The sequence below is a fragment of the Trachinotus anak genome, unplaced genomic scaffold, assembly GCF_046630095.1.
Source record: "Trachinotus anak isolate AG129_WGS33_773 ecotype Australia unplaced genomic scaffold, CSIRO_AGI_Tana_v1 ptg000026l, whole genome shotgun sequence".
In the NCBI taxonomy this organism is placed as follows: domain Eukaryota; kingdom Metazoa; phylum Chordata; class Actinopteri; order Carangiformes; family Carangidae; genus Trachinotus; species Trachinotus anak.
This window is the reverse complement of record NW_027273877.1, coordinates 14811609-14883697: the sequence shown is the minus strand read 5'-3', so window position 1 is coordinate 14883697 and position 72089 is coordinate 14811609. Positions and strand designations below refer to the sequence as shown.

The following is a 72089-nucleotide window of genomic DNA, read 5'->3' as shown; positions in this document are numbered from 1 at the left end:
ATACAGGAGGTGGAAAATGCCAGCTCGGAGTATGATCGCCGTCTCTCGCTCGTTGAGCAGACATGTACGAAACTGCAGTCGGAGAATGAAGCACTTAAGCTGAAATTAACCGATCTGGAGGCTCGCTCCCGGCGGCAGAATATTAAAATCGTTGGCTTGCCTGAGAAAATCGAAAACGGACATCCAACGGAGTTTTTGGCAAAAATCATCCCCGAGCTGCTGGGCGCTGATAACTTTCCCAAACCGCTGGAAGTGGATCGGGCTCATCGGCTGGGAAGACGGCACTCTGAGGACGACGCGCGCCCGCGCGTAATGATAGCACGGATTCATCATTTCCAACTGAAGGAGAAGATACTACAACTGGCCCGCCAGCAGTTTCCTCTGCGCTACAATGGTCAAGCGGTTCACTTCTTTCTTGATTACCCAGCGGAGGTGATGAAGCAACGGCAGGCATTCGGTCCCGTCCGTAAGCGTCTCCGAGATGCAGGTGTGAGGAGCAGTTTCATCTACCCGGCACGGCTGCAGGTCTCCAGTGGCACTATGGACAGAGTTTTTTCGTCCCCGCAAGATGCTGAGGCTTTTGCAGAGACTCTGTCTTGAATACCATCTGCCGACATGGCGCACTTCGGTATGTGACTTTTATATTGTTTGTACATCAACCGGGACATTTATATGACTGCTTGTAAGGTATGTGCATATGTATCTTGACATATGTATTTATCGCTGTTAATTTTCACAAGCACATGTTCTCATTAGTGGGGAGGGCGCAGGGTCCCTGTGTTAACTTAGTGGCCCGTTAGTTGTTCCTGTATGGCCCGGGAGCCCCGAACAGAGTATGTAGGGTTCACAATCTCACTTTGTTTGGGAAAGTGGGAGGGGGGGAGGAGGGTGATGTTCTTGTTCGATTTCATGTGTTCTTCCTGTCTTTGTTATTATTCAACCAGGGCATTATGTTTGTACACTGCTACAATGCAAAATCCTTTTGTATCCTAGTATACCTACTCTCCAGGTGGTGGCATCACCTTTACTAGTTGGAATGTGCGTGGGCTGGGTCATGTGCTCAAGCGAGCTAAGGTGTTTTCTCACTTAAAATCTCTCTCTGCTGATATAGTGTATTTGCAAGAAATGCATATTAGACCCACAAAGGAAAAGTTACTTAGATGTAGCTGGGCCAATCAGATTTTTCAGTCCACGTTTTCCAGTAAAGCCCGGGGAGTGGCAATTTTGATCCGTAAGACTGTTCCTTTCAGGCATGTTTCTACTGTGAGGGATCCAAATGGCCGGTTTATTTTGGTAACTGGCTACATTTACTCATTTCATGTCACGCTCCTTAATGTATATGGTCCAAACTTTGATGATCCGGCTTTTTTCCATAAGATATTTGGCTCGCTGCCTGACCTCTCAGATACACATTTAATTATAGGTGGTGACTTTAACTGTGTGCTTGATAGTCGTTTGGATAGGTCGGCCCAGTCAAAACATTCGTCTACCTCCTCCTTGGTTTTGAATGACTTAATGTTTTCTATGAATCTAGTTGATATCTGGAGGCTTGGGCATCCTACAGATAGAGATTATTCTTTTTTCTCACAAATGCACAAGTCCTTTTCAAGAATAGATTATTTTTTAATTGACTCCAAATTGATGTCAAATGTGACTGCTTCAAGATATCATAATATTTTAATTTCTGACCACTCCCCAACCTCATTGGTCCTTGATCTTAATCATAAAAAACAGCAGTTTACCTGGTGTCTCCACCCATCATTGTTTTCCGATGTAAAATTCTGTCAATATATTTCTGCTAAGATCTCAGATTTTCTGGAGAGTAATGACAATTCGGAAGTCACAGACTCCACTCTATGGGAAACTTTTAAAGCTGTCATTCGGGGTCACATAATCTCTTTTGAATCTTCTCTGAAAAAGGAAAGGCGGAAGCGACTGTCAGAAATTGAAATTGAATTATCGCAGTTGGAACTTGCCTATAGGACTTCTTCCAGCCCTTCGACCTTACAAAATATTCTTAAACTTAAATATGAATATAAAACTATCCTATCTAGTCAGGTATGCGATCAATTGTTTAAGATCAGGCAGAAACACTTTGAGTTGGGGGATAAGCCCCATAAATTACTGGCCCAACAGTTAAGAGGTTTGCGAGCCAGTAGAGCTATCCACAAGATTAAATCAAAGACTGGAGAACTAGTTATTGATCCTAAATGTATAAACGATCATTTTAGGGAATTTTATGCTGAGTTGTACATGTCAAAAGCGAAAGGGAATGTTTCTGATTGGCTGGGGCGTCTAAGACTCCCTAAATTAAGTGAAGCTGCTTGTGATGCTTTGAATTCTGACATTACCACTCAAGAGGTTCTGGATGCGATAAAATAATTTCCCAATGGCAAGGCCGTGGGCCCAGATGGTTTCGGGATTGAACTGTATAAAAAATATTCTCTGAAGATTGCTCCCCTTCTTTTGAGGATGTTCAATCATTCATTTGAAACTCAGAAGTTTCCGCCCACATTATACAAAGCCAATATCTCATTATTATTAAAAGAAGGTAGGGATGAAACTGAGCCTTCGTCTTTTCGTCCTATCGCACTACTGAACTCAGACATGAAAATTTTTACCAAATTATTAGCAAATAGGTTAAACAAACACATATCATCCATCATTCACACTGATCAAACTGGCTTTGTCCCTAATAGATTTTCCTTTTTTAATGTCAGAAGATTGATGAATATTATGTATCATAAGTATAGTAAGGGCTCGAGGGTGGCTGCCCTCTGCCTAGATGCGGAAAAGGCAAGGTCAAGTGGAATGGGCATATATGATAAAGGCTTTGGAGAAGTTTGGATTTGGCAGTCAAATTTGTATCATGGATCACAATGTTATATGCTCATCCATCTTCCTCCATTCTCACAAACCAAGAAAGATCAGTGCCATTCCAATTACACCACGGGACACGCCAGGGCTGCCCCCTCAGCCCACTGCTTTTTGCCATTGCTATTGAGCCTCTTGCCTTCAGTATCAGGAATCACCCTTCTATTGAACCCGTCCGGTTGTGTATTGTGGACCACCATATTTCCCTATATGCGGACGATGTTGTTCTTTTCATATCACAACCAGAGAAATCAGTTCCCGTTTTGCTGGATCTTATTAGAACATTTGGAGACGTTTCGGGATACTCAATTAACTGGCAGAAGAGTGAATTCATGTCATTGGGCGCGGATCTTAACATTGACTTTTTGCATAATCTCCTGTTTAAAATTACAGACAGGCTGAAGTATCTTGGGGTAGTTTTGCCAAAAGACCCTAAACTAATTTTTAAGCTGAACTTTCTTGAGAAAGTGGAGAAACTGAAGAGGGACATTGAAAAATGGAGGACTCTTCCTCTTTCTATGGTGGGTCGAATAAATGCCATCCAGATGGTTTCCCTGCCGAGGTTCTTGGATCTTTTTCAAAATTTACCTATTTTCTTGGCACGATCTTTTTTCAAATCTTTGGATTCAATAGTTCTCCCTTTTATCTGGGGCTTTAAAGCTCACAGAATTTCAAAAACTCACTTACATAAACCGGGGGACATGGGTGGGCTAGGACTGCCGTATTTTCTGCATTACTATTGGGCAGCGAATGCTAGAGCCCTTGTCTATTGGCAGGAAGGCTATAATATGGAGGTATCTGCTGAGACTCCCCCCTGGGTTGCCATTGAAATGAGTGATATCAAAAACAGTTCTCTTCCAGCACTTCTATTCTCAACACCCAGACCTCCTGCAACTGGTAAGATAGATAATATGATCATTTCCAATTGCTTAAAAATATGGCAGCAAATTAGGAAGGGCTGCAGACTACCGGACACTTCTATCCATGCCCCAGTATATCGCAACCATGCATTCTCTCCATCCCTCTCGGACGGGTCTTTTAACAGTTGGAGGATAAAGGGTTTGGTTACTCTGAAAGATCTGTATATTAATAAACATTTTGCCACATTTGCTCAGCTACAAAACAAGTTTTCTCTTCCCACAACACATTTTTTCCGATATTTGCAGATTAGGAATTATGTCCGTCAATGTGTGCCTAACTTCGAGTCTCTTCCAGAAGATAAAATTATTTATAAGCTTCTATTGGGCCCACCTGAATCTAGAAAATTGGTCTCTGCCTTTGTAAATATATTCTTTGAACAAATGGTTTGTGCCTCATACTCTTTGAAGAACTCCTGGGAGGAGGAGCTGGGAATGCAGATAGGAGATGATGTTTGGAAGGAGGGTCTTGGTAGGACCCGATCTTGCTCTATTAACACCAGGCACCAGTTAATCCAATTTAAGGTGATGCACAGGCTTCATTACTCAAAAACTAAACTGCACAGAATCTTTCCCACCATTTCTCCACTATGTGACCGATGTAAATCTGCAGAGGGCTCTCTGACTCACCTCGTTTGGTCATGTCCGAAACTGTATAATTTTTGGCGTAACATATTTAAGTGGTTTTCTGACATGTACAGCTGTGTGTTCGAACCTGACCCAATGATTGCATTGTTTGGGGTTTCTCCTTCTCTACTTAAACATAGAGTTTCAGTGCAAAGCACAATTATGTATGGAATGGTGATTGCAAAGAAAATGATTTTAAAACTCTGGAAGTCAGATACTGTGCCTCAGTTTAAGCTCTGGTTAGGTGAGCTCACTGGTATATTGCATATGGAGAAGGTTCGATATACTATGATGGACAGTCTTCATAAATTTTCAGAAATGTGGCAGCCATTTTTGACTCACCTTGATAAATATAACACTGATCTTGACCAGCAAGGGAGTTCATAGGGTGCCATCCACCTTTACCATCTTTGTTTTGTATTTTTGTTACGATTCTAATGTCAGTGATGCAGCAGTGTACTTAATTATTGTTTTTAAATATGCCCTGTGTTTTGTTTTTGTTTGCTTTTTGTTGTTGTTGTTTGTTTGTTTGTTTTGTTTTGTTTTTTTTGGTGTTCTGTTTTGCTTGCTGTCTTTTTTCTCTAACTTATACAAAATTCTAATAAAAATATATTTAAAAAAAGAAAGGAAGAGAGAGGAGAAGGAGAAAAAGAAGGAGGAGAGAGGATGAAGAGAGGATGATGAGAGAGGATTATGTGAGCATGAAGAGAGAGGATGATGAGAGGATGATTAGAGAATGACAACAGAGGATGATGAGAGAATGAAGACAAGATGATGAGAGGATGAAGACAGGATGAAAGGATGATGAGAAGAGACGATGAGAGGATGAAGTGAGAGGATAAAGAGGATGACAAGAAATGATGAGAGCATGAAGAGAGAGGATGAAGAGAGTATGATGAGAGGATGAAGACAAATGAGAGGATGAAGAGAAAGGATGAGAGGACGAAGAAGTAGGATGAAGTGAAAGGATGATGAGAGGATGAAGACAGGATGATGAGAGGACAAAGAGAGAGGATAATGAGAGAGGATGAAGTGAGAGAATGAAGAGAGCATGAAGAGAGGATGATGAGAGAATGAAGAGAGGATGATGAGAGGATGAGAGAGGATAATGAGAGGAGGAAGAGAGTGGATGATGAGAGGATGATGAGAGGATGATGAGAATGGATGATGAGAGAATGATGAGAGGATGAAGAGAGGATGATAAGAGAATGAAGAGGATGATGAGAGGATGAAGAGAGAGGATGATGAGAGGATGAAGAGAGTGGATGATGTTTGATGATCTGAAACATGTAAGTGTGACAAAAAAGCAAAAACAGTTTTTCACAGCACTGTACAATAAACTCATGATACGTAGGGTGGAAAAAAAAAAAAAGGTAGAGTTCCTCTTTAAAACTGCAATGTGGAGCTTTTGTGATGATGATGATGATGATGATGATGATGATGATGATGATGAGAGGATGATAATGCTGACCCTGTTCAAACTGCTGTGACAGAACACGACTTAAGTAAAAAGAATAAAATTTCAAAGACTCTCTGCTGCCCTGAGGATAATATGCAGAGACTCTTGCATTACATTTGTTACAGATATTTTCTAATTAAATCAATTTTAGTGTCATATTTAAATTTCAAATTCATTCAGATGGAGTCACTTTGATTCAAACGAGTGTTTTTCTGTGTTAAGAAAGGCGGTTGTGTAAAAACAGGAATAATTGTTTTAAATTGCTCATACATGCCAGGGTGAATCTGTTAGTGTGACTGGTTCTTGGACGAGTCCATTGTGCATCGACTGATTTTATTTTATCCATTTAACATTAAAGCTACAGCACAATAAATTGTGTATCAAGTGAAGGCGTTTTGAATAGGTCTGAGGCCACTGTATGAAACTGAATTTGCATTAATCTGAATACGTCTGCATTTGGTAATGCATACATGCATAAAAAAAATACAGACTGAGGAAGATAAATCCTCATATTGCCATGTAAACTTCACATTCCTTATCTGAAATGAGAAGCCAAATATCTGGCTGCATGAGGACATGTTGGTGTTTGTTATGTAAAAACATGCAGCTCTTCAATGTGTTCTACCTTTCTGCAGCATCTGGCTCTTATTAACCCTACCTGGATTCAATGCTGGTTTGGATTAACAGCACCTGTTTATACCACAGGTTAGGTGTAGTATAGCTGGGAAGTGTCATTCAAAGAGGGTGTGTCTCCAGTGGGCGGGATTTACTTCAGGTAGGTCATGTGATTTTAATCTGAAAAACTTTGCTCTGCCCTCATCAGAAAATACCACCAATGGTCATTTATTCAAACACTTTTAACAAACCATGAGACAAAGTAAAGGAAGTGATGTGATGTTATAAACATTATAAACCAGGTAGGGAGGAGCCTGACAGCTCATACTGCTGTTCACATCCTTTCTCCTTCTAACAGTCAATGTTGGTTTCTTTCAACCTTGATCTAGTGGTTGTCTAATTTTACCCAAAAGCCACCTTCATGATTAAAGTGGCGGCAGCTCAAACAACACTTGTTTTGGAAGGCGGTGACCTGTGACCTGATTTTTAACTTTGTTTAGAGTGAATGTGTTTGACTTTTCTCCCTCTTCCCAAGTCACAGTTACATTTGTAAAAATATATGCAATAGCACAAAGCACAGTTTGTGGTGTTGGGAAGGTTTCGGTTGAATCTACCATAGTTTGTGTGCTTGGACCCCAGAGGACCCTTTAGTTAATAGAAAAGAGAGAGAACAGAGGTGAGAACCTGCTGGAGTCCACATGAATAGAATTGATCAGTGAATCAGATGGTACTTTCAAGGTTTGGATTGAACACAATATGCCAAACATTTGTTACTTCAGCTGGTTGACTTACTTATTTTGCAAGAAAACAAGGAATATTTCTGAAATATGGTAAAGGTCTAAAGTACAGGACTGGTGAGATGGATTAATTTGATGTAGATATGAACTGCTAAATGACTGCTAAATGACTAAAATGTAAACTCTGACAACAATGTGAGACAAGAATATTACGGCACACAGTTGCTTAGGCCTAATTTAAGAATATGATGATAGCCGTTGATCAGCGATCTGAAACGAATGTGGCACCAGGTCAGACCTTTGCCGCCTTTTCTCCTCCTTTTCAAGGCAATCTGGAGGCTGACCAACACCTGTTTAGAGATTTTGATGCAAACTCATAGTTTAGGTGGACAGGAACAGGGTTGATGGCTCTGTCGAATGTAGCTGAGCTCTTACCTGCATTGTGTCTTTCAAACTTACCTGAATTTTACAAGGAAATAATTCTCCTTTATGAGTGGCCACTTTCACTGAGTGTGTCTCCTAAGAACAGAGGTCGATTTGGTCTTGATTGTGGAGATTGAGGAGGATTGGTTTCATGTGGATATTCTAGAGTCAGGCTGAAGAGATCTGGTCTGGTAGCAGATCAACAGGCAGACAATCCTGTCTAACCCTAACCCTGCTAAAGAAGTTGAGTTAAAGACATGTCAGTATTAATCACAGATACTATCTTAGTTTGTTGCAGAAATGATGCTGAGAGCGCTGAGAATCGAACATTCTGAGGTTGTGTGCATGGAAATGAGAGCAAAGGACAGGAAAACATTTATAGTATAAAGAGAAAGAAATGAAATGATCTAAAATGATCTCCAGTATGTGGAACAGTTGTGTTGTGGTTATCACTGTCGTCTGAAAGGAAGACAGTCCTGGGTTTGAATACAGAACCAGTTGACTGGGTTCACTCTGTCTAGAGTTTTCATGATACATATCTGTGTGGGTATCCTCTGACAGTGTGATACACTGGTGTGAGGAGCCCTCCTGTGACCCTGGAATCGTGGATCTAGATACTGACTGCATTAATGGAAGATTTAAATCTCCTGCAGGACCATCATAAACCTAAGACTGGGTATGGCTGAGGTGAGGATCCTGCTGCTTGCCCCACTGTAGGTATTTGTAAAGTGAGCTGCAAACTCAGTGTAGTGAATCCAGCAAGCTACTGGGAGCAAACTTCAAAGAGGTGAACTGGACCATTATTGGTTTATTGTTTTGTGCACAGCTGGAGACACAGCACTGTGATTTCATAAGCTACACTTCATCCAATTTTCAGACCTCCAGTACTGAGACAGTTGTCCCTAAGTCTGGCCTTTGTAGTCAGTCTGCTCCTTTTTAGTCTCTGTTTCCCTTTTTTTATTTCATTCTTTCCTGCCTAATTACAAGATCCTTTTGAGCAGTTTTTGTATTCAGCCTCTATCTCCACTCAGAGCAGCAGCATTTGAACATTTAATGGCAGTTCTAAACCCTTGCCAACCAATATTACGCGTTTGACTTAAAAAGCAAAGTCTCAACAACAGAAATAGTTTCTTAATAGACGGTCCTCTCTAAAAAACAGAGCCCATTCAAAACAATGTCCTAATAGCTATATGTAAAGTGACTGTTCTATAACATCTAGTGCAGCCAGAGGCCAAATGTCTGGACTATAGGAGGGTGGACCACCCTAACCCTGCCAACTCATCAAGCTCACAGTAGCTGTAGTTTGCAATTCATCCTTCACAAACACTGGTCATGCTTCCTTTATCCTGGGATGAGAAATATTTGTTGCATCCACCAGCCCCATAACAAGATCAAATTTTGATTCAAGGTCGGGGCTAGACACATGGATTTAATGTCATTATCCAGAAACCACACAAAGCCTTTACCATCTGTACCATCCTGAGCAGGGTCAGAGTTCATCAGTATAGCTGGCCTATGGGACTCTAAAATACAAATGAACATCTGTTCTGTTCAAGCATTTGTAAAAACGAGTTCACACAACAAGCTGAGGAAGATGTTCTGTCTATATATAAACACATCTGGAGGCTCAGTTAAGTATACACAGCTGCATTGTTTCTCTATCATGTGTCCACCCTGCAACACAGTACAATGTGCTGAAGGTTCCTAGATGGCATACGTGAGTAGGACCCTTCACGTGTTGTACTGTGTTGTGAGGGGGACACGTTACATGTCAGACACAAGCTGCAGCTGACTGTTCAGGTGCTAGTGTTGAGCCTCCAGATGTGTTTACAATGTACATGTAGACAACAGAACATGGTATCAGAAGGAGTAACCATAGCAACAGAGACGAAGCAGCTACAGCAGCAGGAGTATGGAGGAGCCTGTGGCAGGAAAACATAGGAAGAGTCCAAGAAAAGTTTGTGATGCTCCAGATAAAGAAACTGATCAGAGGAAGGATTAGAGTCTGAAGAAGAAGACGAGTGATGGCAAGGACAAACATGGATTGACATTAGTGTGGTTTTTCTTCATGAGACTTTTCTTCATGTTGGCATCTACAAAATATTTGGAGTAAGCTCTGTAGCTGTTAGATTCACTCTATGATGAATACTGTGGAAATTTCTCTGTACTCAACAGTGTTTGGGTTGTTACTCTTACTGCCAGAGGGTGGAGACAAAAGTTCCACTCTGCAGTTTTAAAGAGGAACTCTACCTTTTCTTTTTTTCACCCAACATATCGAGAGTTTATTGTATATCATCAGTATATTTTATATTATATTTTATATCATCAATTTATTGTATGTCATATTTTATATAATCAGTATATTGTATGTCATATTTTATATCATCATTATATTGTATGTCATATTTTATATCATCATTATATTGTCTATCATCATTATATTTTATATCATAAGTGTATTGTTTGTCATCAGTTTATTGTATATCATCAGTATATTTTATATCGTTATATTGTCTATCATTGGTATATTTTATATCATTATAATTTCTATCATCATCATATTTTATATCATCAGTATATTTCATATCATCAGTTTATTGTCTGTTATCATTATATTTTATATCAAAATTATATTGTGTCATTATATTGTATATCATCAGTTTATTTTATATCATCAGTATATTGTATATCAGTACATTTTATATCAAAATTATATTGTGTGTCATCATTATATTGCATATCATCAGTTTATTGTATATCGTCAGTATATTTTATATCATTATATTGTATGTCATCAGTATGTTTTATATCAACATTATATTGTATATCATCAGTACATTTATATAATCAATTTGTTGCATATGATCAGTTTATTTTATATCATCATTATATTGTAGATCATCATTATATTTTATATCATCGGATGTAAGGTTTAATAAATTTAGCTTTCCTCTCTCCTCTACATCACTTAATTTCTTGTTTCCTCCTTCACTAAATACATCTGTTGACTGACCAAATGTTATCAGAGCCAGCCAGTCTCTGTTAAATGAATTAGAATTTCAACATGATGGTGTTGACTTAGCACCTTGTTAAAAGAACAATTTACTGTATATTTATACCATGGCCTAAATTGAATTCACAGCACGGAAGTGGTTGGAAGGTATACATTAATGTCCAATCTGCACAGTGCTTTGAGGCAGAGCCAGCAATAAACTCATGAATATATTTGATTACCACTGTGTAATGATGTATTAGAAAGATCTGAGCATTGAATTTCAGTCATTGACTGTTTATAATATTCTACCATGAATCATTCTTGAAGTAATTATCTTCAACCTAGTTTAGGTGTAAACAAGTTCCCTCAACTCAGGTGATCACTGGGCATCATCCAGTACCAAATGATACCAGGTCCAGAAACACATCGATACGATATCAACACTTTCTACTGTTGTAGCTCTATGGAAGCCATGACTGAAGAGGAGTATCATTAGACCAATATGACTTATGATTAATAGATAACATCCGAATGCATCTTCATGACCACAGAGTGATTTTCCCAACATTAGGCTTTTCTTAAGGTACCGTCGCCCCCCCCCCCCCCCCCCCCCCTCCCTCCCCCCCCCCTCCCTTTCTCTTATAAGTTTAACAAGTTTCATTTATAGGATACACTGGTTGGGGCAATTCATAAAACCCTAAATGATGAGGCCATGTGAGATCTGCAGCACCTCACCTGGGAGAGGCAAACTGGGGCTCCCTCCTGGAGCCAGACCTGCGAGGGGAGCTCGCTGGGGAGCATCTGGTGGCCGGCCCTTGACCCATAGGGCCCAGTCAGGCTCAGCTCAAACAAGTAACTCAAACTGCTCCCAGCATCATAGACTGGTCCTAGGGACATGGAATGTCACCTCTCTGGCATGGAAGGAACCTGAACTGGATATAGCTGGGTTCAACTCTATGCAGAACAGGAGCTCCTGGAGAGGGGCTGGACTCTCCTTTTCCGGAGTTTCCCAGGGTGACAGATACTGGGCGGGTGTTTTTTTCCCCAGCAAACAAGAGAGTCACTTCTTTGCAACTGAGGGTTGCTGAGGACAAGATTCTGACTGTTGTGTGTGCCTATGCACCAAGCAGCAGCTCAGAGTATCAGGCCTTCTTGGAGAGTGAGGGTGGTGTCCTGGAAAGGGTTCCCCCTGGGGACTCTATAGTTCTGCTGGGGGACTTAAACGCCCATGTGGGCAACGATGGAGAAACCTGGAGGGGCATGATTGGGAGGAATGGGCTCCCGGATCTGAACCAGAGTGGTGTTTTGCTATTTGACTTCTGTGCTAGTTATAGTCTGGCCATAACAAACATAAGGTAGCTCATAAACGTGCTTTGGTCCAGAGCACCTCAGGCCAAAGATCAATGATCAACTTTGTGGTCGTATCATCAGATCTGTGGCCATATGGCCACCCGGATACTCGGGTGCTTGCACCTCCGGAAGAATTTCTCATGCATCCTGGGGGAGGCTGGGGACACGGAGTCCCAGTGGGCCATGTTCAAAGCCTCCATTGCAGAAGTGGGGGTTGGGAGCCGTGGCCTCAAGGTTGTCTGTGCCTGTAAAGGTAGCAATGTAAGAACCCACTGGTGGACACCAAGTTCCAAGAAAGTTGTTGCACCTACAAAACAAAAACTAACTCTGACTCTAACTCCACCTGACTGGAAATCCTGTTTTATTATCAGGCAAACAGCAGGACTGTGAATAAACAAGCAACAAAACTAAAATCGACAGCAACACAGAGTCAAGCGCAAAAGACACAAAGTTCGACAAATGACAGAAAAAGCTCTAGAAAACTTGTGTAGTTAGATAAAAGTCATAATGACATCATGATAATAATATTAACTCATTGTGTCCAATCAATAATCCATATTGTCCACCGGGATATTGAGCTCAGTCCTTCCAGATAATCAGCCCAACCAGATATAGTCTTCAAACACAGGTGGTGAACATTTCGATCAGATAAGCGGATAAATAATTTTGTTATGACATATAAGGATTACACAACTTTTAAAGCACAAAAGTCCTTATGTGTGTTCACTAAAGTACTCTATTAATTATCTGTAACACTTAATCATAATGAATTTTTGTACTGGTTATCAGTGTATCATACTGAATGATTAAACCCCAGATGACAGCAGAGGAATCAGGAGACATAGAGGAGCACAGGTGTTAGCATGGGGCATTTGAAATGTCATATGAAGAGCAGGAGCAGAGCAGAATACTGACCGTCTAAACGTGAGCTGGATATACACCAGTGATGCAGATCATCAGGACCACTGAAGCTCATCTTTGATCATCTTATATCAACAGAGCAGGTCAGGAGCTGAGATAACTCAAAATATAATGTAATATAATCAACCTATTAGTCTGAGATGTGCAGGTGTAAAGACCTCAACCACTTTGACAGGATCTGATTATTATGGGCAGAAGACTGGGTCAGATCATCTCTGAAACAGCAAGACTGGTAGGGTCTGAACAGGGAAAGAGGTCTGAAGAGGGACAGTAGGTCTGAGGAGGGACAGAGGTATGAAGAGGGATAAATCATAAAATCAGTGTATCATTAATGTGTGAGGTCACTGAAGACTACCTGGTCTTGGGTCTGAACCAGGAGGATTACTGTGGATGATGATGATAATGACAATAATAATAATAATAATAACAATAATAATGATGGTTATGGGTATGATGCATACGATGGGTATGATGGGTATGATGCACACAGTGGGTATGAGGCTGCGTAGCCACAATGGATACGTTTCTACACTGTTGCTTATTTTCAAACCTTTGTTAACAGGTTTTAACCTTTAACATCCGGAAAGGTTAAAGTTCATACTTGTTCACATTATCACTGGTGTAGGTTTCCACAAGAATGAAGCCTTAGCTTGTCACCAATCAGTCTTCGTGTCTTAATCCACTTCATAAAAATAGAAATCCACGTAAAAAAATCCACAGGACCACTCAGTAAATTTGAGCTGTTTGCTTCAACATACTCACAAAATGAAAATACAAAATTTGTCCATTTCCAAGGTGACTAAACTCATTTACAGTGAAAGACTGCGAGAGAAAGACAGAGAGAGATCAAAAAACTGTGTGGCTCCAGTCTCCATATAACTAACTAATTCAAAATCACTCCGCACCCCTACCCTTGAGGTAACATCAAAAGCAATCCAGGTGCACAGCACTGAAAGGCAATGACTGTAGTCCCCTATTTCCAATTTTTCACCAATGTCACTGATGAAACTGTATATGTTACATTATTTACACCCCATTTTAGTGACAGAATAACAACTAACCTCTGACACATCATGCTACATCACTGTAAATATGAAGTGTAAACAACCTGCAAATACTGTAAACGACGCCTTGATTTCCTTCAACAACCACTGTATATTAGTTATCTTACATATAAACTTAAAGTAATAAGTCCAACATCAGTACATTGCATTTAGGCTCCTACAACTGGTTTATTGGTCATTTAACACACAGATCTTCTCCCACAGTCAATCAACATTTCTCCAGGTTTCCCAGTAAAGCTTAAGGTTATTATCACCGCATCGACTCACAGGATTAGACACGTTCCTCATGTTGTCACTAACCCAGCCAGTGTAATGGGCCAATGTAACTTGGCTCCGATCCTTCAAGGAGTCAAGAAACATTTTTAAAGTAAATTTTCTGTTTCGGTTTGACTGTAATGACAGGACAATTTGACAATAATGATAATGTCATTGTTTTCCACTTATCTTCTCATCTCTTTCTTCTTCCAGGCTCATCAGTCAACCAATCAGTTGACCTCTTCTCCAACACCACATGCAACATGTCCACCAATGACTCAACATCCTGTTCACCTGTGGACGATAGCATAGAGACAGGAAGTCCATATAAGGCTTTGGAGATGTTTTTTATCGCCTTGGTTACAGGATCTCTGAGTTTTGTGACTGTCACAGGAAATATTTTAGTCATGCTCTCCATCAAAGTTAACCGCCACCTACAAACTGTCAACAACTACTTCTTATTTTCATTAGCATGTGCTGACTTGATCATTGGTGTTTTCAGCATGAACTTATACACAGTCTACATCATTGTTGGCTACTGGCCACTGGGGCCCGTGGTCTGTGACTTGTGGCTAGCTTTAGATTATGTTGTCTCAAACGCCTCGGTGATGAACTTATTGATCATCAGCTTTGATCGCTATTTCTGTGTGACCAAACCCCTGACATATCCGACGAGAAGGACAACCAAGATGGCGGGGTTAATGATCGCAGCAGCGTGGATCCTGTCCTTCATTCTGTGGGCTCCTGCCATCTTGTTCTGGCAGTTTATTGTTGGACAGCGAACAGTGCCACCCGGAGAGTGTTATATTCAGGTACAGCCCATAGACCTTTTTTCTATACTGTTACTAACACCTTTAATGACAGTGTGCCCAGCCAAATGTTGTTAGCAAGTAGTAAAAATGCTAGCTGATTAGCTTACTAGCAGCCATGCAGCCAGACAAGTTCTAGTAGACTATGAAGACTCTTCTGGATGCTGTGAGCAGTTTTGGTCTGATGCTGATTTTCATTCAGTCTCTTTTCCAGTGTCCTCACTGTTGCCCACATCTCACATGTGATGTCACAACAGACACCACTTTTGTTTTCTCACACACACTGATCCTGATTCCAATTCCATTCCAATTAATTAACCCCCATTGAGGCCGAGACGAATGACCTCCTGTGTTATTGTGATGTTTAAATTTAGCCTCTAGTGTTGGTCTTTGCATGTAATTTTAATACTTTGTCCCCTGAATGTATTTGATGGAGAAATGTCAAATATGAGACATTTAATAACATGGCCACTAACAAACCAACAAAAAGATGATCAGACATAACAAAAAATAAACTGCAGAATTTATCTTAGGTAAATCTGTACAAGTGTTGTGGGCCTCATTTCTTCATGGCCAAGCATCAACCTCCAGGTCATCAACAGTGAAGAGCTAAAAGCTGCAGTTCCTCTAATGACCACTAGAGTCTGGCACCAACAGTGAGTCAGTTCCCTTAGACTCTCATGTTAAAATGTCCTGCTTTACAGCTGAAATAAACATGTTTACAGCCTGGTCCGAAAACAGTTTTGGTCTCTAGAGCTAATTTCCTCCTTCATGACAACTGTATGGGGTGAATTTTATATAACTCGCCTGTTTACATTTTATTATAAGGACTGGAAGTTATGGAGAATTAAGGGTGTGGCCTCTTTGAGTGACAGGTGGGTGAGCGTATGCTTGCCCAAAACTGTCTTGCTCAAAAGTCTTGGTTCCACCCATGCCCCACCTCTTTTACCATTTTTGAATCAGGCAAGTTAGGGGCAGAGTCAGGCACTGCCAAGATGGCGACAGTGGAGCAGCTCACTCTGAACTTCAGAAACCTGTGGTGACGTCACAGAGGCTATGTCCATCTTTATTTTATTAATGTCTTTATTTATAGTCTGTTGTCCTGGATCCAGATGTTAAGCTTTCCTCTGAGACTCTGGATCCAGATGTTGAAACATTCCTTTGAGACTCTGGATTCAAATGTTGAAACTTTCCTCTTGGACTCTGGATCCAGATAGATAGATAGATAGATAGATAGATAGATAGATGACTTTATTCATCCCCGAAGGGAAATTAGTTTGTTACAGCTGTCCGGTGTATTATAATACAAAATATACAATAGAATAAAATACAGAGGTAGATGTTAAACTTTCCTCTGAGACTCTGCTCCATGTTGACGTCACTGCATCACGTCATGCTGCAGGTCTCCTGTTCTACCACCAAAAGGGGGGTCTACTGGATCCAGGTCTGAGACTGAACTGGACTCATTGTCATGTTGGTGAAACCAGTTTGTGACATGGAGCATTAACCTGCAGGAAGTAGAGGATTACGAGGGACAGGGATCAAGATGGTGGTGTAGCCTGAAAGCTCCACACAGCCGAACACAAACTTTAGAAAAACCCCACAAACGCACTGACAATTTCGAGCAAACAGTGCAGCTCTGGATATGTCAGAACCACCCGAATCGAAACCCTATGTCATTTTCACCAGAGCACGCAAGGCAAACATCGCTGAGACAACTTCTCCGGCAACGACGGTGGCTAATGAAGTTAGCAGCATGGCAAATGTAGCTGATGTGCTAGCGGAGTTGAAGTCCCTTCGCTCGGACTTTGGAGCAAAACTGGACAATATTGATAACCGTCTGTTGGATGTGGCAAACTCAATTGTGGTGATTGAAAGCAAACTTTCAAACGTGGAACAAGACGTGGTTGCAAATACAACATGTATTGGAGAGGCAGAAACACGTATAGCAACAACAGAAGACAAGCTGCAGCACACTCAAGGGGCACTAGCCTCAGCCACTAAACGAATTGCCTATCTTGAATCAAAAACAGAAGATCTGGAAAATCGAGGCAGAAGAAAGAACCTGCGGCTTTTTGGTCTACGTGAACAAGCTGAAGGAAGTAAGTCACTCTTCGACTTTGTTAATGACATGCTACCGCGATGGCTCGGCTGTCCTGATAAAACTTTCACTCTGGAGCAAGTTCATCGCACACTGGCACCGGCCAAACCTAACCAGAACCGAGCAGTTCCGCTTTTTGAAGTTTCAGGAGAGGGAATTTGTGTATTGCGAAGCAAGGAAGCGAGAAATCATGCACGGCGACAGCAAGCTGTCTTTCTCTCAGGATCTGTCTGCAGAAACGGTCCGTATTCGGCAAGAATTTGCCCCAGTTGTGAAGCAGTTTGTGAACATGGGAAATTTCCAAGGATTTCAACATAATCCTTGTAAATTGAGAGTGTTTCACAATGGAAGAATTCATCTCTTTTCAACGCCACAAGAAGCCGAGAGGTTCCACCAAGGCATAACACGATCTGTATAAAGACTGTACAGGACATGATACATAGTTCCTGAAGTTACGACGGACATTGAACACACCAAGAAGAATAACAACAGCTGAGTCAGGTATCATAAATGATGTACTGAGACTAATAAACACTGTTTCTTTGTGATAGTGTTGCTAAATGTTATGCTGAAAAGATAAGGAGTGGTTCAAACCTTTAGACGGGATCAGAATTTCATATAAGGGAACATGATAAAAATCAGGGTCATTTTTCTAAATTATTTTATTGTATTATTTTCTGTGGTGCAACATATAAGCCAACGTTATTTCTAATACAGCATTGTTTAATGCAATCTTTTTTTGGCTTTAACTGAGAACAGAGAAAGGGGTTAATGTTAAGAGGAGACATTATGGTTGTTTGGACTTATGGATGTTCTGTCCAGGGTCAAGGGCACGCGGACTAGCTGCTCCTCAGCAATAGTGGATCAGCATCCCCCAGAGTTGGTTTATTAAAGGGGGTGTGGGAGAGCATTTCAGTGGAAATGCCAGAGGGTGGGAGTGGATTTTTTCTCGTTTTGGTTATCATTGTTCTAGTTGTTCTTGTGGTTTTTCTTTTCCCTTCCAGTGTGTGTTATATCTTTGTGTATGGTTTTGGCAGAATCAGCAACTATAACCTTATCAGGATATCAGAAGATACTACCAATGGCAAAAAACTATGTCTGTGAATAATTCCGAAATTAAGATCACCAGTTGGAACATTAGGGGGCTTAGAAAATTGACTAAATTGAAGCAAGTTATAAATAGGTTGAAACATCTCAGGTCTAAAATCGTTTTCTTACAAGAAACCCATTTGATGGCCTCAGACATACCTTGTTTGGAAAAAAGATGGCCAGGCCAAGTGATTTATTCTTCTTGTAATAATTATGCTCGAGGTGTTGCTATCCTTGTACACAAGTCAGTTCCATTCCAAATTACTCAAACTATTCAAGATCCAACGGGTAGATATGTGTTTGCACAAGGAAACATTATGTCATGTAAAGTTAACCTAATGAATATTTATGTCCTAATGAGGACATGCCTTCTTTTTTTGAAAAATTACTGTTGACTGTGTCCACCTTAGAAGGTCTCTATATTTTTGGGGGTGACTTTAATTGCACATTAGACCCAGTAGTGGATCGACTTACGGGAACTGATACCTCGCACGTACAGACAAGGAGAAAGCTGAATGAATTCATAAAAGATCTAAGACTAGTCGATGTATGGAGGGAAAAAAATCCAAACAAAAAATAATTTTCCTGTCACTCTTCTACTCATAAAATGTATTCACGTATTGATTATTTCCTAATATCTGTTGAACTGCTTACTAATGTCACAAACTGCCGGTATGACAGCATAGTGATTAGTGATCATGCAGCTGCCTCAATGGAAATATGCTTAGGCATATTTGCTCAACATCAGAGATGGAGGTTCCAGGTATATTAGTTACAAGAGCCATCCTTTCTTAAATTCATAGGAACCTGCATAGATAACTATTTCCTACTAAACACGGATGAAACAACCGCCAGTATAAGATGGGAAGCATTCAAAGCATATATAAGGGGAGAAATTATTAAATATACAAGCTCAAAGACTAAACAGCACAAAAAGGAAATACAAACATTGGAAAGACAGATTAAAACACTAGAATTAGATCTTTATGAGAATAATGATGAGGACAAACAGCAACAATTAACAGTTATGAGAGCTCAGTACAATAAACTGACAACTGATAAAGTTGCTAAAAACCTCTTATGGACCAAGCAAGCATACTATGATCAGGGTGAAAAGCCAAGCAAATTACTGGCTTGGCGGATTAAGAAAATGCAAGCCGAAAGAACAATTAACAGTATAAAGACAATGTCAGGTGATTTAACAACAGACCCAGCTGAAATTAATGCTACCTTCAGAAACTTCTATGAACTATTATCCAAATCAGAATATGCAGGAGCTACACAACAACAAGCATTTCTCGATCAGCTACAGTTCCAGAGCTTATCTGAAGATGAAAAGGAAGCACTGGATGGGGCATTGGCAGTTGAGGATCTTTATGATGCCATGAGCAGTATGAACAGCGGGAAAGCACCTGGACAGGATACCTATAGAATTTTATAAGAAGTTTAAACAGAAACTTGCGCAACCTTTATTGGATATGTTTAACGATATAAAATAAAACAGGAACTCTTCCACCATCGTTAAGATTAGCTATTATAACTGTGATATTAAAACCCGACAAATCACCAACCAGTTGTTCATCTTTCAGGCCCATTAGTTTAATGGGATGTGATACAAAAATATTATGCAAAGCTCTCTCTAAAGGGTTAGAACAATATCTTCCTCAATTGGTCAGTAATGATCAGAATGGTTTTGTATTACAACGACAAGGCTTCCATAACATCAGGAGAGTTTTGAATGTACTGTTTGAGAAAAATAATGCCAAAGACACTGCAATGTTATCAGTCGATGCTAGTCAAGCATTCGATAGAATAGAATAGAAATACCTTTTTGATCTGCTGCCTAGATATGGTTTAGGAGAAACATTTCTCAAATGGATTCAATTACTGTACACAAACCCAACAGCAGAAATATTGACTAATAATACAATTTCTAAACCTTTCAGTTTACAATGCTCAACCAGGCAAGGCTGCCCTCTGTCCCCTCTGCTTTTCACTTTAGCAATAGAACCTCTTGCGATCACAGTAAGGACACATAGGAATATAGCTGGCATCAGGATTTGGGACATAGAGCATCATATAGCATTATATGCTGGTGATATAATTTCTTTCTTAACGAACCTGAGGAGCAGTATTCCAAATTTGATTGCTTTACTTGAAAACTTTGGCGAGTTTTCTGGATACAGAATAAACAAATCTAAATTGGTACTGTTATTTCTAAATGAGGAAGAAAGACGCAATCCCAAAATAAATACACCATTTACGGCCACACAAGATGGATTTAAATATCTGGGTATTAAGATTGCCCCGAAACTTGGCGACATTGTCCCTATAAACTATAACCCTCTGGTAGACGAAGTGACAGAAAAGTTGGACCGGTGGTCTAAATTGCCGATATCAATGATTGGTCTTATAAACCTTATTAAAATGTCTATTATACCCAAATTTATATATCTTTTCCAAACACTCCCACTCCCATTACCAAGTAACTTCCATAAAAAAAATGATAATATATTTAGCCAGTTCATTTGGAACAATAGAAAGGGTGGACTCCGACTCAAGTTATTATTTTTACCCTATGAAAGGGGAGGACTTCGGGTCCCAAACCTGAAATGGTACTATTGGGTTACCCAATTAAGTTCTGCAATGTACTATTTTTCTTCATCCACACCACCCACTTGGGTAAATAGTGAACAAAAATCAGTGTCAGATCTACCCATAAAGCAGTATTTATATTCCTCAGATATCAAGACACTGAAAAAACAGACAAGAAACCCTTTTGTTAAATATACAATATCAGTATGGTATGCAGCACATAACTTTGTTGATGAAACAATAACTTTGTCACAATTTACTCCTATCTGGGGCAACAGACTACTCAAACCTGGTAGATTGGATGGGGGATTCAAATTATGGTCAGAGAAAGGAATTGGGACGGTTTCTGACCTTTATTTTGAAGGTACCCTTCTCAGATTTGATTAACTTTGTCATAAGTATGGAGTTCCTCAAAAACATTTTTTCAAATATTTGCAATTAAGAGGTTTTATAGCATCAAAACATAAGACATTCATGGCCACACCCCCGCTATCGATTATTGAGGAAACAGTGATTAATAATTTGAATGGTAAAAAACATATGTCTAGATTCTATAACTTTTTAGGGGAGTACTCAACAGAATCAGCATCAGATAAATTAAATGCTTGGAGAGCAGACACACAAGAAGATATTAGTGAAGAAGATTGGAGAAAAGCATGTTTAAAAACACAAAAGAATTCAATTAACACAAGCTTAAAATTGATTCAGTATAAGTGGTTAATGAGAGTTTATATAACCTCTGCAAAACTTCACCATATCTCCCCAAACATCCCTGATGTTTGCGTTAAATGTCTGACTGAAAAGGGAACTCTGATACACTGCCTATGGGAATGCTCTAAGATTTTGGTATTTTGGGAAAATGTAGTTAAATGTTTATCACGGATGGTTAAGTGTAACATTCCTTTGACGTCAACAGTTTGTATACTTGGAATATACCCCAAGAATTCCATCAGAACAAAGAAGCAATCAAAAATGATTGAGTTTGGACTTCTCCATGCAAGGAGAGTGATTGCACTATATTGGAAAAATGTAGAACCACCATCAATGGCAATATGGAAGAAGGAGACATACATTGTTAAAGGTAAACAGGAGGAGTTTGCTTGGATTTGGGAATCATTTATGTCATTCTTGACCAATGAAATGGATAACACTGACTGAACAACAGGTTATGAAATGATCCTGCCTTTTATTATATTTTTAATTTTACTTATTTTATTTTATTTATTTATTCATTTATTTTTTTGCTCCATCTTAGTATTATTTATTCTAGTATTTATTTTCCATTTGTTTGATGTCTGTTATCATTGTCCATTTTATTCATTTCCTTTCATTGTCTGTGTGAATGAGCGACTGGTCGAGGGGATATAAATGAAAATGTTTGTACATTTGACATAATGTTTGATATGCACTTGAAATTTCAATAAAAATATTGTTTAAAAATATTGTTTAAAAAAAAAAACCTGCAGGAAGTAGCCATTAGAAGATAGTGAACTGTGGCCATGAAGGATGAACATGTAGCAACCATGCACTGTGCCCAAGCCAAATTTCCCCATGGGGACAATAAAGTTAAGTTTAACTTAACCCAACTCAGATCGGTCAGCAACAATGCTCAGACACACTGAGAAATTCAGACCAGCACTGATTGTTAAGGTTACAAGTGAGACCAGAAAACATCCCCACACCATCACACCACCACCACCACCACCACCACCACCTGGACAGGTTGGATCCATGGACCCAGACTCAGACCCAGACCATCTGCTGTCTCAGCAGAAATCCAGATCCATCAAACCAGGTCTTCACCTGTCCAGTGTTGGTGAGCTTTTGTCCACTGCAGCCTCAGGTTTCTGGTCTTGGTCTTTTCTGCTCAGCTCAGTTGTACAGAGTGGTTATCTGAGTGGCCATAGCAGTTTTACTTATAAAGTGCTCAGTGGGTGAATGTGTAAACATTCTCTGTAAATAATGAAAGGGTTTCTGTGTGTCTGTCTTCCCACAGTTCTTGTCTAACCCTGCGGTGACCTTTGGAACAGCTATAGCAGCTTTCTATCTGCCCGTCATTATCATGACTGTCCTGTACATCCACATCTCCTTGGCCTCCAGGAGCAGAGTCTCCAAACACAAACCCGAGAAGAAAGAGAAGAAGGGAATAAAGTAAGAGCAAACATATACTTGTTACAAAAACCTAATGGGACATTTGAGACACAAGAATGTTTTTGTAGCCACATAAATTATAGTTTGTAGAGAAAATATTTTCATGTTATGACGAATATTCACTCTGATGTGTTTTCCAGAACTCCCAGCTTGTTGAAGAGTCATCTGTTAAAGCAGAACAATAACAATGAGACCAGTCCTCAGGCAAGTCCCCGCTCCACTCCCAAACTTAGTCTGGACTCAACCACCACTGCACTGGAGGCCATGAAGAACGGCAAAGTGGAGGAACCAAAACCTGGTCAGCCTCAGGCCCTGACACAGCCCAGTCCAGGACTCACACAGGTACTGAACCACCTTGTAAAGCATCACACCAGCAGACATCACTCATCCACCATCATCTATCTATCTGCCTGTCTATCTGTCTAGGAGGAGAAGGAGAGCTCCAACGATTCGTCCACAGCCTTTATTCCCCCGATAGAACCAAAGGACAACAGCAGCAACAAAGGGACATCTGAGGTTGGTCTTCACAGCTTCTGTTTTGTCTTTAGATCCAAGTCAGTCTTAGAAGGTTTGAAATAATTCACAGTGATATAAATACTACACAGATACACACTGGACCACTTGGACCACAAAGTTGAAAACCTTTCGACTTATTTGTGATAAGAAGTCGAGAGCTGCTGATATTCTTCAAAGATTATCAGTCATTGATTTTGTTTTTTGGGATAACCAATCATTTTCTTCTGAAACATGTAAATCTCTGTACAAAGTTGATTTATTGTCGTAACATTTGAAACATCATGTGACTCAAATTATGAAAAATGTGACTCATGTTTGAAACATGACGTTTGAAAAATCACAACTCAAAACTTATAACTCATAACATACAATTGATAATCCAGTAAAACTTTAATAACATGTTTCAACAGAACAGGGCAAACTCTGAATGGTGCTTTACCTCCACCTGTGCACACACCTGAGGTTATGAAGATACATCAACATCATCCTCATCTGGAAGAACATAGAGTTCCTAATGTTAATGGTCAACCTGCTGTACCTACCAACAAACAAACAAACCAATCAACCAATCAGCACAGAGTACAGTTACCTTCATTATAAACCCTGACCCCTCCCAGAAAAGTTGTGTTCAGTTTTATCACACCTTTATTTACCTGGAACAACAAGAAGGTGCAGGGAAAGAAACACCTGCTGGGAGGTACTGGAAACCAGTCTGTGACTAGGAGAGGATAGGGTAACACCACATCAGCCTCACCTGTCCCCCTCCCTTCACCTGTCCCACTCTCTTCACCTGTCCCCCTCTGCTCACCTTTCCCCCCTCTCCTCACCTGTCCCCGCTCTCCTCACCTGTCCTCCCTCTCCTCAGCTGTCTGCTCCCCCTCTCTCATCCATCCTCTCCTCACCTGTCCACCCTCAACAGGTCTCACCGGCTCTAACAAAACATTCTTGGTTTTCTTACAGGCTGCAGCAAATCCCAGCCCAGTTGCCACGACAACAGACAATCCTGCCATGCCAAAGATCAACCCGTCTTCGAGGTGGTCCAAGATAAAGATTGTAACAAAGCAGACCGGGGACGAATGCATCACAGCCATAGAGATTGTCCCGCCTGTGGAGGGTGCAGAGAGGCATTCAATCCCGATCAGCCGCCCAAGGACCGTGGCGAGAAAATTTGCAAGCATTGCTCGAAGCCAGGTGAAGAGAAAACGACAGATGGCTGCCAGAGAGAAGAAGGTGTGTGAACGAACGATAGACGGACTGTAAAGTAGACACCACAAATGAAGAGCAGAGGCAGATCTGAGAACTGTTCATCACCACTACTGTCACAATTGCCCCCTCACCTGTCCCCTCCCCTCACCCTTCCCCTCTCCTCATCTGTCCCCTCATCCTCTTCTGGCTGTTTGTTTCTGCTGTTCTGATGGATGAACTCACTTTGATTCTGAGTTCTTCATCATCAGAGAACACAGTGATAAGTGAAGAGGATCATCATCATCATCATTGTCCTCTGATGACCTGGAACAGTTACACTGTTTGTCATAGTTCAAATCTATTACCATGATTCTGTGGTAATAGACCTCTTCCTCAGTTCACTGTTCCTCTCTTCTCTACAGGTGACCAAGACCATCTTTGCCATCCTGCTGGCCTTCATCATCACATGGACACCGTACAACGTCATGGTGTTGATCTCAACCTTCTGCCAGTCCTGTGTTCCCGACACTGTGTGGGCCATTGGCTACTGGCTGTGTTACGTCAACTCTACCATCAACCCAGCCTGTTACGCTCTGTGCAACGCCACGTTCAAGAAGACGTTCAAGAACCTGCTGCTGTGCCAGTACAAAAACATCGGCACTAGATGAGGTGGAGGGATGTGGGGGTGGGTGGGTTGGGGGACCATGGCAAGAACGGGTGCAGAGGAAAGGAGAGGAAATATTGTTAAAGTTGAGTGAAAGAGAGCTGAGAGGAGAAGATGCAGAAAGAAGAGAGACATGAGTAACCACTGTTTATCCAGAGAGACACCTTTGAACCAGGGAACCACTCACCTGCACAGGTGAGACACAACTAATCACACTAGTTGGAAACACAGAGGATAACTGCAGTGGAGGAGCTTATTCTGAGCAGAGGGAGGGAAAACAGGTGGATGGATGATAGGTGGATGGATGATGGGCAGATGGATGAATCTATGGATGGTGTATGGATGAATGGAGTGTAAAGGGTCCATACATTAACTGGTGAAGTTTCCACGTGGGATCCTCAGATGAAAAGAGGGCCAGAGGAGAACTATATGAGTTTAGTAGAAGTGTGCAGAGGATGAGCAGCGGTGTTTGTGTTGTTGTCCCTGTTGGTACAGAGACCTTCACCAAGATATAACCCGTGACCTGGCTCCCACAGCTGTTTCCAACACAGCATCAATTACAATGTGGCTCTACACCGGTCATCATAGCAACCATTTTACAGTCACAATCACAACTACAGTCACAGCTAAAGTCACAATCACAGCTACAGTCACAATCATACCTCCAGTCACAGTCACAGCTACAACCACCGTCACACCTCCAGTCACAATCACAGTTACAGTCACAATCACACCTCCAGTCACAGTCACAGCTACAGTCACAGTCACAATCACAATCACAGCTACAGTCACAGTCAAAGCTGCAGTCATAATAACAGCTACAGCCACACCTACAGTCACAGTCACAGCTACAGTCACAGTCACAGCTGCAGTCATAATCACAGCTACAGCCACACTTACAGTCACAGTCACAGTTAAAGTCACACCTACAGACACAGTCACAGCTAAAGTCACAGCTACAGTCACAGCAGCAGGTCAGAAGGCAGTTCCACCAGTTATCTTTAGCTGCAGTGGTACAAACTGGACCACAAGGTGTACACACTGTAAACACGATACACTGTAAACACACTGTAAACACTACATACTGTAAACACAATGTAAACACACTAAACACTATACACAATAAACGACACACTGTAAACACACACTGTGACATCATAACGTAGCTGTAGGCTGCAGTGGCAGCTTGGCCTCCCTCTGATCACACTAAAGACTCATTGGACAAAAGTAGTTCAGAGAAATATTCATGTAAAAATCATCAGCTTGGTCATTTTCATTTGAGTTTTTTTTTTTTTTTTTTTTTTTTGAGACTCAGATACTCATCAGTACTGATAAATACACCATCTATGGGTATGTATTAACTGGAGAAGCATCACTGCTGATGGTCTCGCTCTGCTCGGGTCTGCTCAGGTATTCTATTATGTGGACTTGGTCTGGTCCAATTTGGTCTTTGTTTTCTCTCAGTTAATTTTCTGACCTGCTCTACAACTTTACAGAGTCACAGTGACAGAATCTGTTCCTTTCTTTTATTGTGAAAACCACATTAGTATTTGGATCATTTAAAACCAGCTGATCCATCTCAACAGAACTAAGACCTGGTTAAAGGGCTGAGAATGAACAGCAGGTTCAGACAGTGTGAGGATGGAGTGTTAGATGAAGTTGAAGGATGGTGAAGAAGAGACAGCTCATCACGAGATTGTGTCAGCTCTGTACAAGTATCAGGTTTTTAAGGACACACATTATTCATCCTCAACATGAATTTGTCCCAGACTTATTTCATCCTGTTTGAGAAATGAAAACTTCATCAGCCAGAGCGAACAAATCTTCTCTGACTCAGCAGGAATTTCTGCTTATAATGAGACTGTGTCAGCTTAGTGTGGATCAGGAGCTCTGTTCATCCACAGAGACTAAAACATGGGGCAAACACTCACTGACCACTTTATTAGGAACACCTGTACACCTGCTTATTCATGCAGTCATCCAATCAGCCAATCATGTGGCAGTAGATCCAGGTGAGGTGCTTCAGGTAAAGTTCAAACATCAGAATCTCAGAAACTCTGACTTTGACGTGACTGTTGGTCTGAATGAGCAGCAGCTCTGCGTGGATGAGAGAGGTCAGAGGAGAATGGACAGACTGGTTGGAGCTGACAGAAAGGCTCTGGTCACTCAGATAACCTCTTTTTACAACACGTCAACCTGGAGGTAGATGGACTACAACAGCGGAGACCACGCAGATGGTAGGGTCAGAGTCATGGACCCAACCTTTCCAGGTGGTGGTGGTGGTGGTGTGATGGTGTGGGGGTGTTTTCTGGACTCACTTTGGGCCTTAATACCAGTCAGTCCTGGTCTGAGGGTCTCAGTCTGTCTGAGTATTGTTACTGACTATGTTCATCCTTCATGACCACAGTTCACCATCTTCTAATGGTTACTTCTTTATGACACAAACTGGTTTCATCAACATGGCAGTGAGTCCAGTTCAGTTTCAGACCTGGATCCAGTAGACCCCCTTTGGGTTGTGGTAGAACAAGAGACCTGCAGCATGAATGTGATGCAGTCATGTCAACATGGAACAGAGTTCAACATCTGGATCCAGTCTCAGAGGAAAGTTTAACATCTGGATCCAGGACCTGAAGAACCAAGTAGTTACCAGTGTTAGAGCAGTGTTCCTAATAAAGTGATCACTGAGTGTAGTTCACTCACAATTCCAACCTGTTTGTGTGAGAAACCAATGATGCACCAGATTGTTGACTGATCAGAGATCAGACTGTTCAGTGCTACAGATAAATGTATGGAAATGATAAATGTTTTGTTTATGTTGTTGTAGTGCCCAGGTTCTCTAAGTGAAGGTCTGTTTGTAGCTGACTCACAGGTGACCAGCTGTTGACCTGGTTGAACCAGTGGACAACAAAAGATTTTCAAGTTACAAACTGTTAAAGGTACAAACCATTAAAACTACAACTCCCTTACACTTCAGGTAGAAACACCTAATCACAGCTTAAAGTTCAGTGACACATAGAAGCTGAAGACTATCTGAGATGAGTTTTACTTCGGAGTCTGTTCAGATTGTACAGGAAGCAGTGTGGATGTTCCCGCTCTGAAAGACAAAGAAAATGATTCTGAAGAATGAATTACTCTGACTTTAAACACACCACCACCCAGCTGTTTCAACTGTTCGGAGGGTTGACTGAATGTTTGCCTCATTTATTGTTAACTCAGTTTCACACTAAACTGATGAAAGAGATCAAAGATTCATGTTAGAATTTGTAGAAATTCGTTGATGTCCAGTTCAGTACTGAGTCAAACAGAACCTGGATCCTGGTTTAAACCAAATCCTTAAAATTCAGTTGGGTTCTCATGATTCTCATGGTTCATTTGGGTTCTCATGGTTCTCATGGTTCAGTTGGGTTATGGTTCTCGTGGTTTTGTAGAGTGAAGGCAGCATTTGGTTGGATGAGTTTATGTGTAGTAACATTTTTAAGTTGAAGGTTTGCCTGGTGGCCACGTCCCACACTGATTACATAATCTCTGGTTTGAACTGAGGTTGCGATCTTTGCTGCATACCATTACTGTCTCATCTCACTTCCTGTCACCTGTCTGTTAGGCCGAGAAACACCCAGAATGTAGTATGGTTTGATGTTGAGTCAGAGCATTTGGGTCATTTCAAGCTAGTTTCCCTCATTGTGACTAAAATCTCAAGTTTAGCACCAACACTCCTCCATCAGCAGTTTTTACAGACACTGATCCTTCAGAGGATGACTGTGACCTCTAACATAGTCACAACACTCAGAAACAGCAGCAGACAAGCATCACAGAGTGAAAATGTTTCCCTCCACTGGAGACTCACTCTGTTTTCTCCCTACAGTATCTCTTCATTTAGTCTTTATTCTTCCTGCTCTCTCCCACCTCCTTCATTTTCAGTTTCACTCTGTCTTTGCTTTGTAGATTATGGAAACTTATTAAACAATATTTTAGAGCAGAGTACAACCAGTAATTTTGCTGAAATGTGTATCATATAAAGAGGATGGCAGAGTAAAGTCAGGACATTTGCAGATCATAAAAATCCTCAGAGGAGGTAGCTCCAAAATCAAAGACTCTGCTGTCTCTGTCTTATTGTCAGGCCCTGACCTCTGAACTGTTGGAGATTACTTTAAAGAGTCAGATATCATCTAATGTCCTTATTACAATAACTTCAGGGTCATAATGATGCTGAGCAGATCTACTTATTGGCCACTAACTCACTGAGGCATCATTTTCAGTTCAGGCTGGTGGTGGTGGTGTAATGGTGTGGGGGATATTTTCTTGGCACACTTTGGGCCAACTGCGCATCATTTAAACGCCATAACCCACCTGAGTATTGTTGCTGACCATGTCCATCCCTATATGACCACAGTGTACCCATCTTCTGATGGCTGCTTCCACCAGGATAACGTTCCATGTCAAAGCTTAAATCATCTCAAACTGGCTTCTTTCAACATGAAGGAACAGCAGCTCTACTCCAAGCTGCCTCCAGATGTCTGAGCACCTCACACTGTGTCTACGACCAAGCCCCACCCTCCTGTGGCAGAAACTTGTTTTTGTTGCTTGTGTCTGCAATCTCAGGCTTTCAGTCAGGTGAGGGTCAGAATGTAGATCCACTGATAAATCGAAAGCTTTCCCTACCAGTTCACCTCCCTCGTCATCACTGTTATCCAGTACAACACGGCTTTACTCCTGTCACTGCACCAATCCACCTGTCAATCTCACGCTCCATTCCACTCATGAACAAGACTCCAAGACACTCAAACTTCTTCACTTGGGGCAGCAGCTCATCCCCAACCCGAAGGGAGTAATCCACTGTTTTTTGGCACAGACTTAAAAGTGCTGAGTCTCACCCTGCAGCACGCCCTCAAGATCCCTCAATGGATGCAGTCTGAAGCCTCTCCATGTCTACAGAGTCACAATCTATAGAGACAGAATCTGCATTGCTCCTCCTGAATTCAAGGATCACCAGGTCAGAGTCTCCTCTCCAGTACCTTGAAATAAGCCTTCTTCTGAAGGCTGAGCAGTGTGATAATTCAAGCACACCCTGTCCCCAACCTCCAGCATCTCAGGGCAGATAGAATCCACTCCAGGTACCTTGCCACTAGCTTCTTAACTACCTCAGAGACTTCAATCAGAGATGTGAGTGAGACCCCTCTCCAGTCTTCAGACTCTGCCTCCTCCTACTCAGAAGATATGTTGGTCAGGTTCAGGATTTCCTCGCAGTGTTCCCAGTGAGCAGTTCTCCCCTGCTGCTCATGCTGGAACCTCTCTGCTGCTTCAGCCAGTCAGGCTGGAAAGGCCCTCTTCAGCTTAAAGGCTTCCCCACCACCAACGGGTCCTCAGATGTCCACCATGACAGGCACCAACCACAACTTCTGACAGCTGCATTCACAATGGAGGCTTTGAACACAAGCCACTCAGACTCTATGTCCCCAACAGAGACTTCAGCCAAGCACTGTGTAAACAACATCTCTCCATGACTGAGTAGCAGTGACTTTTTCTTCTTCCTGTGGAGTGTAATTTATTTTTTCCTCTGTTACCAACCAGCCAATCAGAGCTTGGTTGACTTTTCTCTCTGACTACTGTCAGGGGTCAGCCCTTGATAGAGGAAGAGGGAGGAACAAAGAAAGTCAAAGACAAGTGAAGTCATGAACCAGAAACTGTCATACATCACAAACAGGAAGTGACAGAGAGGGTCACTGATTGGTCAGCTGACATACTTTATTGACAAGATATGCAGAATAAATAGATGACAGCAGAGTTTAAGGAAACTGGACTGACTGCTTTACTGACTGAAAGACTGAAACCTTCACTAAGCACAGTATTCATGAGAATGTCCATCTTATTAACCTAAATTACAAAACTGGGGTCAAACAGAGAAGAGCGCCAAACATTTAGCCAAGTTGTCCAAATGAAATCTTTGTAACTCGGAAAAACTGCAGGGACATTTTCAATCTTATATTTAGGTCATTTCAGAAATGATACAAAATATATCACTGACTTTACAAAGACGGGCTGTAACATCCTTTTGTGATCTAGTCTACTAATTACACAAGGGTGCTCCATCAGGAGAGGTGAATCAGGTAAATGTGTGGGGCCTGAAGGCTCCTCATACCAGAACATTGCACAATGACAACTCTAAACACTTTAAACCTCCATAAATGCTCTATACAGTTTACGACAGACAGTTCACAGTAGACGGTTCACTGCTGCTGCTGTGTGTCTCTTGGTCACATATTTACTTGTTGCATATTCTTCGTTGTTGAAATACTCAAACATGTGTGTGTTGGTGGTGTTATTTATGAATCTCTAATAAATCATTATGACATTTGATCAAGCACAGTTTAGCCCCTCAAAGTCCAAGCTCACCACTGCCATTACAAATCTCCTTTCAAAAATGAATATGACCTGTTTCTGATGCAGTGTGGACAGGGTCAGAGAGAGAGGATGGAAACATTAATCGTCAGGGTTAAATGAAGACCTGCTGGTTTATGGTTGTGGAATTATCATGGTGATGGTTAAAAACAAAGACAGGATATCCTGGTGGTCTAAAGGTGTAAGGGTGTAAGACACAGACCATCTAATCACAACACCCCCAGTCCAGGTTTGAGAAGGGACCCTGCTACATCTCCTCTCCGTTTCCTGCCAGCTCTCTTTCTTCTCTGAGGCAGTCAAAGTTCAGAGGAAGATGAACACTGTAACATTTCTGTAACATTGGTGTAACCATGATTCTTCTCAGTGGAGGTGTCTTCAGCTCCATGACAGCACTGATCCCTCTGAGCCCCCGGAGAGACAGCAATGGAGCAGTAAAGAAAGATCCATAAGAGTCTGACTAAGAGAGAACTTGAAGCTTTAATCTGTGGTTGTAAAATAGGTCTAATAAGTATGACTAAGGTTTCCTCCCTATCCTATCACAGTGGAACAAATGAATCACTTCCAACCAGCTCTGTCCAATTCTACATGGATTGATTTGTCATTGTATACCAGCACCAGAAGTTCTTGGTCGTGGCTACAGCTGCTACAGAAGGTGAACTGAGGATTCATCCACCAAACCAAACATATAGGTATTCTATAGATATAGATATTCTTTGATTAATTAACATTTATTTTCATAGATTCATTATGTTTGCGTTAAGACGACATAAAGCTGAGTGTTAAGTTTGGCTCAGTGATAATGTCAGAAAAATGTTTATTCATGAAAGCTAGTCTTGAAAAGAGAATTATCTTCTAACACCACTTCAGATCTTTCACTGTGGTGTTTGAAGATCTCTGAAATCATAACCCACTCTACTATGTCAAAACATACAGGAATCCAAGTTACAAAGTAACAATACACACTGTGATCACTGTATTAGGAAAACCACACTGACACTGTAGCTCCTCAGTTTTTCAGGTCCTGGATCCAGATGTTGAACTTTCCTCTGAGACTCTGCTCCATGTTGACATGACTGCATCACATTCATGCTGCAGGTCTCCTGTTCTACGGCATCCCAAAGGGGGTCTACTGGATCCAGGTCTGAGACTGAACTGGACTCACTGTCATGTTGATGAAACCAGTTTGTGCCATGGAGCATTAACCTGCAGAAATGAAGTGAACTTTGGCCATGAAGGTTGAACATGGTCAGCAACAATACTCAGACAGACTGAGACCTTCAGACCAGGACTGACTGGTATTAAGGCCCAAAGTGGGTCCAGAAAACACCCCCACACCATCACCACCTGGACATGTTGGGTCCATTGATCCAGACTCTGACCCTACCATCTGTGTGGTCTCTGCTGTTGTAGTCCATCCACCTCCAGGTTGACGTGTTGTAAAGAGTGGTTATCTGAGTGACCAGAGCCTTTCTGTCAGCTCCAACCAGTATGTCCATTCTCCTCTGACCTCTGAGAAGTCTCTGAGATTCTGATGTTTGAACTTTACCTAAAGCTCCTCACCTGGATCTGCTGCCACATGATTGGCTGATTGGATGACTGCATTAATAAGCAGATGTACAGGTGTTCCTAATAAAGTGGTCAGTGAGTGAATGTCACTGTCACGTCTGGTGGGTGATGTTGTTCCCTGGACTGGAGGAGACAACCTGCAGCTTCACTGAGAGAAGTAAAGTAACCAATCACATCAGTGCAAACATTATTATAACTAAAGGTTTCCACTGTAATGTGACCAATCAAGAGCTGATACATGGCTCAGTGTCGTACACACAGTCTCAGATGACAATGATGATGATGGTGATGATGATCAACTGACTGATAAGTTGTATCTGATGATGATGGAGGGTTTTACTTTCCCGTCACAAGATACTGCACAGACTGTTTTCTCTGATCAGATTGAATGAACAAGGTTCTGACAGTTGGACTGAAGGAAGAAACCTTCATCAGGCTCAATGTGACGTGTCATTTGATATTTTACTGTGAAACACTGTCAAAGCATTTTAATCATTTAGAAATAAACTGACTGATGTAGAAAACAAAGGTAGTGACAGGTTAAAGTTCACTGTTCACCTGTTTAAAGAGCATCACTGTAAATACACAACCATACGTTTCACACAGTGACTCAAAATGACGACACCAGCTGTGTCTCACTTCACGTGCGACTGAACTCTGACCGGACGAGAACCTGATACTCAAAACAAAGGACCCGTCACCCAACACTCACTATTTTGGCTCTGTAGCAGAGGGGGAGGAGCCATCAACATGTTATCAAACAACACATTATCAAACTACATGTCATCAAACATGTTATCAAACAACATGTTAAACAACACATTATAAAACAAGCGAGCAAAACAGACGACAATCAGTTACATGGTGCTGTCAACATTTCCTGTGAGTACACATTGTACTACATGTGAGAGTACTGAGTACTACATGTGAGAGTACTGAGTACTAGATGAGAGTAGTGTGTGCAGTCCCTGACCTGAGACACAGCAGCATCCTCAGACTGTATTTTCTCTGTACAGAGCATGTTCTTTATATTGTGAATTGTCTTATTTTGTCAGATATTGATCAGACATTCGACTCAGTGAATTTAAAATGTGTCCACCATATTGACAAAGAATTAATTTGTTCTTCATGAGGAGAACATTCCTCCAGTAAGATGATGTATGTTTTACACTGGAAACCTGTAAATATAAAATCAAACTAAAGGAAACTGACGTTACGTCTCCTGTTTCCTCCACATTGATGACCATCTGTATGTGTTCTGTATATGCTTCAAACTGCTACTATACCAGAACTTGGTTCCCACCCGCTAACAGGAAGCTAACAGCAGGACTCTTTAAAGGGTAAATCAACAATGAATGTTTAAGGTGTTCTGGATTTGGAACTGGATTCTGGGAATGGGGACACACAGACATGTAAGACCTTGACAAGAACTCTCTCAGAGGACAGGACAGTAAGGACTCTCTCTGAGGACAGGACTATGAGGACTGGGCTGTAAGGACTCTGTGAGGACAGGACTGTGAGGACTGGGCTGTAAGGACTCTCTCTGAGGATAGGACTGTAAGGACTCTGAGGATAGGACTGTGAGGACTGTGAGGACTCTGAGGACATACCTGTAAGAACCCTCTGAGGACAGGACTGTGAGGACTCTCTCAAAGAACATGACTGTGAGGACTCAGTGTGAGGACAGGACTTAAGGACTCTTTCTGAGGACAGGACTGTGAGGACATGACTGCAAGGACTCTCTGAGCACAGGACTGTGAGGACTCAGTGTGAGGACATGACTGTGAGGACTCTCTGAGGATATGACTGTAAGAACTCTCTCTGAGGACATGACTGTGAGGACTCAGTGTGAGGACAGAATGGTGAAGGTTCTCTCTGAGGACAGGGCCATGAGGACTGTGAGGATTCAGTGTGAGGACAGGGCTGTGAGGACTCTCTCTGAGGACAGACTGTGAGGACTTTCTGAGGACACGACTGTAAGGACTCTCTGAGCACAGAACTGTGAGGACTCTCTGAGGACAGGACTCTGAGGACAGGGCTAGACCTTTTCCACTGCAGAAACCGAACAATGTCAAGGTGTAGCTACTGTCACAGGTTCTGCTTTGTTTCCACGGTACTCCCTCCACCTTCCTGAACCCACATTTGGGCACTGCTCAGGAGGTGGTACCTCATTACCAGTTTAATTCCATTTCCCACTGACATTTGGCATGTGTTTCCATGGAAACATGTCAGGTGAAGATTTTGGTTCTGAAATGATTGTGCTTTATCTAACAGTCGATTCTCAGCCACACTCTTTTGGCTGTGTGGAGCAGAGAGACTCAGTCGGTCTTCTAGAGAACCCACCAGAACCCACCACCCAAGCAGCTGTGTCAGTGCCTGTTTAGGTTTGAACAGTATCTCTTTATTTGTATGTTTGTAGAACAACTAAAGACGTCAGAGCCATTAAAAAACAGTTATGTGATAAACACGAATGTAAACAAACCAACTTATATTTCCAATTTCAGATTCTTTACCTTGATGACAGCTTTCACACCATTAACCAGTTAATGAGGTGGTCACCTGAAGTATTTTCAGTTAACAGGTTAACTGGTGTGTTGCCCTGGCAACAGTTAACTGGTGGAATTCCTTGTCTTCTTAATGTGAGACCATCAGTTGTTGGTCTTCAGCAAATTCAACTACTGTAGTAAGTCATTAAGGAGAGAACTGCTCAGCTGATCAAGAAAAATTACGGCTTCATAAAGACATGAAGAAGATGAACCTGCCCTAAACCCTACTGAGATGGTTTGGGAGGAGTTGGAGCACCAACAGGTGTTCAACATGAGATCATCCAGGTAACACCTGATGAAGCTGGTGGAGAGGATGAAGAGTCAGAGTGCTGTCATCAAATCTAAAGCTTTGTTTACACAGTTTTGGTTGTTACATAATTCTGTATGTTCTTTCACAGCCTTGATGTCTTCATAGGAACAAAGAAAAACCAGTGAAAGAGAACATGTGCCCAAACTTTTACTGTAGGTTCAAACCGTCAGGAGAACAAGGCAGAACCTGGAACAGAGCCTCCAGTTTTCTCAGGTTGAGCTGAGGACACCACATTACACCCAGCACAATCGTACATATTCAGTGAGCATGCTCACATCCTGGTGGAGTTGAAACATCCTGGTCCTGCAGGACTCATGTCAAACAGTTTGACATGTCTCCTGCAGTTGACTGGACAGAACCAAAGGTCCAAGAAAAGGCTTTGTGTTGTTGCTCTTCCTCAACTGGTCACACTTTGAGTTTTGAATCTATCTTCATCCTTATCTGAAACTCTTCATGTAGCCATGACAGTAGAAAGAAATCAGTTGATTTACTCTTTAAAACAGAAAGCATCTCTTCTGTTTCCTGTGGCGGCTGCTGGGAAAACTCCTCTTGGTTTTTCTGTCTGAAAAATGCTTAATGGCTGTTTGTACTTTCTCCTATACTGTTTAATGTAAAACGCATCATTTTCAGAGCACATAGAACATGGCCTGGTACAGTGCACAGCTACTTTTACTATTTAAACACAATGTACTAAAGATATATCAGAGAAACTTGTGTTGATACCAAACTGTGATGCTAATAAACACCTGTTGTTGGTTGTCAGATGTGTCATCTCAGGCTTCACTCAGTACATGAACATTATTCAGGGGAATTATTCAGATCATTCTAAAGAAACAAAATCATCTGTTTACATTTACTTCTCCTTCACTGAAAACCCACATCCTCAACATGTAAATGTTCTCAGTGTAGGTGCACTGTGCACACCTGTGTAAGCTTCATAGGGTCCATTTGTGATGTCACAGATCTTGCAGGTAGGTCCAGTAGTTAAACTTTGGTTCAGTATTGTCTCAGCAGCTGAAACCTTAACTAGGTTTTAACCTTTAATCTGTTTAAGCAAACATCAGTGTTGGATATCAGAGATAGCCCCTCCCAATGCACTGTAAAGCCACGTCACACTGTAACCATGGCAACATAGATAGAAACTCCACATATCATTATTGGATTGCAGTGAAATGGAACATGAGAGCTGACCTAGATTAGAGGAGGGAAGTCGCTCAGAGTCAGAAACTGAGTCAAACAGACAGAAGCTCATCAGGATGTTGTGTTTACTACAGCTGGGACACCACAACGCGCTGTTACAGTCTGACCTGAGTCACACTGAGGAGCAGAAAACAATAATAATAATAAACATAATGATGATGTTAAGATAAATCCATGCATCTCACACTAACCACACAAATGAACTGGTTTTATCCCTCACACAAAAGAGAAGTAGAGAGGCGGTGTGTTGCCATGGTGAAGGTGTGATCCTCATCATCACAGTCAGTTGAGGCATCTCTCACACTGTCATTATAACCATATGTCAGTATGCAGACCACAAACCAGAGGTCCATTAAAATACCATCATTTCACTTCTTCAGATTTTAAAATTTATATATGCACACACACACACACACACACACACACACACACACACACACACACACACACACACACACACACACACACACACACACACACACACACATACATAATGAGCAGCAGCAGGTTCTATAGATGTCAGGTCTGTTCTGGTGTCAGTAACACTAGTAACACACAGTATCACTGTGCTGCACATCAGGGCTGATGTTCACAGGAAGAGAGCTTCTTTTTGATTTTAAAACCCTCTGTATGTAACTGTATATGGAGGGAAGTTCTGTTACAGTGGACCTCACGCAGGAACCAATCCTGAGAACAGATGTTCTGATGTGGAACAAGTTTTCATATGTAGGACTGGTCCAGACCTGTCTAAGACCTGTCTCCTGGCTTCACTGCCTCAGGGTCTTTGTGCAGGTCTCTGTCCTATACCCTCCTCCTGACGCTGTGACATCACTTCCTGTAATATTCTGCTGTAATATTGTCCAGTCTAAAATCTCAGTGATGTCGTCCCCTGACCACCTCGTCATGATGTCGTCTGATAGTAACATTTCTGACGGTTTCAAGTTGTCACAACTCTGCAGTGTGAAAGTCTTCTTCTCCACAAATGAAGCAGGACACTAAACTAATCAGGCAGTTTTAGTATTGATTATTCCATATATATATATATATATATATATATATATATATATAGTATTGATCATACTGTGATCAACTCTGCTGAACACCAGAGGCGGCGCTAGGGGGCAGCTTCTTGGGCTGTAGCCCCGAATGTTTTCTCAAACACCCCAGATCTATTAAAAATAAATAAATAAATAAATAAAATGAATAAATATTACACTCTGTTTAACACTTCATCAAAGACAAAATCATATAGGCCACAGTACTTACAGGGCACACGCAGTTATCTGCTTTTAAAAATAAGACTGGACAGTGTCTTGTCTGTGCAGACTTTGGAGCCATTTCTGTGCATTGTTATTCAGTACTACTCCTGACAGTGAGGGGCAGCACTACGCCAGCAGGCATCAAACCTGCCGGTCCTACCAAAAAGTAAAAGGAAGTGGAATGTTTGTTTTATTCAGTCCGTGAGCAACCTGGCGTGGTTAATAACAAGATGGACATAAGGACATTTTTCATAAAGAGTTAACTGCAGGCAGGTGTTACAGGTCTGTGAATCTGCAGCTGTACTCAGACAGCAAGCTAACTATAGCTTAAGTTATTCATGATTCTTTATTGTTATTTATCTTATCTTTATTGCAGGGCTTGATATTAGCACCCGCCCACCTGCCTAATGAGGGCGGAATTCGGAAGTGGCGGGTAGCACAGTCACTCTTACGCACTTAGTAGCCACTTTGGTGGGTGGCATGTTCTGTGTATGTATATACTCTCAAAAGACAACTGAACTAATAAACCCATTGCACCCGTGACACTATGATACTACAACTCCCACAAGCACCGGCACACTCTGTTGGCAGCAGCAACAGAACCGCTGTGGCCAGACTGCATGCCTTTAAATAAAAAAAACCAAATATTTTGTCCTGACTTTCAGACGTTCGGGGTTGAGGTCTGTCCATCAATGATTCTACAGAGATGTCTGAAGTTTGTAGGAGCCTATCTTGCACTTAACGTAAAGGGTTGCCAACCTGTCTCCTTTGATCCTCGGGTCTGTGAGAGTGTGTGTGTGTGTGTGTGTGTGTGTGTGTGTGTGTGTGTGTGTGTGTGTGTGTGTGTGTGTGTGTGTGTATATATGTATGCACGAAGGGGCTACACATGCACACACATCAAACAAGAGGAAAGGAGAGAATCGTGACTGTAAATGACAACAAAATGAGATAGACATTAACATCGAGCTGAAATGAAATGAGTGCACCTAACTTAGGTAAATAACATAAATTAAAAAAGAATTTCATTAATATTTCTTGGGTTTCTAGGGAGGGATCATGTTGGGTGGGGGGTGGGGTCTTCCAAGACAATAGTAGGGGAAACACTGGTTACTAATAGCAACTAATGACTTACCCTTTTTTTTTTTAAGTAATTTTTTGGCCTTTTAATGCCTTTATTAGATAGGTACAGTGAGAGAATGACAGAGAAGTTAGGGAGAGAGAGGGGATGACATGCAGCAAAGGGCAGCAGGTCGGACTTGGATCCCGGGCCGCTGCGGTTAGGACTAAGCCTTAATGGTACGCACTCTACCAGGAGAGCCACCGAGGCGCCCTGACATACCCTTTTTATGTCTTTGTCTCAATCAGTTGCATGCTTTCATGCAAAAGGTTTGCTCAATTGAAAATCATGTCGGCACAAGCTTTTGTTGCCGCCAAACAAATAGAAAAGCAAAACTCCTTGACCTAGACAATAATAGGAGGGCAAAGATTGGGAGGCAGTGAGAGAGAGGGAATGGCAAAAAAGACTGAACAGAATGAGGATGATTAATGTTATTTAGCTTTTATATGTATATAGTTATTTGTGAAATTCAAAGTTTGAAAGTTTCTAATGATGGAAGGATGCAGAGAAGACATACTGTACATATATGAGAGAAGGAAATGAGAAAAGTATGAAAATTAGCCAAGAGGGAAATGTTTCAGAGAGTGAAGAGGAAAGGACTGGAGGAAACCTGTGGACTGTGAAGCAGGAAAAGAGGAGGACAGAGGGGAGGATGAGGAAAGTAAGAAAGAAATAAGAAGGAGAGAGGAGAGAAAAAAGAGAAAGCAGAAAGGAGTGAAGAGCAGAAGAGTAAAGGAGAGCAGGCTCTGAGTGCTCAGGGCCTAGCCCTGGATCTTGTCAACTTCTAGATCTGCCTCTGCTGAACTCGCACCTCAGTCTGAGAGGAGCCATTTATGACAAGTTTGAACAGTTAATAGAGTTTGATGAGTCTGACTTGGATCATCTGTACAAAACAGAACAAAGTCCTCTCTGAAGTCGACAGAACAAAGACAAACATGTAACTATGACAATACAAAGAGTAAATGAAAGGCCTGTCTATACGGGAAGGTTGTCAGCTGCTCAAAAATAGATTAGTGAGGTTTCTCTCAGTCAACAAAACGTTCTCTTAGGAGTCGTGGACCACAACAGTCCTGAAACAGTCTGAGTCTGTACCAGTGACAGACTGACACTGATGAGGAGCATCACACCCTTAGACCTGCAGGTTCGACTCGTCTCGATGGGTCACATGGTGCAGGTCGCTTGGAGACTTAGACCCCAGTGATACCTGAATTTTGTTGTAGTGGAATCTGATGTATCAAGATGAATAAGCCTATTTAATATACAGTGGGGTCCAAAGGCCTGAGACCATGTTCCCAGTCAAGGGGTGTATATATGTATATGACTATTCTAACAGTAACAAACAGCTGACCCTAAAACTGTGCAAGGCAACTGATCAAATTAGGTCTAAGCTAAGGTAAGGTAAGGTAAGCTAAGATAAGCTAAGCTAAGCTAAACTAAACTAAGCTAGGGTAAGGTAAGGTAAACAAAGCTACGGTAAGGTATGCTAAGGTAAGCTAAGCTAAGCTAAGGTAAGGTAAGGTAAGGTAAGCTAAGCTGAGGTATGGTAAGCTAAAGAGAGCTAAGCTAGCAAAGAAAGGTGAGCTAAGCTAAGCTAAGCTAACTACATTTATAAAGCACCTTTCAGACAAGAGTTGTAAGATACAATAAAACAGAAGGAAACAATAGAAATAGAAACGTTTAGAAGAGCATTAAAAAGAATAAACAGCTAATTACCACGTGAAACATGTACAGAGAGAAAAGAACAGGACCCAAGATTGAACCCTGGGGTACACCACAAGTCAACTGAGCTGATAAGGAGACATAATCATCAGTAGCCACAGACACAGTCAAGGCCAGTCCCGGTCTGGGTTCAACCTAACCCTAACCCAAAACCCAGGCTGTGATAAAGTATCAACAGAACTGAACATTCTCCAGCATCAGCACACATTTGGACATCATCAACACCCTGAGCAGAGCATTTCCAGTGCTGTGTCTCTGATAACCACGAACATTAAGTAATATTAAATATTGTTGTCCAGGACCTGAAGGTTAAAAAGGTTACAAACTACTTTCTCCAAGACTTTGGAAGACAGGAAGTTTGGATAAAGATCCAGTTATTGGGAAGTGATGAGACTTTGTAAGGGTGGCTGAGTAATAGCATGTTTAAAATATCAGGCATGTAGCCAGTGAACAATTCACAATGGGGGGTATCTATAAGCCAAAGTAGCTGAAGTTAAAAAGAGCTTGGGACGATGTCAAGAGGACAAGAGGAGGGAGGCCGGGGCTCAGTTCTACCAAAGAAACTAGGCTCAAATCGTTCAATAGAGAAACGTGGTACAGGAAGGAAAGACTTCAACCATATATCAGTGACCAGATCCACAAAACAGTGATAGAAACTTTGAAACAGACCAGAATGGGGGAGGGGCAGTGCTCTGCCTCTGTCACTTTCTGATCAAAGATGAAAATAGTTCCTTCATGTAAATAAAATGAACCTTTGTTGACTCTTTTTACACAACATATGTTATCGTTTATCCAGGGGAGGAGTTTACAGCATGAGTGTATTCCTTCTGAAAAAGAGCAACTGAATCTGACAAACACAGGTTGTTCAAGGAAAAGACGTTGGTCTGAAAATCACATCCTGAGTAGATTAAAGGTTGTCAGCAGAGTGTGAGCAGCATTAAAGACAGTATCAAAACTAATATACAATAATACACAAATAAGTCATCAAAACGCTGAGCATTAAGGTTCAGAGCCAAAGTAAAAATCAAGCAAACGTATCTTATACATCATCAACATGAAACTGAACCCAACAAGTTGAACAACCACAGAAGACAAAGTCAAATCTAGACAGAAAGGAGGGTCGTAAATCAACACAGAGCAGAAGGATTAGACGGTCCAACCCGAACCATGTGTCTCAGGGGTGTTGAACTCACCAGGGTCCACGAGGCAGTTCATGAACTGAGCGTTCCTCCTCCAGCTCCAAGCCTCTGATGTTTGTCTTCCACTGTCCACAGCTCGGACAGTTCTTCAGTCTGTGTGTCATAAAACTGGTCATGTCACTCTAGACATCACTCTACACAAGTCCACATGTCCGGGGGAGACAGGAAGCTGGAGGACCCAGACCATATTCAGAGGCAGTGACTAAAGCACCAGGTACCGGGAGGATGTCAGTGTCCTTTTTACTTTTAGTTACCTCTGTTTGCTCTGATCTAAAATTGGTGTTGAATGTACAACAGCAGCTCATTAAATCATTAACAAGGCCCTGTTCATTAACAAATGAGATAAAATGTCCTCTGGGTTTCTGTGTTAGTCTGAGTCCTGCCAGGCGTCCTCTGTGTCTCTGTAGCTTTTCAGATTCCTCTGTTCATTCCCTCATGAGGTTCTCATTTACCGGTTCTTTAAGTTTGACACAGCTCATTGTTTGGGTTGAACAGCTCAAAAAGCTGGACGTCTACAGGGACATAATTATATCATTAACAATATCATTAATGATATCATTAATGATAGCAGATTTTCCGTGAATACTTATAATAAACTTAACTTTGTTGACTCATTGACCATCACATGTGTAACTGGGTGATTGTTTCAGTGTCACCCTTTATGTTTTAACATGTTGTTATATACATACACAACACACATTGTTTCATACTGAGTGCATCATGTTGCATCACCTGGTGAAGCTGCCACTTGACTGGTTCCAGTGTGGCTGTTTGTCCCAGTTTAAAGACCAGACCATCAAAAGGAGACAGGAACAGGAAGAAGCTGTGGTTGACTAGGTCAGTGATCTGGATCCTCAGGTAACATGACCTCAGTACCTTCAGTAACACATACATATGCTAATGTTTATATATGAATAAATATATTTAAAAAAAGAGCCAAGAGCATTAACAGAATGAACCTGACTCTTATAAGAAAACACAGAGAGCATATTCAGACAGCAACTGAAACAGTGGGAAACCACTGACAGTGAAGTGACAACTTCAGTGAACTTCACAAACATCCTCATGTGTGGAGCCTCAACACGTGAATCAGTGTCTGAAAACTCACGGCTGCAAGAGCCATTGATTTATTGATGAAAGCTTCTTCTCTACCCTACATCAAAGGCATAGTGACACACTGGGTCGGTGTGAGTGAGTGTGTGTGTGTGTGTGTGTGAGAAAGAGGCTGACTGAACATTCAAATGATGTTTTTTTTTTTTGTTTTTGTTGTTTTTTTTACCGAGACACAAAATCAGGTCATGACATCAAATTAGATCTAAGTGACAATTCATCATGATCAAAACAATCATTTGTGTCAAACAACTTTTACACAACTGGGGAGAACTGTTTCAGGTTTTTATAACAAACACACAATTCATTTTAACACTGAAGAGGATCAGGTCTAACATATGAGGAACATGGAGGTTCTAGTCAACCTTAAAGGACAGATTCTGCTCATCGTCATACAACAGTCACAAATATTACATGACAGAAATATTAAACAATGTTGAACACTGACCTCACACTCAGTTATTTCAGTTCATGAACAACTGTCAAATTGTTTTTACTGTGTAAACAGACAAACTTAATAATAAAGAACAAGTCTCTTTAGTTTCTCTGTCTCTAACGTGCCGGCTCTAAAACCATGTGATCACATTGGCAGGAGAATGATGAGGTCATGATGAGGTCATCCCAATCTCACTGCACATCCTGTTCATAAATACCAGTTTGGCGTACATATGGTTTTTGTGTGTACACATCATTTATACATCTGGCTCTTGGGGTTCAGGTGACATCTGATTACTATGACAATGCATAGGATAAAGATCAGCCTCTCATAGAACTGTTTAAGGTGTTTATTTTCCTCCTAAATTCAATCATTTATAGGTGCATACAAATATTACCATTTTAAACACCACACCACTCTACACTACTGTGGATGACGAAGGAACAGCACAGAACCTTAGGGTTGCTTCAGTCCAGCCCATCAGACTTTTTTACAGGTTATGAAACATGAAGTGAACCACGCTGCTCTCTTTTGTTGACGGCTACAATAAACAAAAGTTGTAGACCCTTTTATAAAAATTGTTGCTAGGCAATGTCCCACTGTAAAACCTAAGTGTAGAGGGAAACCACTGACATATTTTCTGACAGCACACAGAGCTCATCAGTCTACTGCTAACTGATAAACTTTTCACTTGACATCACATAATTTACAGCTGTTTTCTTTGATGAACACATTGTTGAAGTTCAAGTTCTGTCTCAAAACTATGTTGTTACATGATCTTGGGCAGTTTTAAGTGGTTATACGGGAATTCTGGAGTTTTCTCAGTGGGTGTAAGCCTTATACCTGTGTATCACGTAGAATGCACTACTGGCTGAACCTGTATGCTAAGAGGTAACCATTAGTACAGTTTAAATGAATGATCCCACCTTACCTAAATTGTCCAAGTACAGGTTCACCTGTAAACCTGCTGGTTCACCTGTAACTGTGCTGGTTTACCTGGCAATGCTGGTTTGTGTTCAGATCTGGTCACATGTGTTCGTAAAGTCACAGGAGGACTCTGCTATTCCTTTCCCAGTTTTTCTCCCTCGTAGTGTTTCATGTTTGTCCTCAGTCTCCCTCTCTGTTTGTGACAGAGAGGGAACCTGCAGCCAATCAGCCAATCAGGTGAAACAGAGAGAGCACTTGCAGCCAATCAGCTAATCAGTGCCTCAAGCCTGATCCCCTGGGTGGATGTACCTGGTCAGACGTAGTGTCTATCCAGGTACATCCACCCAGACTCAGGTCTCCAGAGTGCCACACAAGAGAACTTCTTCCCTGAACTTCTTCTTCTTCCCTGAAATTGATCCTGTGTTCTGCCTCAGGTTCACAGGTCCTGCTAACCTGTCCTCCTGCTGACCACAGCCTGGGTCCAGTTCTGGGCCCAAATATTGAACTATTATCACAGCTTCATATAATTCAGCAGAGCCAGACTCCAATTGCAGCTCAAACAGTCTTTGTCCTGACTGAAACAATATCACAACTGAAACATCATCACTGAAACATAGTCACTGAAACATCATGAATAAAATCATCACTGAAACATCACGACTGAAACATCATCACTGAAACATTCTGACTAAAGTCACATGACCACTGACCACTGTCTTCAGATCAGGTTTCAGACGGATTTGGCTGTTACAGAGAGACACTATTTTATTCTGAAGAGAGCATAGATACATGGAGTGTCCAGTTCTGCAAACCAAACCAGAGTCAACAAGTCTGAAATAAGACAAAGAGACTCAGTGAGAGTTTTTAAATTTTAATAAACAAAAGGAAAATAAATGTATCAGGAGAAAGAGTTTCTACAGGTGATTGTGGTGGTTAGAGTAACTGTGTGTGTGTGTGTGTGTGTGTGTGTGGATCAGGTTATAAATCAAGAGTGTCCAGCTGTGATGACAGTTGGACTTGAAGGTTGGGTCTGTCCTCTCTACACCCAGTTTCTAGTGGGTCTTGTCTTTTCTCTTCTCTCCTGGAACACAAAAATAGGCACAAATGTTACAACAATAGTTCACTACTCCTGTGTGGATGTGTGTGTGTCTTTAAGTGAACAAGAGTACAACATTCAAAAGAGCGAATGTCAGAAAACAAATTGTGAGCTCAGCTGGTAATTAAACCCCAAACCTGAAGGAACGGAAGAGTCTACATGTCACTGTTACACAACAACACACAATACTACACAACAGTAAACAACAATACACAACAATATACAATACTACACAACAGCAAACAACAGGAGACAACAGTAAACAACAATACACAACAACAAACAACAATACACAATACCACACAACAAAACACAATACCACACAACACCATACAATACTACAACACAATACACAACACTACACAACAGTAAACAATAATACACATTAGTAAACAACAGGACACAACAGTAAACAACAATACACAACAGTAAACAACAGTCTGACCTGGGGTTTCTGTCGTGGTTTTCCTGGACAGGGTTTGGAGACAGAGATGGTCTGTTGACATTCTGCATTGTACAGTGCCCTTTTCAATGTCCCTGTCCTGGTCCGTGAGCCAGTGCTTGGATCACATTCTCCCCAACTACCAAAGCGATACTTACAGTCAGCTAGAAGAGAGAGACGGAGAGAAACAGCTTCAATCCTCATCCTCTGTTTGTGGACGGTCCAGTGGGACCTGGTACCTGTAGGGGGCCTGGGACCTGCAGGGGGCCTGAGACCTGCAGGGGACCTGGGACCTGTAGGAGACCTGGGACCTATAGAGGGCCAGGAACCTGTAGTGGACCTGGAACCTGTAGGAAACCTGGGACCTGTTGGAGACCTGGTTTCTGTAGGGGACCTGGAACCTGTAGGGGATGTGGTACCTGTAGGGGATATGCTACCTGTAGGAAACCTGATACCTGTGGGGGACCTGGGACCTGTAGGGTATATGGTACCTGTAGGGGATGTGGTATCTGTAGGGGACCTGGTTCCTGTAGGTGACGTGGCACCTATAGGGGACCTGGGGCCTGTAGGAGGCCTGTTTCCTGTGGGAGACCTTATACTTGTAGAAGACCTGAGACCTGTAGGGGGCCTGGTTCCTGTAGGGGGCATTCTGGGCATGTGGTTTAGTGTCAGTGGTTCTCATTCTAAACTGTCTTATCATGTACTTTATAAAATAACCTGTCTGGTGTTCCTCAAGGTTCTACCTAAGGTCCTCTCATGTTTACCACTAGATGATGATGATGACAATGCTGACGATTCATGTTTTTTGTTTTGATGTTTGACAGTCTACCATCATCATCATCATCATCAGATCAGTTCTAATTCTGACCTCTGAGTCTCACTTTAACACCTGTACCTGGTCAGTAGTGTATCTGGTCAGTGGTGTATCTGGTCAGTGGTGTACCTGGTCAGTAGTGCACCATAATAGTGACTGACCCCACTGTAAACATGAGAGTGTAGCCAATCAGCTAATGTTAGCCTCAGTGCTAACATTCTCTGAACTTGAAGCACAGTGAGTAAAACTTGATGTGGTGAGTTCAGCAGTAAACTCCTCCAGTTCTCTCCTTCCTCTCCTGACATTGTTTGTTTCTCCGGGCCCGTTAAACATTTTGCTGCTGAATCATCTGTGTGATGTGCCCCTGACCCCTGACAGCTACTGGGCCCTGGTGCTGTGCAGCTCCTGCACCATCATGGTTATGCTGTTGTACCTGGAAGCTTCCTGTGTTCTGGTGATAACAGAAGGTAACGTTCCTGTCCTGGTCCCTCTGACTCTCTATGACCCATAAAAACCAGGGTCAAAGTTCACCTGTACTCTGTCCTACAACGTGAAACCTGCCACAGCCTATTGTCATTGTAATAACTCCTCTCCTCTCTTCACAGTTTAATCCACCACTGATCCACACTGGTAACAGTTAAACCAGTCACCATCAGGACTGTGTCAGGACAGCTCCTCAGATCTTAATGAGGAGCTGCACTCGGTTGCATCATTCTTCAATGATGATGAAAAAGCAGAAAGTTTACATCCAGTGTGAGAACTCAACTGCAGGTCCCACTGAATCAGTTCAGATCCACTGTGTTGATCAGATCTACAACTTTAGACCAGTAGGTCTACCTTTCTGTGTGTGTGTGTGTGTGTGTGTGTGTGTGTGTGTGTGTGTGTGTGTGTGTGTGTTACCTCCAAAGTCTTTTTTCCAGTTGCAAGGTACTTTACATTTCATCTTCTTGGTCTGCTGTTCACATGACCCCTCTCTAAACCCTGCTCCACAGTCCCCATTGCTAGGCACACAGTTGCCATAGCGCCAGTCGGTGCATTCTGACCCCATCTGGGGGGGTTTGTGTTTCCCTGAGGACAAAACAAAGAGTATTCACTAGTTGTTGCAGACATACTTTAATAACCACAGATTCTGTGGCATCATTACTGGTGGCCAGCACAAGCTGCCCAGTTCAACCAGTCTGCCAGCGGCTGCTGGTCCCTGGGAATTGTGTATAAACACAGCTCAATTAAACAGTTTTGTGCCATGAACCTGTGCAGCACTGAGACCAGGTTCTAGTGTCCACTGGTCACTACACCTGGTGATGTCACAGTGTGATGACAACAACCTTCACATCTGTCCCTGTCACATCTGTCCCTGTCACATCTGTCACATCTGTTATATCTGTTACACCTGTCACCGTCACATCTGTCCCGTTATATCTGGCCTGACAGTTATTTTTTCGCTTTGACAAACTATATCAACATGTTGCACCCAAAAACACAGAAAACACATAAAATCAGATTTGGAAAATTCTGTAATTTTTACAGTAAAAAACAGAAACATGCTCAGTGAAGCATTCTGAAGGTTTGAATTCTGAGAACAGGTTACAGAGGTGAAGAGGATGTATGTATGTTTATAGCTTAAAGACCTCACAATGTCAGATTCTCAAAAACTGCAGAGTTATACAAAAAAGGTCAATTCGAGACAAAAACAAACTTTTTGGTGATTTGAGGTGTTCATTTGGGAGAAAAGGAGTCAAACAAAGTCTCTGTCTCTTTCTCTCTCGTTAGTTCTCCCATCCCCCACCTCCTGGTAACGTTCAGCCTGTAGAGCAACTTTATTGATCCCTATCCCTACACTTGTTCTATCAGTATCAGATAAAAACTAGCTGCTTGTTTCATGTGACATAGTCGACAGCAACACTCTACGTGACTGTTTTTATGGCGCCACATGATTTGATCACGCCAGTATGGTAGGTGACTGTCATGAGATAAACTGTGGACAGGCTAGCACTTTAAGCTATGCTAACTGTATCCTGACTCCTGACTCATCTCAATTCAATATCAACCATATTTTCTAAAATGTTGAATCATCATCATTACCCCACCCACTCTGTTACACACACTGAATGTACTTCCTGTAGCACTTCGCATCCATAGCTAGCATTATTAGTATTACTGTTAGCTGCTTTCAACAGAGGCTTCACATTCAATAAATAAATCCTAAAAAAAAAAACTTATTGTCACCTGCTATATCTTCTTGTTGTTAAACACTCAATACTTTGATTGTAGGAACTGATCAGTAGTGATCAGAAGAGGACAGGCAGGTTGACAGAGGGAGTCTTACCTTTTCTGTTTCGCCCTCCAGCCACAGTCTGAATGGTGAAGACAGAGACCACCACCACCAGCAGCAGCACAGACCTCATCCTGCACAAACACACCACAGGGAAAATCAACATCAACACGTGTCGACCTCAACCCAAGGTCAGACCACGTGAACTCATCATCTACCACTCGCTACTGTCACTACTGATGACCTGACAGGACCCACTGGACCCATTGGAAACACAACAGAAACATATCAGTGTTGTCTCACTTCAGGACCACATCCATCGGAGGCTCCACCGAAGACAGACTGTGTCACAGCGACTATACTGTCCCATTTCAAAGGCTCCTTCCAATGCCGGGCCCTCTATCCCAGATAATACACAGTAATGGTACAACTGGTAAATCCAACGGCCTTAAAACCTCAAAGTTAGGTGTTGTTGTGAATGATGACAGTGAAATAATTATTCAACTGTATTTATTCAGGTGAATCCGCCTGAGATATGAATCTTATTTTCAAGACAGACTTGAATGTACATTTAAAAAAACATAAAATGATTCATGAACAGTAAAAAAAAAAAAACGTACAGTGTGATTTAATTAACAGAAAATGAAATAAAACTTTAATAAAAATGACACACAAAAAGAAAATACCAAGATTATAAGACACAGTTATTTATCCAGTGAGTAAAGTATCATCAGTTTAAACAATCTGTACTAGGAAAGTTTCAAATCATGTTTCTAAAATGTGGAAAACTTAAAAAAACATCTGTATATCTATAAAATGATCTGTAGCTTACGCCATGTTTCTGCAGCATTACATCCAAATGCTGTCTTCCCACATTCAGAGTTTACTCTGTGAGTGTGAGTCAATCATCGTCGTTCTAATCTAAATCTGACAGAAAACTCTTTCAACGATCCTTTTTCTGCAGGGCAGAGGGAAACTGGCTCCATTTCTGTACAAGACACCACTTCTGCTGCAGTTCAGTCACAAGCTTCTCTATGTAATTAAATGTAGCCTCTCATCTAACCAGATGTCAAGATATTTGTAACCTCAACTTTAGATCCATCTACCGTGGAGATATGGAGTTTACTGTTGACATGTTACTGGCTCTAGAAAATAACAAACTTTATTTTATGCACATTGTGCATAAAACATATGCCAAACAGTATACAACAGTGTCATCTGCATATAGCTGGATATGACGCCTATTAGGGACGAGGTTATGTTATAAATGTAATTGGACATGATTGGACCCACTATGGAGCTTGGTGGCACACTAGAACTCAGATTTGACATTTTCCAGTTCTACACAATGCTAGTAATTTTGAAACCAGCTGCAGGTAATAATGTAATGATAGTAATAATAGTGAGTGATCTGCTGTATCAAATGCTTTCAACAGATCATCGAAGAGAGTAGCACAATGTTTCCTCCTGTCTATACCACTTACAATGTCAGCTACAACCACAGTAGTAGCTGTGATGGTGCTATGCTCAGCCCTGATTGGTCCAGGTTGAGTACTGAGTACCAACTGTTTGTTTACCAGAGAGTCTGGGATTCTGGCCAGATGACACAGTTTTGAGATAATTGATAATTACCTTTATCGTCTCTCTAATGCAATCAAACAACATGAACAGATTTCAAACACCTGGAACAAGATGTGAGAAGAGAGAGATGAAAAATTTGTGTTATCCGCTCTGTAGTTAACAGAGAGGACAGTCGAAGACAGACGGGATGTAGATTGTCCTCTCCCGTAGATTTCCTGGAATCAATTGTAGAGATAATGTATATTATGATTTGGCGCTATACAAATAAAATTGAATTGAATTGAATTGAATTGTTTGAAGTGCATCAAAACCAACATGAGACGAGGAGTATGGTAAAATGAGGATCATTTAAATTGGAGGGTCCTGAATGCCTTATTTTAAGGGAATGGCCAACTGAGGTAAAGCGATTACTAAAACCTGAGCAGATCCCTGTTTCAGTTAACACCTGGTTGTCTGATTTGATTTACCCAGGTTGGAAACTTCTATTTTTATTTGTAGCAATATTCACTGCTTTCCAATTTTTTTAGATGGGTCAGGATATGAGTAGTAGGTATATGAGCTAGATAATAATCAGACTTAGCTTTCCTCACAGAAGAACATTTGCTTCTCAGTTGCTTATAATTTAGCCAATGAGATGCATACATCTAGCAAGAGTCCAGGCTTTGTTCTTTAATTAAAAAATGGCTGATAGCTCAGATGTAAACCATGTACTGGATCTATTACTTGAGATTTCTTGAACAGAGCATGTTTATTGACCAATAAAAGAAAGGAATTTATTAAATGGTCCAAAGCCAGTTCTACATCTAATATTTTGGATGTATCATAAAGATCATGATGATGTCAATCATTTTAAAAAGCATGGTCATTAAAATCGCTAAAATTCCTTTTGATTATATGTGTTTATATGTCTATATGGGTATCTCTAATACAGCTGTGGGACAACGGTCGCTGATTCCAAGATCAAGAACACCATAAGCAACAATTTTATTTGGCCCGTTAGATAAAATTCAGTCAATGAGAGTTGACCTAATTAGGTTTCTTAGATTCAGTCCAGTTGGAGCAGTAATCAGCTGGGATAAATATATAAATTTCAGAAAGCAGGGTTAACAAATTCTGAGTTAAAACCTGAACTCTAGGTTGACTAACCCTGAGCTGTCAAACTCAGAGTTTTCGGTTTCAGAACAGGTGATAACAATTAGTTCCATCAACTTGGAATTAATTTGACCCTGCGTTAAGCTTGTGCACCAGGAGATAAAAAGCCCTCATCAATGGAACACAGATAACATGATTCACCATGGCAACAAGCAGAAAAAAGCCTTGATCCTCCTACTTCTCCTGAGTGGAGTTAGATATATTAATGAATGCTTATGCAGAATACGAGCATATTCATAAAAAAATACAGTAGCAGCTGCAAAAGAACGTGAGCTTGCATGGCAGAAAATTGCTGACCGAGTCAATACATCAATGTGTTAATCGGAAAAAAAAGCATCTCGAGTGTTCCACTTATTCTATATATATATATATATATATATATATATATATATATATATATATATATATATTATATGTGTGTTTTATGCATGTAGGTGCAACCCAACAGGCACAAAACAAACTTGGCGGCAACTAAAGATGAAATATAAAAATATAGTTCGAACAGGTATGGTATAGTTACATCACAAGCAGTTGTGATGTTGTTTAGCCTGCCATACCTAATTAAACAGCATTCAGTGGCTACATTCAACATGTGATATATTTAAGTAGTTAAATCTTCTAAGCAAAAAAATAAAGTCAAATTTTCAGCTGCCCACAACTGCCAGTATTTAAGATTGTCTATTTAAAAGCAACACCTAAATGCCTTTGTACATACAAGTCTCCAAAGTTGTGCTTACTGGATATGTTAAAATTTGACTTCCATTACAATGAACAGAAAAAAGGCTGAGGCCCACAAAACAGGTGGCGGTCCACCACCACAACCTCTCACAGAGGCTGAAGAAACAGTGGCCTACCTATTGCTGAGGGCATCTCTGGGGAAAGTTCATCAGACCCGGCCACCCCCAGAACACAAGTGCCTACATAAGAGGTAGGTTATTCAAATGAATGGCATATGTACATTCATCCTTTTGCTATTTTTAGCTCAGTAATGGCCACCTATCCATCTTAGACACAACTCGGCACTCTGATGTTCTTGTAGCAGTAGGCTGAAATTCTTTGTAATTTACTGCTGTTGCTTCTCCAGTATCTTAGTTGTCCTTCAGACATCATAATCTATTTTAAGGTGACTCAGAGTTATATATTTGAAAAATTGTGGCACTGTGAAAGTCAATATCATTTTCTGTGTTCCTGCTCCCTGTCAAACAACTGTACAAAGTGTATCTTAAGAAACAAATCAACAAATCAGATTTAGAAATGGAGCACATGAGGCTGCAAATTAAGAAGACAAAAATGGAAATACAACTGCTGGAGCATCAGTTGAAGGTGGGTGAGGTGCCCACAGGTTGATGATTTTACTTGTTTGAACAACATACAAAATATTAACTACTGTACTACTTTTGCACTTGCAGGAAATAAGGAAGAACTCATAAAAATAAAGGCATATTGTCTTTATTTGTTGGGGGAGGTGGGGAGTGAGTCAAAAGTGATTGTAGTAGATGGTGTCTCTAACTTCTCTACCATCTTGTCCATCAGCAGGGGGGTCAGGATTGTCTGATTGCATCAGTTAGTTGAAGAGTAGGACGCTGCTCATTTCTAATTGTGGCTATGTTGTGGAGAACCACACATGCCAATTATATCGCATACCCTTTCTGCGGTGACCCTGAGCCTGCAAAGGCACTGGAATTGGGCCTTCAGCATTCCAATGGTCATCTCAACCCTGGCCCATGTCCTGCTGTGAGCCAGGTTGTATTGTGGTTAGGGCTGAGGGTTGGGTTGAGGATCAGGGTAAGGGGTCATCAAATAGGGCTGGCACGGGTACCCTCAGTCACCAAGCAGGTAACCATTGAACTCTCCTATGATAATACAAGGATACAGTTTAAATTTTGAGTTGCAATAGGAGGAAACAAAATATTGATCATAAAAGTAAAGAGCTATACACAGTATATAAACTCACCACGGGCAAATTTAGCACTGAGTGTACACTCATGAAAAATTTGTGAGTCATTCACAGACCCAGGCCACTTCGCTTCCACATTAGTGATGAGGCGGACCACATCATAAATGATCTTCACAGTGGAGAAGAGTAATTAGCTGCAGTACCTGTATTGTGAAGTATCTTTCATTTCGAATGCTAAAGGCTGTATTTGGCATACCTACACATTAATGCTGTGAAAAGATCTTCTATTCACATAATTTCCCATTCACTGAAGGAGTTGTGATGGGGATGTGTGTGCAGTCTATGTATCCAATCACACCAGGAAACCCTAAAATATATCAAATTGATTGATTAGTGCTTCAAGTTTAAAAGCTTCATACTGCATTAATTATTGCTAGACTGATACCTGCAATTCTGTGAAATTCCTCTTTGAGTAGTCTGGTGGGTCTATGTCCTGGAAACACTACGAATGCGTATATTCAACATTTCAATGCCAGAGTGACATTTCTCACAACCTGACAGACGGTTGCCTTTGACACATGCTCCGCATCACCAATGTTATATAAAAAACTGCCACTGGCAAAAAAATGAAGTGCAATACAAAGAATTTGCTCTGAACTGAGCGCACGTCCACAATGTATCATGTGAGCGATGTGAGGGCTGAGAATATTGTTCAGATAAATTATGGATGGTGCAGAAAAACAGAAAAGCTCAAATGAATACTCATCAGGGAATGATAAAACAATTCCAATTGGGGTCTAATAATCAGAATCAGAATCAGAATCAGAATCAGAATCAGTTTTATTGCCAAGTATGTTTTCACATACAAGGAATTTTTTCTGGTGATTGGTGCAATTGATCAGCAACAGTGGGGCTCTCTAGCCTTGTTGATGAGGCTAATAGCAGATGGGAAGAAGCTATTTTTGTGGCGAGAGGTTTTGGTCCTGAAGGACCGCAGCCTCCTGCCAGAGGGGAGTGTCTCAAAGAGTTTGTGTCCAGGGTGGGAGGAGTCAGCTACAATCTTCCCTGCACGCCTCAGAGCCCTTGAGGCGTACAGGTCCTGGAGGGACGGAAGATTGCAGCCAATCACCTTCTCAGCAGAGTGGATGATACGCTGCAGTCTGTTATTGTCCCTCTCCGTGGCAGCAGCGTACCAGATGGTGATGGAGGAGGTGAGGATGGACTCGATGATGGAGGTGTAGAAGTTCACCATCATAGTCCTTGGCAGGTTGAACTTCTTCAATTGCCTCAGGAAATACATCCTCTGCTGAGCTTTTTTGATGAGGGAGCTGATGTTTAGCTCCCATTTGAGATCCTGTGTGATGGTGGTTCCCAAGAAGCGAAAATGCTCCACGGTAGCCACGGGGGAGTCACACAGGGTGATGGGGGTGGGTGGGGCTGGGCTCTTCCTGAAGTCCACTATCATTTCCACTGTCTTCAGAGCGTTGAGCTCTAGGTTGTTCTGCCTGCACCAGGTCACCAGACGCTCAGTCTCCCACCTGTAGGCAGACTCATCGCCATCAGAGATGAGTCCAATGAGAGTGGTGTCGTCTGCAAACTTCAGGAGCTTGACAGACTGATGGCTGGAGGTGCAGGTGTTGGTGTACAGGGAGAAGAGCAGAGGAGAAAGAACGCAGCCTTGTGGGGATCCAGTGCTGATGGTCTGGGAGTCAGACACGTGCTTTCCTAGCTTCACGTGCTGCCTCCTGTCAGACAGGAAGTCGGTGATCCACCTGCAGGTGGAGTCAGGCACGCTCAGCTGGGAGAGCTTGTCCTGCAGCAGAGCCGGGATGATGGTGTTGAAGGCAGAGCTGAAGTCCACAAACAGGATCCTGGCATAGGTCCCTGAGGAGTCCAGGTGCTGGAGGATGAAGTGGAGAGCCATGTTGACGGCGTCGTCTACAGACCTGTTGGCTCTGTAGGCGAACTGCAGGGGGTCCAGGAGTGGGTCAGTGATGGATTTGAGGTGGGACAGGACAAGACGCTCAAATGATTTCATGACCACAGAGGTCAGGGCAATGGGTCTATAGTCATTTAGTCCTGTGGGCCTTGGTTTTTTGGGGACAGGGATGATGGTGGAGGATTTGAAGCAGGCTGGCACGTGGCAGGTCTCCAGTGAGGTGTTGAAGATGTCTGTGAACACTGGAGACAGCTGATCAGCACAGTGCTTCAGGGATGATGGAGAGACAGAGTCAGGACCGGCTGCTTTGCGGGGGTTCTGCTTCTTAAAAAGCCTGTTGACATCTCTCTCCAGGATAGAGAGAGACGTTCCTTTGGTAGAGGAGGAGGAGGGGGGTTCTGATGTGGCTCTGATGTGGAGGTTAGTGTCAGGCTTGTCCCACTGTCTTTCAAAGCGGCAGTAGAACTCATTCAGATCGTTGGCCAGACGGAAGTCATTAATGGAGTGGGGGGGTTTAGGTTTGTAGTTAGTGATCTGTCTGAGCCCTTTCCAGACAGAAGCAGAGTCATTGGCTGAGAACTGGAGCTGAAGTTTCTCAGAGTACAGTCGTTTAGCTTCTCTCACCGCTTTGCTAAACCTGTACTTGGACTCTAATCCTCTCCCGACTGAGATTTCTGCGGAATATTTGCACTTTACTATCAATTGGCTCTTCCACAAAAGGACACACCATGTCTGCCACTGCTTTCGGTCTGCATGCTTCAGATAACGAGGAGGACAAATTCAGGGTTAGTTGAAGAAAACCTGCCAGCGGGCAGGCTAGGTTCATGGAGTATGTTACCATGGTAACTGACTCAGAGTCAAGCTGAACTGGCTTTGTGAAACTGAAAATCCAGAGTTTCCTTCAACTCTGAGTCAACTAACTCTGAGTTTTCACTAAACCTGCTTTCTGAAACGGGACCCAGGTCTGATAACTCTGACTCCAGGTCTGAGGTCTGATAACCCTGACTCCAGGTCTAATAACTCCTGCACAATGAAAACAACACAATAATTTGTGTGTTATTAGTTACAATAGATTGTGTTTGTTCAGAGTTGTAACTTAGATGAAGTTCAGATCATATTCAGGAAAAATTTATACATAGATGAAGATAATTACAAAAGATTAAGTGACTGTGCAACGTCCTCAGCTCAGACAAATACTGTACATTTTCCTCACTTTCTCTTTTTTAAGTCAGTAATACACAGAGCCAGAGAAGCCGGTGGAGCATGGTGAAGAGGATGTTTCACCAACCAGGCTGCAATTATGCACTGCTGCTCTAATGGCCTGTCCAGGGACTGGAGCTGAAAATCTCCGCAGCAGCTTCCCATGAGGAAAACACTCCAGGCTTTTCCAGGATCAGCTGAAGCAGCAGCACAAGGAATAAAAATGATTTATGGCAATAAACCATCATCAGCCCTGTGATCAACCTGAGCATTATTTATCTTTTAATATTTAATCAGATGGAAGAGAAGGGTCTCTGAGCTGATGTGATTAAAGTACAATAAAAACAACAGATGATGAGGCAGAGGATTTTACTGTTATTATTATTACTACTACTACTACTACTACTACTACTACTACTACTCATTTGTGTAAATGACAAAAATCTCTGTATTTTGTCTTGGAGTGAAGGTCAGAGGTCAACATTGATGATTCCAGTCAGTGTTGAGGGACGACCAGAGGTTTGTGTGAGGTCAGAGGTCAACAACAGTCAACTCAGGAGCCCTCACATAACAAACTAAATGAGGACCAATCAGTGAACCACTGGAGCCTGGTCCAGGTCTGCCTCAGAACCAGGAACATGTTTATATTTTAACAGCTGAAGATGTGTTTTGCCCCAGAAGACCAGGCTCTCATCCAGATACCAGGTTCAAAGCCAGAGACCAAAGTCTTTGTCTGTGGTTCAATCAACAACAGCTCTTTGGGTCAGGTTAGTGGAGCTGGTGGTTTAGGTTAAATGTAAATAAACAGGTTGTAAACCAGACCAGGATCTTTAAACTGAACCAGGATCTGTGGGAGTCTGAAACTTACACCAGAGTCTCTACAGGTGGAGGGTCTGTGAACATTTGACTGACATGTTCAGTATCAACATGTTTATGACAAATACATTTTATGTATTTATGTATAGTAAACCTTTGTGGACCCTAATGTCCTCCGACAGTTTGGACTTGTTTGGGGGTTCTCAGAGGACCTCCCCCCCATCAAGGATCAGTTTGTATAACTGATATATAATGTAGGCTGCACACTGATGTGTCAGTACTGGAGCACCTTGAATCCTGAGTGTCCCACTGGGTAGAACTGAACTCATCAACATTGCAGAGAAATCTAACTGGTCTCTGCAGGAACCCCATTCAGCGGTACAGAGTCAGCTGACCCTGGTCCTATACACCTGTCAGTGTGGGTGGACATCTGCCTCAACTGTCTGAACTCTTAATAAACAATAATTCACAATGGCTCATTGTTGCTTGTTTCTTGATAAACAAACACTTGAAATATAGTTTAAGGTTAAAATATAATAATATGGTACAGTCTAAGTATAAACATTATAATATGATATAGTCTAAGTAAAAATCATAATAACTTTATATAGTCTAAGTATAAAATGTAATATTTGATATGATCTAAATATAAAATAAAATAATTTGATATAATCTAAGGATAAAATATAATAGTGTGGGAGTGATTTAAAGATGTGACATGTCTGTCTGAAGCTGCTGCAGTTGCTTGAGCTAACAGAGAACATCTCTGGAAATCAGACAGAAAAACTCCCTTGAGAGACTTTCTTCTTTCTGCTCTAAATATTTGTGTCAGAGCCTCCAGGTCCATCAGTCATGAGACACAACAAAAAACACACAGTGAATCAGTCCTGAAACCACTTCCTGACTCTCTCATCAAAAGGAGAGCAGACAAAGAGAGGACTCCTCAGGGTCAGGACAATACGAGCAGTTATTTCCACTGGAACAATAAGTGTGTCAGGGAGGGGAACAAATGTTTCTTCAGTGACTGTACACTTTTATTGTGACCTACATGGACACCCCCCCAAGTTGATGATTTTTTACTCATTCATTCAGTCATTTCATATTTATATCACTGTTTGTACACTTCCTGTACATTGTACTTGGGAACCACAGATTCCTTCATGTAGCAGACTCAGAAACTGAGCCTGTGGATACTAATCCTGTTTCCTGTGTCGAGTCTCACTGCTGCAGTTTGGTTGATGGTTACACAACTTTCTGTCCCTGTTATGTTAACAATCAGGTCATTTCTTCTTTCTGCTACTGTCATACATACAACTTAGTAGATTTTTGTTCATGCACACACAACATCAACACAACTATGACAGTAAGTAGAACTCATGTCATGTTGTCAGCTTCATTTTTTGAGGACAATGAAGCATTTTATTTACTTCGTCACCATCTGATCGCTGTGTCACTGTCCTGCTCTCAGTCACCTGACAGGTGAGGACACCTTAAACTCAAGATACTTGAAAGATTTGTATCAGAGGGCAACACAACACCCGGACCTACTGACGCTACTGTCACTGAGAAGAAACACACACTGTAGACACACAGAGGGCTGCTGTGGTAAACACACTCATGGTGCAGCAGGAACAAGAACAACACTTGTGCCTGTTTATTAGGGTCTCCAGTACAACAGCTCTGAGATCAGCTCCAGCATTCATAAGACCACAGTTTTATCATCATCATCATCATTAGCAGCAGCAGCAGCAGCAGCTTTGTTTGTAGAACTATGGTTACAACTAATAACCTTTTAAATTACCCTTGACTTATCTGACAGTCTGACACACACACACACACACACACACACACACACACACACACACACACACACACACACACACACACTTGTACTTCTGTCTTTGTGAGGACACTCATTGACATAATGCATTCCCTAGCCCCTTACCCTAACCTGAACCATCACACCTGAGTGCCTAACCCTCACCCTGACCCTAACCTTAACCTAAACCTAATTCTAACCAGAACTCTAAAACCAAGTCTTAACCCTCAACATGTGATTTGAAGGTGTCTCAAAAAGTGAGGACCGGCCAAAATGTCCTCACTTTCCCAAAATGTCCTCACTCTGTTAGTAAAATACTTTTTTTGGTCCTTACTATGTAGCAAGTACAAGTACACACACACCTCCTAGAGTCATGTTCATGTTTAATCTGAAAAGCTTTAATCTGTGAAAAGACCAGTTTTTCTCCTGTGTGTGTGTGTGTATGTGCTGCTGACTCTGTAATTAGGGATTTTGAAAAGCAGCCGAGCAGAAATGACTTTTTATTGGTCCTTGTATGACCCACTAACTAGACCAGAGGAGGAGTAGAGACAATTACGTTGGAAAAGAGAGCACACACACACACACACACACACACACACACACACACACACACACACACACTTTCAGATTTGGTGCAGAGGAGAAAAATTGGTCTTTTCACAGATTAAAGCTTTTCAGATTAAACATGAAGTGCTTCACTCAACAACATAACATTCTAACTCATCTGTGTGTGTCATGTGACTCGGTCTAACAGGCAGCTGGTCTCTGGGGGGTGAGAGAGGTAGTCTACCAGTGTGTTACCCCTGTGTCAAAAGTCAAGTTACTTCAGTCAGTCATGAAGAGTGTAGCTAACTAAGTATAGCAGGCTAGCTACTGAAAGGACAGGGAGTGAAGCTAACACAGCTTTTTAAGAGAGCGAGGAGAGAGATGCATCATCGCTCCTCACTAATGCCTGATGCCTGCTCCATTTACCTAACTTACCTTGTCTGTTCTTCTCTTCCTCACAAAACACATGAGTTAGCTCATTTTTGTTGGAGCTGGAGCCCATATGAACATCTGCTAAATATCACTGAATTCTGTAACACCCGCATGGGGGGCACTGTCGCATCCCCAAGGTGTTTTGGTTAGATTTTTTATTTTTTTCTTAATTAATTAATTTTTCTTTGTTGGCAAAGGTTTTGGCGTGGCTGTTACCAGCAGAAACACTGCACACGTCACATGACACATGATTCATGTCACATGTCAAATGACACTTCCAGTAACAATGGGGTCACCTGCCACTTCGCCCTGATGTGGGAGTCATCTTCCTCCATGGTCACCCTGAACTACCATGAGTAAGCCATGAGTCAACACTTCCTGCAGGTTTTCACATTAAAAGCATACCAAAGAGAAAGGAGTATGACAGGTTTTTAATGTGAAACAATGTTGAGTCTCACTGACTGTAAGTGAAAACAGAGTGAGTGAATGAGGACAGTAAATTGAAACAGACACTCTGCAGACAGAGAGGAAGCACTCTAATGATGCTGATGCTGATGATGATGATGTAACAACAGATCAGAGAGTGTGTGTATCCAGAATAAAACCTCTAGATCCGTATCACATGAAGACCTGGATGTAGAAGAGGTCAGCTGAGACCAGGAACTGTTTCTTCTTCTCTGCTGTAACTTAAAACTAATAAACTAACAACATGTAGTTCTGTCAACCCTGCTGCTACCACTCACACACACACACACACACACACACAGTGTAGACAGACAGACAGTTAACTCACAGCAGAACAAACTACAAGTTAACAAAACTTACTTGTTCACCAGGACGTTGCTCAGAGGAGAGTCACAGCAGAGGTCTCCTCCAGCCCTGCTTTGTCTCCCAAACCAGTTCAGTCTGGTTGTGTTCACCACACACACACACACACACACACACACACAGCCCCTGCAGGCCATTGGACAGAGGCTACAGGTCTGTGTGTCTGTTTAACTTTTCTCTCAGTTGGTATTTGTTGTCACATCAGTAATGCCCGCCCCCCCCCCCCCCCCCCCTTCTTTTGATCAAAGTGAATATCCTCTGATCAGAAGAGACTGGATCAATTCATGTATATGCTTTCATCTTCCACCAGAACTTAGACCTGATCTGCATCAGTGGAGACAAAAACACAAAAAGAATCTAAAACCAGACACACTAAAACACAAACATCCCTGTAACATTAATGAACACTAAAACACAAACATCACTGTAAAACTACTGAACACTAAAACACAAACACTGTAAAATTAATGAACACACTGCAAAAAGCCAGCTTTCAAAAACAAGAAAAAAAAGTAGAAAAATTAGGTGTATTTTGCTTAAAAATAGCAAAATTATCTGCCAATGGAACAAGAAAATGGGGCTTGTCAAGACTTTTCAAAACAAGTAAAAATATCTAATCTCAATTAACCCACAAATACCTTAGAATTAGTGTATTTTTACTAATAACAAGTACATTTTTCTTGATTCTAATTAAATACACATGGCCTATTTTCTCAATATATTGAAAAATATTCTTGAATTAAGTAAGTGCTAGAGCCATTATCTTGACATAGTGGTATGCACTAGGCCTTATATTTCTTGAAACCAGCAAAGTCATACTAAAAATTAGTTTACTTTTCTTGATATAGCTAAGAATATTTTCCTCTGTATGTAGAATATTTTTCTTAAATTTCTTGAAATAAGTAAAAAGCTGTGGAATCATAGTAATGCTTAATAATCAGTGATCCTGACAGTACTAAAAGAGGAAGTGACACAGACTTGGTTAAATGAAATGCTTCTTTATTATATTTAACATGCACATGAGTACAACTAAACATGGCAGCCTCAATGTTAAAAGGCGAAAGTGAGACTTGTTGGAATATACTCACACAGATATGTATATAAATACACACACACACACACACAAAGTAGTGTGCATGCAGCTACATATCAGATGGACAGGTAACAGGCAACAAATTATTTCCTGCTTAAAATCACCCAACAGAAATTATAACTAGTGCACAGAGTGTAGCATGATATGAGGTGATGGGAGTGTGGGTGGAGCCTAAACTGAAAGGTAAACTGTATAATAATATACATAACAATAAACATAAACATCTGATACAGTGCTATGTTCTTGTGAGACCTCAACACACTGTATTACCCAAGGCAAACATTAATTGAACTGGGCATCAACTTTAATATTTATGCACTACTCAGTGATGAATCTTTTCCAGTCAGCGATAGCTTTTTTATACGAGGATGTCATATCTCTGTCATGTATGGCGTCCATCAGCACCTCTGTCTGCAGGATAGACAAGAGTGTGGCTATGCATTTCGGGTAGGTCAGGTGAAAGGTGTAGTAGCATGCCATTATGTACATCACACTGTCAGCGATGTCCTCTTTTGGAAAGATGAGCACAGGCATGGTGCCGATGGCCAGGATGCAGTTGGTCTCGCACACAATGACGACAGGGCTGAGGAGTGGTCTTGCCTGGAGGAAGGTGTTGGGGTCTTCCGCTGACTGAAACACAAAAAGAAAAACAATCACAAAACATTCACTGTTGAGAGACTATGGTCAAGTAGTGGAACACAAGAAAAACCGTCATATATGCATGAATTTCTTACCTCAAGGATGTGAAGCATACCCTCACTTGCATGTCCTAACTTCTTGGGTGGAGCAATAGGTGATGGGAACATGTCCGGCAAAGCCTTCATCATGGCAATGGTTTGCTTTACTGTGAAAAACAAAACAGTCTCTTTTTATTTACTGCAGTCAGTTATTGAAAAAAAAAGCAAAAACAAAAAACAAAAAAAACATGATCACCAATTAGGTGTGTAATTACCTTTATCTGACAACGGAGGCCTCATGACTTTTTTGAAAACTCCATAAAACTGGGCCTTCTCACAAAAGGTCCCCCAGCGGTTCTTCAGCTCAGGTATGAAGTGGGAGTTTCCTTGATTGAGGATCCTCTGCAGTTCATCCATTATCTGACACAGAAAGACAGGCAGAAAAATATATTAAAAAATTAAATATCAATGTGTCTTACTACTACTGCAATCTTATCAAACATAAACTTAAAATTATTTAATTTGCTTACATGATCCACTTCTCTGAAGCAGGGATATGCCTGAAGAATTTTGATAGGTCTGTCCTGCTCTTTCATCACATCAGAGTCAATGTAAGCCCGTCTTGCTTGGTATTCAAGGTCCAAGAGCTGGGCAACATCCTTCTTGTTGGGTCTGGGCCTGGATTTGTAGAGCTCCTGCAGAACTTTGTAGTGTCTTGCCTGGTTCTGTGGGCTGTCAGTGGTTTTAGGCCCTCCTGTTGAAATGAATTTACTATGATTACCATATAACAAACAACAGAAGTATAATGAATTAATAATTAATGATAATTCACAATCATTTCGATATATTTTTTAATATAAATCTAAACTAAAGCATTCCCCCTTGTCGATACTAGTAGTAGTTTTAACACTAGAACACAATCTCAATATGTGCTCTTACCATCCACTTGTTCACCCTCTGGGGAACTACTTGTCGACTGTGGTGATCTTTCCAAGATTATAGTTGAAGAACTGGACTCAGTGTCATCAGCGGATGACTCTGGCTGGCTGCTGCTACTCTCAAAGCTAATGTCCCGTCGCCTCTTTCTCGAAGGAGTTGCTCCCTGCTTCTTTTTGGCAGGTGTCACATTCTGGACCCTTTTTAAAAGCTGCTTCTTCACAGATTCCTGACAAAAAACAAAACAGAGTGTGTAAAGATCACATTAATCAAAATGAAATTTAACGATACAAGCACTTATCCTAAATAAAGCACATCCTCCTACCCACTCAGCTCCACCGGCTGCAGACCTGTCCCGCAGCATTGGGTAGTACTCAATGAGACGCTTAGCCATCACAGTTAGCTCACGGTTGCATGGATACTGGAAATCATCCCCTGCAGCTCTCTTGATGGCAGTCATGCTTGTTACTGTATTTCTTATTAAGCGACAGCGAAGCTCTTTGGAAAGTATATAGTCTTCTTCTTGTCCAGCACGTTGTTTTTCAAAAAAGGTGGTTCTTGACTGCTCCAGCTCTGTGTCTGTGTATACAACATACTGCGGGCTTACAAGCTGTACAGTTCTGCTGGTAACATGTTGGTCTCCTAGGTTTGAAGGGGGGAGAGAAGTGGGGGAGGAAGAAGGGGTGGACAAAGGGGTTTAGGTAGTTGGGTAGCGGGAGCTGGCAAGCTCACAAGCCCCAGAGGAGGTGCCTGGTTGGAGCTGGTCTGCCTCCTCATTCTGAAAAAGACAAGCATTTATCATAAGTCGATAGCAGTGCACTAAGAACAACAACACCAAAAAATTATGAATCACAGCATGATCAAATCTCCCTATTTTAAAAATTTAATATTACCTGATTTTCTCCATGTGTCATCCTCCAAATGGCTCTCCTTCTTAAAAAGTGCTCAGGCCCCGTAAAGAGATCACGCAAGTCCTCCTTAGAAAGACTTGGGAGCATGTCGGTGCTGATATTAGCAGCTGAAAAACACACACACAGCCACACTGTAAATATACAGTATAATGTAATATATTGGCTGTTAAGTCACAATCTTTATTCAAAGGGTAAGAATGTGCTAATGGTGGCAGCATAGAAGCACACATCCAACAGGAATAGAATAAAATAAAATAGAAAATACTTTAATTATCCCTAGGAGGGATCTAACAGATAGTCCAGCAGCTCATATAATAGAAGAATAGGTGTCTACATTAAGATCAAGTCTTCCTGCCATTTCAACTAAAGGCAGAAATTACTTTATCATATCAACCAGTGATTCCTATTAATTAAGGAGTATTTGGCTGCTGGCATTTCCTTCAGTTGCCCCCCTGGACTCTCTCTCTTGTGCGCACACATGCATGCACAGAGAGCGTTGGAATATACGGTAAATAAATGCTAGGCTGCCAAACAGCTAATTGTACAGTGGTCATGCTAACAGATTAGCCAACAAATTAAGCCAAAGCTAAACTAAGATAACTACATAACTGCTGTACCTTAACACGGTAAATATTAAAATAATAATAATAAATGTATTTTGAAGGCGTGACCGTTCGTGTTGTTCATAGCCCCCATGTAACTTAACGTATAGGCCTAACTGTTCAGCAAGTAGACTACACCAGTTTGTTCAAATTAGCATGCTACCACTTGTTAGCCACCTTCACAATTAGCTGAACTCACAAAGACAGACAAAAGTAAATTCACATTACCTTTCAATACTGCGACTGTTGTAGGATCCATGCCCGAAAAAGTCCCTCCGTCTTCATCCATGGCGTCGCGAGTTTAGACTTGCAAAGGCCAGACAGCACGATGGAGGTCAGCGGAAAAAAGGCGGCAGGTGCAACTGAGCTAACCGTCAACTGACCCCTTGTGGCGCGTTCCGATTTGGAAGGTACCATGTCATAAAATGGGGATTAACCATAGACTGTATAAAAAAGGGATTAACTGACAGTCATAATTTGAAATTCATACGGCACTTACAAATATTTATCACTGCAACCCGCCACTTATATAGAGGCCATTATAAATACTAATAAAACAATTCTTAATTCATAGAACTCCCCTGTTTTTGTACATAATGTGGTGAAGTTTTTCCCATACAATCTGGTTTTCCCCATTGTTTTCAGAGACTGCAGGAGAAACTCTACTTGTGCATATGTTTTGAATGTAACTTTGCTAGTTTAAAATGACTTGGCGGTGCGTTATCTGCCTTGTTTTCATCACTTTTTCGCTGAAGCTCTTACTGAGCCACATCAATCGAATGCACAGCCGCAGTCGTGATTTCAGGTTGCTGTGTGGTATTGACGGGTGTACGGAGGAATATCGAGTGTATAACTCATTCTATCATCATGTAAAGAGAAGACACTCCAAACATCTTCTTCAAAGCACCAGTCCAGGAGATGACAACCACGCAAATGAACAGCCACAAGAGGGAAGCCAAGAACCGCTGCAGGAACAGGTGAGTAACTGGTACCATTACCCCATTTTTTTTCATCCATGACGTCCTTTTAGCTTTAGGGCCCGATGACTGACTGATAACTTGTTACTTGTTCCAGTGGGTGAAACTAACGCTGACAAAGGGATGATTTGCGATAGGAAGTTTGCTGTTGCGTTTTATTTTGAAATTTACCGGATGCCCTGTGCGCTTCACTTCCTGTAATGATCATGTCCACAAGAAGTCAAACGAGTCAAATGCATAGAGCATTTTCAAAATAAAACACAACAGAAAAACAGATCATCAGTTTAACGTGCTGGCACAAACTAACATCGTCAATCAGTCAGACGGTCCTACAGGTAACAGGACATCATGAACGAAGAAAATTTGAATATAATGCTTGACTTCTATGAAAATGTTATGCTTGGTTTGTGTGAAAATATTTAAATATAAGATGAAATTAAGTAAAATGTCATTTGTGTCTTTTATGTGTGATACGGCACAACATTTAACCTGATTAACTTTCACAGGATTGCAGCACCATCAACTCTCAACTGCTCTGTACAACTGACACCGATGAAGGGCAGATGGACATTAACCAAGACCGGGCTGCCATAGAACAACCAGTAAGTTACTCTTCTGGTGACAGTCTACTGAAATTGACCATCAAAGAATCACAATGGATGTTGAGTCCAATAAATTCTCAGCCATTGCATATCAGGTTGAAATCCCACACATTGTTGTCTGTATTGTATCAGCATATTATTTGACCCCTCATGTATGAATGAAAAGACAAAATGTTGAATGACAGCTAAAATGAGAAAAGATAATTAAACATTTAAGGGACTAGTTTTAATGACTATTTATTCTGTGACAGATCAACTTACATCAGGATACTTAATCTAATTTAAACTTTTTTAGGATCTGACCACACAGGCCACTGCCTTTGTGATAAATGCTCGGGCCAAGCATCGTCTCTCACAGGTAAAATGTTTTTATCAAAACAGACCACAGTTTCTATTTGCTCGTTTACAGTTAGTAAAGTAGGCTAGAGCTTGTTGAAAAGGTCCTGTTATGGTTGGTGGTCAATCTGCCTGTCATGTTCTCCAGTTAACTACAGTCATTTGCCTATGATAATGTTCATGTCCTAAGCAAAACTGTTTATTACAAGTATAATGAAGTTGTTTTACTCTTGTCATTTTCAGAGAGGCATGAATGACATTGTTGCTGGAGTGCAGCAGTACCAATCATCACTGGTGAGCAACCTCAGGAGCCAGATAGAGCAGGTGCTAAAGAAGCATTCGGAAAACGCATCAGGACCCCTTCAAAAAGACGTGATGGATGTATTTGACAGTTTTGTTGACCCATTCACAAGTGTTACAACAACATTTCGACAGAATAGTGTTATGAGGAAGCAGTTAAGTATTTTGGATGCAGACGAAATTCCAATTTCTCAAACTATATGCAAGAGGAAACGTGGAGCATCAAAAGACTTTTTCATTAAAGACAGAGTCTTTCATTACATACCATTGGTCAAAAGTCTAGATCAATTCTTATCACACCCGAAGATATTCTCTATGATTGAGAAGGGACCACAAAGGTGCAAAGAGGGTTTTTTTCAGGACATTGTTGATGGCTTCCTTTTAAAATCACATCCCTTCTTTTCAGAGAAACCAAATGCATTGCAAATTATTCTGTACACAGATGAAATAGAGATTTGTAATCCACTAGGATCCTTCACATCAAAAAATAAACTGTTGATGGTGTATTACACCCTTGCAAACATAAATCCAAAATTCAGGTCTAAACTTGCTGCTATTAGGTTACTTGCCATGGCTAGATCCGTAGACCTCCGTCAATGTGGTGTAGATGTAATATTGAACAGAATCAAAGAAGACATGGATGCATTGTACAATGGTGTTAAAATGCAAACAATTAATGGACAGAAAACTATTTTTGGTGCCATGGTCTCTGTCTGTGGTGACACACTGGCACAGCATGAACTGGCAGGGTTTAAGGAGGGTGTTGGCTTTGCCTACAGTAAATGTAGACACTGTGAGTGTTCTTTTGAGGACATGCAGTCACACTTTAACGAGGATGCATTTACTAAAAGAACCTTGAAGACGCATATCAGACAGACCCATGAAATAGAAAAGGCAGATACAGACTTGCTTTGCAACAACTTGAGGACAACATATGGGATAAATCGAAGGAGCAAATTAGTCGAATTCCCTGCCTTTGACATGATACAACAAACTCCTCAAGACATTATGCATGTTATTCTGGAGGGTACAGCTCCTTTGGAAATCAAGGGTGTGTTGCACCATCTTGTTCAGTCAGGAGTGATGGATCTGGACTCTGTGAATTCTGCTATTTTGGGTTTCCCTTATTCCCCTCTGGATGTGAGAGATAGGCCATCCCCAATTTCACAGAGTACATTAATGTCAAGTGATGGTAAATTAAAACAGTCGTCTGGGCAAATGCTTGTCCTGCTAAGGATATTGCCATTTGTTTTGGGGAGCTTGGAGGACAATCCATATGTGCATCTAATAAATGAGCTAATAGAGATTGTGCAGATAGTGTTTGCTCCTGTTCTTATCATTACAACTGTTTGTAGATTGAAGTCACTGATTGAAATTCATATGAAGCATTGGAAGGAGCTTTTCCCAGAATGCAATATTACACCTAAACAGCATTATATGATACATTTGCCATCACAAATTAAATCACTGGGTCCAATGGTTGGACATATGTGTATGCGTTTTGAATCTAAACATTGCCTCTTTAAACAATGGGCTTCGAAAGTCAATTTTAAAAATATTTGCAAGTCTTTGATCAGTCAGAATCAAATGTATGAAAGCTGCCAAAATGTTGACCCTTCATCACACCCAATCTTTTCAAATGAAAGAGAGATGGGACCTGTATCTGAGATTCAAGACCTACAGTATTTACAAGGAAAACTGAGAGACTTCCTAGGTTATGATGAAGTAAACCATGCTGTGTCAGTCAAGTGGCTTATGATAAATGGCAATAAATACATAACACAGAAATCAATGATCCTTGCCAAAGTAGTACATGGTAATATGCCAGAATTTGGACTGGTCAAAAACATATATCTTGTTGATTCTAAGCTTTATTGTTTAGAATACCAACCATTTCAAACTGTACACTTTGATAGAAATGTCATGGCATATCAAGTTGAGGTCCCACACCTTGCGCAGGCTACTGAAATAGTCGATGCTGAAAACCTGGTGGATTTTACCCCTTATTACACAACTAGCAGCAAAGGTCAAACTTTTGTACAGATAAAATACTATCTTGGGGATGTAATAGAACTGTGCAACAGTGAAAACTAACTCATTGTGTGTTCCCCAGATATGGTATGACCAGATTTTAAAATAGCCTTGTAATTTGACCTTGGGAGAACAAATTATGGAAAGTCTGTAGCAGATGAAAACATACAATACAGTGAATCTGAATGTACAATGATAAAGCATTTCTGTTTGAAATTGTTTTAAATGTTACATGTTAAATGTTTACTAAATATCAAATGTCAATTTACACTTCTGTGTCAATGTACCAGTTTATAGATACTACACAACAATACTGTACATACTTCTATTGTTTCATTGACAATAAAACAATTGATTCCATCTGGCTGCTTGTTTTAAGTATGTAAAGAGATAAAATTATGTCAAAGTTATTATTTCTTAGTTATGCTTGAAATAAGAAATTATTACTTTGAAAAAGCTTGTAAGTTTTGATGACACAGCTTTGTAACTGTTGATATTCTAGCTTCAAGCATGTACTTACTCAAAACAGGTCATAAAATCTCAGTAACAAGCTGTAATATCTTATTTAGATAATTAAGGCCAGAAACACTTAAAACAAGTGTAACAGTCTAACATAAAAACTGCTTACTAAGAAGAACTATCTTATCGGACAAAAAATAAGCATATATCCCCTTGATCTAAGATATTTCTTCTTACTTAGATTTCACTTTTTGCAGTACACTAAAACACAAACATCACTGTAAAACCACTGAACACTAAAACACAAACATTGTAAAACTTCTGAACACTACAACACCAACATCTCTGTAAAACTGTTACAGATCACTACATACAGATCACTAAAACCCCATTAAAAGAATGAGTCATAAAGAAGCTGACATTCCCATAATAACCTGTGAACCATCAGTGACCAGACTGTTGTGCCTGTTGTTCCTGTTGATCACCTGTTCTGATGAAGCTTTGTTAATGAGCAGAGTGTCAGAGACCCGATCAAAGACACTGAAACAAGATGTGAACTAACACCTTCATTATTCACGAGCACTGAGATTCCACTTGTTGATGGGAAATGAAGAGCGATTTCACAGCAGTGAATATTATATGAATTCTGTCAATGAAATACTGTGCAGAAACCATCACTGATTTCTGCACAGTATCACCTCTACATTTAGTCCTCACTGTGTGTGTGTGTGTGTGTGTGTGTGTGTGTGTGTGTGTGTGTGCGTGCGTGCATGTATACATAAATCTCATAATTAGATGGTGGGTGGAGGAATCTGCTTTTATGCTAACAGTGGCTGGTGCAGAGACGTGACAGTGATCCTGCAGCACTGTTCTCCTGACCTGGAAACTTTCATCATAAACTGCAGGCCCTTCTACTCCCCCCGTGAGTTCACCTCATTCATCCTGGTCGGTGTTTACATCCCACCACAGGCCAACGTGCAGGAGGCACAGCGGGCGCTCGCCGATCAGATACTGTGTGCGGAGCGGACCAACCCGGACTCCGTAGTTATTGTCCTTGGTGACTTTAACAAAGGTAACCTCAGCCACGAACTGCCCAAATACAGACAGTTTGTTAATTGCCCGACCAGAGAGGGGAACACTCTGGACCACTGTTACACCACAATCAGTGGTGCTTATCACGCCGTCCCCCGGGCTGCACT

At 41.3% G+C, this 72089-nt stretch overlaps 3 protein-coding genes and 1 long non-coding RNA gene across 6 annotated transcripts; 2 read left to right on the top strand and 2 right to left on the bottom strand.

The window, feature by feature from the left end:
- The first annotated feature begins 12118 nt into the window (after positions 1-12118).
- Positions 12119-25351, top strand: chrm4a (cholinergic receptor, muscarinic 4a). Its single transcript, XM_071464784.1, has 6 exons — positions 12119-15049; positions 22828-22982; positions 23123-23324; positions 23409-23498; positions 24459-24728; positions 25106-25351. The coding sequence occupies exons 1-6, from the start codon at positions 14378-14380 to the stop codon at positions 25349-25351; spliced, it is 1635 nt and encodes a 544-aa protein (XP_071320885.1). The 5' UTR covers positions 12119-14377.
- Positions 25352-25397: 46 nt separating this feature from the next.
- Positions 25398-36929, top strand: LOC139609851 (uncharacterized). The gene is made up of 2 exons (XR_011685378.1): positions 25398-36140; positions 36254-36929. It is a non-coding gene; the product is annotated as an uncharacterized lncRNA (long non-coding RNA).
- Positions 36930-44539: 7610 nt separating this feature from the next.
- On the bottom strand, positions 44540-62058 carry LOC139609802 (midkine-B-like). Of its 2 annotated transcripts, none has more exons than XM_071464783.1 (5): positions 61964-62058; positions 49811-49890; positions 48385-48552; positions 46674-46834; positions 44540-46213 (listed from the first exon to the last, which is right to left on the bottom strand). In XM_071464783.1, the coding sequence occupies exons 2-5, from the start codon at positions 49887-49889 to the stop codon at positions 46172-46174; spliced, it is 450 nt and encodes a 149-aa protein (XP_071320884.1). In that variant the 5' UTR covers position 49890; positions 61964-62058; the 3' UTR covers positions 44540-46171. The 2 variants fall into 2 exon arrangements, with proteins under 2 accessions (XP_071320884.1, XP_071320882.1); XM_071464781.1 differs by lacking the exon at positions 61964-62058 and adding an exon at positions 61435-61592.
- Positions 62059-62966: 908 nt separating this feature from the next.
- LOC139609908 (uncharacterized) lies at positions 62967-65448 on the bottom strand. 2 transcript variants are annotated; one of them, XM_071464954.1, is made up of 5 exons: positions 64998-65448; positions 64267-64901; positions 64012-64156; positions 63794-63903; positions 62967-63689 (listed from the first exon to the last, which is right to left on the bottom strand). In XM_071464954.1, the coding sequence occupies exons 2-5, from the start codon at positions 64330-64332 to the stop codon at positions 63378-63380; spliced, it is 633 nt and encodes a 210-aa protein (XP_071321055.1). In that variant the 5' UTR covers positions 64333-64901; positions 64998-65448; the 3' UTR covers positions 62967-63377. The 2 variants fall into 2 exon arrangements, with proteins under 2 accessions (XP_071321055.1, XP_071321056.1); XM_071464955.1 differs by lacking the exon at positions 64998-65448 and having other exon boundaries at positions 64267-64980.
- Positions 65449-72089: the final 6641 nt, after the last annotated feature.

Bases quoted from the DNA above. Each gene is read 5' to 3' on its own strand.
- LOC139609908 (XM_071464954.1), bottom strand. From the start codon at position 64,332: ATGAAAGAGCAGGACAGACCTATCAAAATTCTTCAGGCATATCCCTGC. The intron at 63,904-64,011 runs GTAATTACACAC...TGTTTTTCACAG, and splicing joins GCCTCCGTTGTCAGATAAAG to TAAAGCAAACCATTGCCATG. The intron at 63,690-63,793 runs GTAAGAAATTCA...TTTGTGTTTCAG, and splicing joins GTATGCTTCACATCCTTGAG to TCAGCGGAAGACCCCAACAC.
- chrm4a (XM_071464784.1), top strand. From the start codon at position 14,378: ATGACAGGACAATTTGACAATAATGATAATGTCATTGTTTTCCACTTA. The intron at 15,050-22,827 runs GTACAGCCCATA...GTCTTCCCACAG, and splicing joins CCGGAGAGTGTTATATTCAG to TTCTTGTCTAACCCTGCGGT. The intron at 24,729-25,105 runs GTGTGTGAACGA...TCTTCTCTACAG, and splicing joins TGGCTGCCAGAGAGAAGAAG to GTGACCAAGACCATCTTTGC.
- LOC139609802 (XM_071464781.1), bottom strand. From the start codon at position 61,463: ATGACTCCCACATCAGGGCGAAGTGGCAG. The intron at 46,835-48,384 runs GTAACACACACA...TCTCTCTTCTAG, and splicing joins CTGGAAAAAAGACTTTGGAG to CTGACTGTAAGTATCGCTTT. The intron at 46,214-46,673 runs GTCAGACTGTTG...TTTGTGTTCCAG, and splicing joins AACCACGACAGAAACCCCAG to GAGAGAAGAGAAAAGACAAG.